The following is a 72,089-nucleotide window of genomic DNA, read 5'->3' as shown; positions in this document are numbered from 1 at the left end:
AAGATTGTGATTACTATTATGGGTATTTCAGTTCTTAATCACCATTATCACAATCACTCACTGAATGTAATTTAGTAATCACTTTGAATTTTATGTTTTTCTCTTTCAGTTTTAGATATGCACACCACATGCTTGATAAAATGTTTTAGTGAGCAATTGGATCTCCGAAGCTTTCTCTCCTAAGTAGCCCTCTTGACCAAGTAAGCTTTCATTTTTTTATTTTTTTTTTATAATATATTTGCTTTGATTTTTTATATTGGTATTGCAAAATGAGGATTTCTAATTTAATCTATTAATCAACTTTATTTTTATGTTTTCTTTCAGTTTTAGATATGCACGCTATGTGTTTGATAAAATGTTGCAGTGGAAAGGGAAACTTTCTCTCCAAAGATAGTCCTCTTTATTGTTTAAGCTTTCATTTTTAATAATATTTTTGCTTTGGTTTTCTCTTGAACAATTTCTAATAATTTCTAACAATTTCTAATTATTTGTCTAACTAATTTATTTGTGAAATCGTTCAGCTTTCTTTGAAAACTTATCAACATTGAACGATTAGGTGATTTGATGCAAAGTTTAAATTTTCTCTTTTGTTTTTAATACATTAATTAAATTAATTTACCATTTTTCTTCTCTGAAAAAACTTGGAAGAATCATGAAAGGAACTTGGTAACTGATTTATGCTTTCACATGTCTTGCTTCATAACACAAATTTCTACTAGAATATTTTTGGAAAGCACGGGAGAAGAAAGAAGAAATGAAAGGGTTAGTACAACAAAATGATTTTATCATGGAATGCTACTACTATTTTTTTTAAGCTAATAACTTACTTTAAAGTTTTATTTTGCTTTTGATTCATCAAACCATAACTTATCTATTCTTTTTGTTGTCTAAATAATCAACCATCCAATTGGAAATGAGATTTGGAATGAGAGTTGTATTGGTGATGTTTTCTTTTCTTTAAGTGTCATTTAGATTGATGCTTCCCTCTTTGGACTATATATTGTTTGTAATTGTTGTCTATTGTCCAACTAAAGTGATATTCGAGTGGTTGATATCTCTATTTAAATAGTCCATGATAATCACTTTCATTCTCACTACTATGTTTTATTTTCAGGGATTAATTGTGAAGTCTTTTGTATTGAGAGTGTTACTCCAAAATCCAAAAGTTATATTGGCATTGTTGGTAAGGTGAACATAAGCGAAATGTAAGATGCTAAGATATGCAAAATTTAAGGTGATAGTATATAATTTAAAGCTTTCAAAATACACGATGTCTTTGATTTTGTTGTTTTGATGTGTTGGTAATTTTGCTTATATTTAAAAATGGAGGGAGTAGTAAATTATTTTGAATTTAGTATTTCATTGAGTTATTTTTGTGGCTCAATTCCATGTTATAGACTTTGAGGGCTATCTCATCTACATTGTTTTGGCTTTCGACAAAACAATTTTATTTTTATTTTTTTAGGGATACAAAACAATGTTGTAGATTGTGATTTTGACCTATTTTTTGTATTCTTTATCATTTGTTTAAGTTTATTTTCAACCGTAAATTCTTATTACATCTCATTCATTTTAGAAACAAAAATTGTTAGGCCTTTTGATTACATTAAAGACATCAATAGCCACGCACAGTTGTAGAAGTTGACTGATAATACAGAAGTTAACTGTTACGGATTAAAAACTCCGAAGGTCTTTAACTTTATAAACACTCCAAACGTAATGCCATAAGATTAAAATGTAAAGGAAAAAAGGCTACCATTGCTATCTAGTAATTAATTAAGTACTTGTATTCTTTTAGAATTCATTAATCTTTTTTATCAACTCCCAAATACGAGTCATCAATTTTCTTCATTTTCCAATACCCCATTTTTTCTATCAAATCTACTTTTATTTTCCCAAGCGGTCAATACTTTTAATTTAATCTAAACACTACGTAGAATGCAAAAAGTTATTTGTGATCCTATTGATGATTTGATGCTCATATTTTAGGTAAACTATTCAATTAATTTTTGGGTACTGTATACTACCTCCATCCCTAATTATAAGACCCTTTTGAGAAATTTTTTTGTCCCTTTTTATAAGACCCCTTTGTTATTTCCAACTACATTAATTATTTCTTTACATACATGCCCCTATTTATCATACATCTTTTTCTTCAATTAGCAATAAATAGCATATGGAAAATATAAACTAACTCTCTCTCTTAAGGATAAAATTGTAAAAACAATAGTGATTACAAACAACTTTAATACAAATATCCACTTTCTTAAAACCCGTATTTTTTCTAAAAGAATCCTATAATAAGGGACGGAGGTAGTATTTTATTTTCACAGTATTATCTAATGGACCCTAGCATCACACAGGTGGAGATCTAGTTATTTGTTTAATTGTTTGATGTATTTGAATTGTTGGGTTAATGGATTTTAATAGATATAGAGGAATTAAAGGTATTTTGGTAATTTTGGAGTGAAGGGTATATTAGTAATTGGAGGTGGAGTAATATTATTAAGAGTTGCAGTAACTTTGTAGAATTACTAGAATAGAGTTAAATGGTAAAAACGGAGAATTAATTGAATTAGAAAGAGGTGAATTGTTATTAAAAATAAGACCAAGCCCACACTAGGAGAAAGTGAGCTAGGCCTAATTAGTAAGAGTATATAAGATTAGTGGTAGCATAATCTTAGTTTGAAGATTCATTTGATAAGTTTCACCTAGAAAGAGGTTAAATGAGAGAAGAGAGAAAAATATAGAGAAAGAAGAATTTCAAGGGAGAAGAGGATCTAACTTGAAGAAACTCAAGAGGGAGAGTAGATTGGAGCTTAGAACTTAGCTTTTGAGAGTTAGAGGTAAGGAGGAAGGATTTATGCTTACATATTGAATTATAATCACCTGTATGATATTTGGGTCATGTTTGTCTTTGTGAAATTATGAAATTGATGTTGTTTTGAGTTGATTTCCGTGCTCTAATTAAGTTGCTAATTTTGGTTATCTGAAAAGTGGTAGAAACTTGTTGTTGCATGAAATTCAAGGTTTGATTATATTAAATAGATAACTATGTGTTTTTAGCTTAAGTTGATGCAAATCATAATATTGTTGTTGAATGTTAATGAATTCATGATTTATGTTCTTGCTATGTTATTGGGTATATGAAAGTGAAATGATTAAGTTGCTGATGATGTTTTAAGTTGTGTTTGGTTTAATCAAATTGTTGTTGTTGGAACTTTGATGAATTAGGTGAAAACTAAATGAACTGATGTATAAGTTGTTTTGAGTGTTGTGAAAAGAGCTTAATTAGTGTGTTTGAGACTTGGAAAATACTTTTAAGCACTTTGGATGAACGGGAGATTGAAATAAGCACTTTTGGGTATTTTGACGAAAACTTGTGGCCAAAACACACAAACAGGCACTTTTTGCAGCGCTGCCGCCTGGACTGGAGTGCTAGGCGCCCATTTCCAGGAAGCCAGCACTTAGACTTCATATGCCTGGCGCAAGGCGCCCATGACAGGACAAGGATTCCTTGTCCCGTGTTTTGGGTGCTTGGGGGATGGCTTTGGTAGATCCAATGTGATCTTTTAGTGATGAAAACTTGTTCTTTTGATGAATTAATGGTTGGTAACCAAGCTTGCTTGAAATTCAATTGATTAAGTTGATTTTGAGACGAACTTTGACTAAATCTTGAACATGAACTTAGATTAGAATGAAGTAGGGTTTTTCTCAATGAAATGATGTTGTTATGCTTGGACTACTGTGATAATGAATGTAGAAGAAGCTTGTAGGATTCATTAAGGATGTATATGATCATGTAGTTTGGTTTTGGTGAAAAATGTGAAAATAGACGAACTTTGGAAAAAAAAATAGACGGACTTTGATGAAATGATGAATTATGGCATGATAGCTTGCAATGATTGTATGTTAATGACGATATAATGAAATGTGGTTGATATGTACTTGATACATTGATTAACTAGGTGTAGGTGATTAATCATCTAAGATGCTAATTTTGTTAAATGAGGTAATGTTGTTTCTTTGATGTGGTAAATGTATGATGATGATTAATGATGATGATTATGGTGTTGATGATTATTGATAATGATGATCTATGATGGTTAATATATATGTTTATAATGACGATGAATACATGTATACAAAATGGTGAAGTTTATGATGGTGATGTCTTGTACGAACGTATGCATTTGGTGACTCATAAGTTCATGCATTCATGAGTCTTGGTGTTAGGATATTTCAATATCCAAGTAGAGATAGGATAATTTTTATCCAAGTGGTGATAGGATCAATCGGTAAACTAACTCTGATATCCAAAGAATGATATCGCATACATATATAGCCGTGTCTAGAACATTGTGTTGAGTCTATGTGAAATATCTCATACTTGATTATGTGAATTATGTGAATGATGTAAATTATGCGAGCAAACGTGGAGATGTGTACATGTTTATATCTGTTCCTTTGTGATACTTGTACACTTGTGATGATTGTGATGCATTGAGAATGATGTAAGAACTTCTTGGTGTTTAAATTGATTATGAGAATTCTTGCATGTCTTATGATGTTGGATTGTGGATTGTTGTATTAAGTGATAATTGAATCCTATAATACTATGTTTGTGCTTATATATTCTTTACGATGAATGTTTATCTTACCTCCCTTTTGCGGGTTTTTGCCTGTGCCACCATGTTGGTGGTATAGACGTGCAAGATTGATGACGCTTGAGACGGCATGAGTACTGAGGATTAACTTGACGCTTCCTCATTTTCTTGTTGCTTTTGGAGTCTAATTGTAGGCTCTGATTAGGACTTTGGTCATGAGTTTATTTTCTTTTGGTATCTGTTGAGGACCTGGAGTTTATTTGATGTATTTTGAGATTGAGATATGTTGTTGAAATTTTTTATGAAAATTGAATTATGTATGATTTTGTGTTTCTTGAATGCTCAGTACCTTGAACCTTGTATTTATCTGTTGATTTATTATTAAATATCGCATATGGGGTTTGAGTGTGTTACATGAGGACTAGTTTCTGGGAAGACAATTGGATGAGATTTTCTCCATTTTGTGAACAATTCCCGAGACTATTGTGGTTTCAAACTATAAAGAAGCTTTTGTTTCGAAAATGTGGGAGTTCACCAACGGTTTTTGGGATTTTGTTTTATCTTTGACGAAGATCTTTGTTTGTGTGAGAGACGAGGTTACTTAATAATTTGATAAATGTGTTGGAAAGAAATTTGTTGTTCACAAGAGATAGAGTCTTGAAGTGGAGACCGGAGGAAAGTGGTTTGTTTTTGGTGAATTCGATGTACATTTTATTTGAAAAATTGATGATATGGGAAAGAGTGATGAGGAGATGTTGAGAAGAGGGATTTTGGCTACCTTTCGAAAGGCCAAGTGCATACAAGAGTAGTTTCTTCCACTTGGAAACTTTTATGTGCCCGTTTTCCAACAAAAATGAATATTGACATTCATTATACTATTTCCGGCACATGAGTCGGTGAAAAGTGTGGAAAAGTGTGGAATTTGGGAGTTTTGTTTAAGTTGTTTGTTTATTCTCTATCTCAATTACCATAAGAAAAAGGAACAAGAAAAAATTAAAAAGAAAAATTAATAAAAGAAAAAAGAGTTTGTGTGATTGCATACTTTGTATCCATCGGTGTATTTTCTTCCAAATTGAGTAATAGAGCCGACTCTTAACACGTCTTGTTCTGTTATTCTTCTAACTGGAATTGTTCCATCGGGACATGATTCACCAGACAAGCTCCACAATTGAAATGTGCTCGAATCATCTCTTTGGTGCAACCTTCTTGATATTTTCGGAGGATCCTGTATATAAAAATATGAAGAAAAAAAATCTCAAATATAAAGTAGAAATATAATAACTTATCTTAAAAAATTATTTTTGAATTTTTTCTTAGTCAAATTAATAACTTAAAAATAAAAATATACCAATGGTTTTTGTCCTTTCAATAAGGGATGATCAAAAGCTAGTTGTTTATGTGTCAAAATACAATCTATGATATCACCATCAGGACTCTGTAAAAATGAACACAAACACAAAAATACAAACACAAGAATATAAGTTAGGCTCAAAGACTTAAGAGATTGTTTGGATGAAGTAATTGAAAATTCTAAAGAATTTAAAATTGTAAAAATTCAAAATGCTATCCCTTAAAAAAAATTGTTTGGATAGATTATTGACTTATTTAAAGTTTCAAGAATTTTGTGGTAAATATAAATATCATAATAAAAGTGGTTTAATTTATTTTTAAAAACAAAAAAATGTCATAATTGAAATTTGGAAAAGTTGATGGACAAACAAATTTACAAAAATTGAAAATTTATAGCGACCAATTTTCAAAGTTAAAAGAAAAATATAGGTGGTATTTGTTTTTTTATCCATTCCTTATGAAATTCATTTATTTTGGAAATTCTCCCAAAAAAAAAAACCTTAAAATTCTCCAAATTTTATTATCCAAACAAGATAATTCATAGCGAAGAAATTAAACCACGATCTGAAATTATATTCACAAAATATTTCTTCATCCAAATACACTAAAAATGTTTGATTTTTTTTTAACATGCCTGAATTGTCTTAACAGCAGGCTTGTTGATCCGTTGAAGAAAGGATGTAATCATCATCTTGTTCAACTTTGGAGACTCGTCCTCTCCTAGAAAAGCTTGATTGTTCAGTTGGTTGTTGCAGGAAATAGGATCAACAAAAGACACAATGAGAAAAACATGTAGGAGGAGGGAGCTAAAGTCCATATTTGTTTTCGTGTATTTAGATTTTGGTTTTGTGCATGGAAACAAATGTAACCTCGTATCCATAATTTAAACACACGCATGAGAAATGATTCATGGCTTCACGAAATAATAGTGAAACGTTTACCATTGGCCATTTCAACACTATCCCTCCATGATTTCCTCTAACAAACAAATTAAATGTTTGACCAAACTGTAAAAATAAAGCACACACATGTAGCACTACCATTAAGAAGTGGGTTTTTTCTAACATGTTTAAGATTGCCTAGGATAAAGAGTAATTAATACACCCGCTTTATAGGTTTCTCTAAATCTTATTAATGACCAAATGTTCTTGAATTTTTTTTCCTTCTCTCCACTGTTAATAATTTTTCACGTTTTATTCTTGTACCTTTTTTCCACTGCCACCAAAACATAAAAAGAAACTTAACAGACCTACAAACACAACAAAGCTAAAAATTATTTTATTATAAACACACACTACAATATTTTTCCTTCTCTCCTCTATTTATTACTCCCTCCGTTCCTTTTTAAGTGTCGTTTTAGGGTGAATTTTTTATTCCTATTTAACTGTCGTTTTAGTATTTTAAGAGTACGATTTTTCAATTATACCCTTTGTCAATTACTCGTATCTTTCTCTTTGTTTGATTACTCTTATCTTTTTTAATAAAACTAAGTAATGCTATATATTTGGAAAACTAAAGTTTTTTTTTTTAAAACAAAATTTGTTTCTTGTTATCTACAGATTTAAACAAAATTTTGTTACATATAATAATCATTTTATGAAGAGTTAAAATTCTATAAATAAGACGAATAATTGTTAAAAATTTCAAGTGTAAAGTAAAAGAACAATTTGAGAGAAAAACAAATAAAAACTCCATGAATATTCAAAAAGAAGAAGGAGTGGAAGATTAATTGGAACTATTGATGGAAGGTGAAGAGGGAGAAGTAGTTGAAGATTCGTTTGACAATATACAAAAACAAAAATAAGATGACAATGAAGAAGAAGAAGTTTCATCAATATAATTTTTATATTGAGTTAAATTAATTAAAGAGATGTGCACGATATTTAAAAAATTGACAATTGTTTGTTATGAGAGAGAGTGTGCAAAAAAAAAAAACGAATTTGTTGGAGAAAAAGATAGTAAGTAACAAATGTTTGTTACGATCCTAAAAAAATAATTGTTACGAGAAAAATATAACATATTAAATTTATTGAAAAGATAAAGTATGTGCCAAAAAATAAATATATATTGGTGGATTAAATTGAGGGTATAATAGGAAGAAAATGTGCAAATATACACTTTGCTATTTTCATGGAAATTTTCTAAAACGACACTTAAAAAAGAACGGAGGGAGTAAATACTTAATTCTTTCTTTTTTTAGCAAAGGAGCATCAGCTCATTTCATTAGATAAAAGCAAAAGAGTACAAAATAGAAAAGGGGGAAATAACCAAAAACCTTTTCAAAATGTGATGTATCTAAAGTTGGGCATTCCGAACCTATTCTTGATGTACCCTCCCCTAACAAAGTCAGGGACAGTATCAAACCAAAATAAATCTAAAGAAGACAAAGTTAAACCAAAGTTAGCCAGGTTATCTGCACAAGTGTTTCCTTCCCAGTAAATGTGTGTGGTGCAGAACCTCATCCTGTGAGTTAACTTGAGGCAGTTTTCCCAAATATTGACTTGAAAGCCAAATTGAGAATCAGACTCAAGCCAAATATTGAAGAATCCCATTGAAGAAGCTAATTCTATAGCATTCATAGCAGCAAGCAATTCGGCATAGAGAATCCTCCATTGAAAAATGCTTAATTCAATTACGATAACTTCTAAAGAAAATTATAAGTGAAAAAAATAAATTACCAAACTTTTTGTGCTTAAAGTTATTTTTTAAAGTCATAAAAAATAGATATTACCAAACAACTTTAACTTTGTTTACAAAGTTCTTATTTTCAACTTTAGTTTTAAAGTAGCTTCTAAACCTCAAAAAAGCCAGGCCAAACGCACCCTTAATAAGATTTGGAGAAGGAAAAAAAAGTGAAAAAAGAAACGAGAATAAAACATGAAAAATCATTATCAGGAAGAGAGAAGGGAAAAAAAATCAATTTTCAAGGATATTGGATCATTAATAAGATTTGGGGCAAAATTTGTGCATTAATTACTCATTATCGCGTGCAATTTTATACAGGTTAGAAAAACCCGAAATTTAAAATCATTCCTTAGAGTACAATTTTGACCTTGCTAATACTTTTTAGAATATATCGCTCGTTTCATTTGAGACTTTGCTTTTGTGATCAAAATCTACCTTGTGGTAAAGCTCAAACATAAGGTAAAGGTTAACTAATTCAATTGAGTTGTGTGTATAACAATGATTAGGACAAGGAAAATGCTATTTCTCTAAAAAAATAGTATCAAGAATTTTTCAAGACACAGTTGGTAAGTTTTAATTGCATTATTTATTTGTCCACTTTCTATTTTTCAGTCACACCTCCTTAAATTGTGGCAAATAGTGCATTGTGATTGACTTCTCTTTATTCTTAAACAATTCTTGATGTTATTTTTCTAGAGATATATATATCATTGCTCTTAGGACAAACAAGAATGTCTAGTTTCTCCATTTTTTTAAGGTTGGCCAATTTCTATACCTTTTTGTTATAATCTAACTATGGAAACCCAACTAGTAATTTTGTTGATACCTCTAGTTAGGGGTGGGCAAAAAAACCAAAAGCTGAACAGAACTGCCGAATCAAACTAAACCAAATTGCTATTGAACCGAACTGTTTTATACAAGTTATGAATTGAACCGTTATGTAAAAGTTGTGAACCAAACTGCTATTGAACCGAACCTTTTTGAAAAAAACTAAAACTTAAATTGAACCCAAATTAAACCAAAAACTCATGGGCACATTCAAATAAACAAGAAATCACAACATCAAAATTCCGAAACAGCTAAGAAAACACGCGATTCCAGTAAGCATAAGCATATATTTAAGGATCAATTAAATTAAATGAAAAAAACTGGAGAAATAAATGAGAGAATCGGTACTGAAGGGAAGAGTGATGGTGTTACGGTGGAAGTTTTCAGCGAAGGCGGTGGGAGAGAGGAGTCCGACGATGTGATTGGTGGAGCGAGGGATGGATGAGATTGTTGAAGAAAGAGAAGAAGAGGAAGATAAGAGCAACTTCGATTTGGTTGATCTTAGAAGCAAAGACATGGTGATTGATTATCAATTGAGAGAATAGAACAATCGAGCTAAGTGTGGTGATACTAACAAGTTCCATTATTTGGGATTGCGCGCTACATCTGACGGAGGAAGTGTGAAAATCCTGTTTTTTTTTTTAGGAAACAGTTCACCGTTTTGAAGACCAGTTCGGTTTGATTCGAGTTGTTCAATTTTGGTTCAATTCAGTTCAAACGGACTGAAAAATTGGTTCGGATACAATTTTGGATCTGAACTGAACTTTGGCCATTCTTACTTTTAGTGACTGATTGGTTATCGTCCAAATGAGTTCGCATCAAAAAAATTGATAAGAAATAAGAACCTTTAATTTGGACATAGGAATAAAACACCACAATAAAAAAATGCAAAAAAAAGATTTTAAAAAAATTGTTTACCATAATATGTGTTATTCAATTAATACATTCAATGTTCCTTTAGGGACACTTCTCACTTTTGCCAGGTCCACCATAATGCATGTAATTTCCCCAATCTTTATTATACCATGGTCTTAAAGGATAACATTCTGGTTTGTCTGCTGCCCAATCAGGATCTGGTAGGTCAATATAGACGTTTTGTTCAGTAACCGAAACTTGCATATTTCTAATAAATGCAACTTTATTAATGCTATTGAATTCAAAATGTCCACTACCCATTTGGGTGGTAGTATGAGATCCTGTTCTCTTTAAATTGAGAACTTCTCCACCAAATTCAACAATATATGCTTCACCCTTTAATTCTGTGAACAAGGTGGCTGGCCAATAGCCAAGAAAATTTCCAGATCCATATTCAAGCCACCAATTCCCACTATTTGGATCCTACACAACAAAAATATAAGTAAACTTTCAATGACACATTTTTGTTTTGTAACAAAGTTAAATTACACAAAAATTATCTAGACAACACATCAATTTTGAAGACTAATATGATTAATAGTCCCTCCCTTATAAGAAAAAAAAAATACTAAATTATACTTCATCTGTTTCAAAATGAGTGTCGTTTTAGCAAAAAAAAATTGTTTAAAATGAATGTCATTTTCAGTTTCCAATGCAATAATAACCGTTTGTTTTCAATTGTACTCTTCAATTAATACTATATACACTACTTCAGAAGTAGTATTATTTTTTCTTTAATGAAAAACAAACCAATAGTTGATTAGTATAATTGTAAAATAACATCTCTTTTTCTTTTAATTAATGTATTTTTTAATCTGTGTGTGAAAACCTTAAACGACATTTATTTTGAAATGGAGGGAGTAAAGTAATTTAAAAAAAATTACACATCATCCTTCACAAAAAAAATTACACATCACTTTGGTAATCTCATGAGAATGTTACCTTCCAGATGATTAAGGGAAAATCATATTGTTTGCCATTATATGTAGAAACTGGACCAAGTCTCCCTCCCAATAAATTTTTCTTGCTTGTTTGAACAAAGCCAACGCATTTTAAATTGAAGCATCCACTTTGTCTTTCTAAATCAGACTGCAATTATTAATGTCTATGCACTTGAAGTCAAATAACAATTATATAATCCTATAAAAATAACATAAAAATTATATAAACTTGTATTATTTTTCAACCTTCTTTAATTCAATAAATTTACGTACCGTCCAATAGGTAAATAGTCTTGGGAAGTCATCTCCATAGAGATTCGGGAATACCTACATAAAAATTAATATCACTTAAACTTAACTTTTATAAATAAAAAAAGAAAAGGGAAATCCCATAACCCTAGAACAACATATAAGAGTATAAGACGTACTCCACTTGAACTTAACTGGTAAAATATGCATACCAATTATATTAAAAGACATGAAAACAAATAAATGAATAAATGATAAGAGAAGTATTTAGCATACATGCCAACCAGCTTCAATAATGTCTCCAGATTTTTGAGATGCTATTGATATTTTCGCAGCGCTGAATTCATCTTTTTCCACTTTAGGTCGCCACACGTTTAGGATAGCTGATGCTCCTGTGTACCCATCTCCTTGCACAGACCCAATTGAAAGCTGTGTAGTTTGGAGCAGTAAGAAGAATCCATTTGTTATTTCATTTTTAAAATAGCATAAGGTTTAGAGAGAAATTAGGTTTAATGTTGGTTAGTGATTAAATTTCTTGCTATAGAAAAAATATTAAGAAAAAACTTAGTTTGTGCGATTGCATACTTCGTAATTATCTCGATCGATGTATTTTCTTCCAAAATGGCTAATAGAGTCAGCTCTTAACAAGTCTTGTTCCGTTATTCTTCTAATTGGAATTGTTCCTTCAGGACATGATTCACCAGACAATCTCCACAATTGAGGGATATCACTGTAATTACCTTTTTGGTTATGCCCACTTGGTTTTTCTGGAGGATCCTGTGTATAAAAATATGCACGAAAAAAATTATATTTGAATTATTTTTGAATTTTTATTAATTAAATTAACAAAAGGAAATACCAATGGTTTTTGTCCTTTCAATAAAGGATGATCAAAAGCTGGTTGTTTATGTGTCAAAACACAGTCAACGATATCGCCATCAGGACTCTGCAAAAATGAATATAAACAAAAATTTTACAAGATCACAAACACAAGCATATAAGTTACGTTCAACACATAAGAGTATGTTTTGATGTATAATTGAAAATTCAACAGACCGTTTTAATATTCATTCATATTTATAAGTTAGGCTCCAAGAGGAGATTATAGTGATTAATGGGAAAATTTTGAAACATTATAAACTTAAATCTGTACATATTTTAAAAAAATAATTATAAGAATAAAAAAAAAGATTCATATATATAATTAGGTCATGAGGGATTTCAAACTTTCAGGTGGTATTTATATATTTACCCATTTATGATGAAAATTCTCCGAATTTTATTATCCAAACAAGTTAAGTTATAATGAAGAATTAATTACGTCTAAAATTATATTTCTACAGAAAATATTTCATCTAAAATATACCAATGATGTTATAAAATTTATAACATGCCTGAATTGTTTTAACAGCAGGCTTGTTGATCTCTTGAAGACGGGTTGCTATCATCTTCTTCATCTTGTGGAATTCTTCATCTGATCGAGAAGTTTTATTGAATAACTGATGTTTGCTTATTCTTGAAGAGTTAATTGGACAAACCAATGGTACAATAAGAACAAAATGCAGGAGGAGGGAAATAATCTGGGAGCTAAAGTCCATGTTTGTTTTGTGTTCTTAGATTTTTGTGTTGTGCATGGAAACAAATTTACTTTTGAGAGTGTTTGTGCGTGTTCGAGCCTTAATTACTTTGAACTAGCATCTGTGAAACTCTTGGGAGTGTATATGTTTGTGTGTCTATATATATATATATATATATATATATATATATACGAATTAAGAAAATAAATAATTAAAATATAATATTTAATATATTACTACTATAGAATCATTTAATATTATATCTTTTAAGTAGTCAAAACATTGGTTGGTCAAACATACTTATTTAAAATTTAACACCCCCGATCACTATTATAAGCAAAAGTCAACTTTTTAGGTTTATTAAATAAAGGGTTAATAGGTTTTTACCCCCTGTAATATAGGTCATTTCCGGTTTTCCCCCCCTGTAAAATATTTTTTTTGATTTACCCCCCTGTAATTTTTGTTTTGTTTTGATTTACCCCCTAATAGGCCAAACAAAAACGAATTTATTTTTTTTCAAGAACTTTTGGTTTTTGTTTGGCCTATAAATTACAGAGGGGTAAATCAAAAAAAATATTTTACAGGGGGGAAAACCGGAAATGACCTATATTACAGGGGGTAAAGACCTATTAACCCTTAAATAAATGATATATACGGTCTATTATATAGACCACATGCATCATTTAATGAATGAACCTAAAAGGTAGAGATTTACTTATAATAGTGACCGAAAGGTGTATATTCTATGGTATTTCAAAACTAATTTATCCAAATATTTTTGATTAAATTAATTTAATTAATTGGTTATAATAATTTCTTTTAGTCTAAAATTAAGTTTATTCAAAAGAATTAATTTAAAACTATATTTGTTATCTTTCAAGTGACTAACACATATTCAAATAAACACACACAATCTATAGAATCCTTTAGATTCTTTGAACGTGAGAGATGTAACACCCCAACTTTCAATTTTTAATTAATTCAATGATATTTAATAGATGAAGTTTTGATTAATATTACTATTGATGTTTCGTGTGCTTGAGTATTGTTTTGTTGTTGAGAAAATGGAATATTGATGATTATTGAGAAGTGGTATGAGAATTTACATAAAATGAAGGGAGGAGTCAAAATAAAATAATGCAGAGTCGAGGAGTAGAATATATAAGTTTCAAAGAGAGATGCTAAAGACAAACGCTCAATCAAACACTTTTGAACACACGCCCATATGGGCTGCCACGTTCTCAACTTTTGTTAACTAATTACTTGTTTACCGTCTTAACAAGTTTAGAATTTTTCTTTTCTTATTTTATTGTATGAGTTTTGTCACAGTTTTATATAGTACCAAATGTTGGATTTGGATCCTCTCCAACCATTTCTCTTATGTTGTTTGTCCTGCCATAATCTAAGCCATTTATTCACCTATTTTATCTCTCTTTAGTGCTGTTTTTTGTTCATTTATCAACCAATCAACCATTGGATCAGAAAAGGAAAGGGGGCTGCACAAAAAAGGCAGGAGAGGATCCAAATCCCCAAATGTTTTAGAAACATTAATACTTGGCCCACTTTGCGTTTTTTTGTTCATCTACTGGTGCACTGCCTACTGTATTGCCACCACCACCAATGGTATCTTTGCCTCGCACTACCGGATTCAATATTTTCCGTTGTCGGACATGGTTGCTCGTGAGAGATACAAAGGTTTGTTGACACACATCACACATGTCGACGAGGCAAAGAAGACATCAGACATGGAGGTTGACTCGCCATGGTTGTTATGAGTGATGGGTCATGACATTCAGAAACTTCAATCACCACAAGTTTTGTGTAACACAAAATCTTCACAATGTTAAATTGAAATACCAAAAAAAAATTAAGGAAAAAAAACTAAAAAACGGTACCAACAACAGAGGAACACAAAAACAAAATTGAGTAAAAAAAAACAAAAATGGAATGAAAGTTGCAATTTAAGGAGGGGTGAGTATTTGAGATGGATAGGTCGATGACGATGGTTACTGGAAAATGCTTTATGAAGTTCAGTGGTTGTGGTTGAGAATTGTTGGCAGTATCTTGTGTTGGTGGCATGGTGCTGGGGTAACAAGGAGGTGCATTAAAACCCAAAATAAAAACAAAAGTTACTTGAACAACCGGTAGCCGAATAAAATGTTTAAAAAGAGGATGACATGGCCCAATTAGAGAGAGTGTGGTTAAGGGAGTGTATTTGAGAGTTTGACCATAACATTCCTCAAGTTTTAAATATGTGGGGGAGGGGAGGAGTAAAAGAATAGTGAGTATATGAGTAGAGAATCTTAACAAAGGACCGTCCCTAATATAAATAGAAAGGTTAGGAGTTAGAAGAGTCAGTACTACTGAAAGTAGAAAAGAAAGAAAAGAGGAGCATAGGAGGAGAAACCTTAGCGGCAGCAAGGTTAAGCCACAAACCGAAATTTCAAAGGATTCAAGGTAAGGGGGAATCTATTCATCTCTAGGGTTTACCTTTCTTGTTGGGTTGTAGAAAGGGTAGAGAAGGAGTGTTGCTGAAATTTGTTGAGGATTACCTTTATGGTTGGGGATTTAAAATTCAAATAGAACAAAGTTAGTGTAATCGAAATTAGAGCCTTTAATCATGCGAAGAATGATGCAATTAGGTAAATCGTGTGAGAAATTAGTGTTTGGATGATAAGGTAACCATATGTAATGTTTCATATCAGTTTGGGATCATGAGGGCTTTGAAAATGGAGTTTTGGGAAACTTAGAAGCAATTTCGTAGTTCAAAAACGTAGGATTAGAAATCGTCACAACGCTGCCCTGCACTAAGGCGCCTAGCGCCCACAACCCGAGAGCTAGTGTAACAGCCCGATTTTCGTTAGATTTATTTTTTAATTGTTTTAATATTTGTTTATATGTGCTTGTGTGTGATTATTTATCATTGGGTGCATCTTAATGAGTTTTCGTGTTAGAAGAGTAATTTAGTCATTTTGGACTCAAGGGTATTTTGGTCATTTTGGGAGTAAGGGTAAATTAGTAATTTTGTGAGGATTATTTTTAGTGTTTTAGTGAGAACCATTATTTTACTAAGTTACTAGTGTGGTAATTAGTATTTTACTGTTAAGTGACCGTTGTTGGTATTTAACCGTTAAGTGATCATTATTAGCAATTTACCGTTGAGTGTGTAGAAATATTTTAGAATTGAGTTGGAGTGGGTTAAGTCCACTAAGGCATTAGGTTAAGCCCATTAGAGAGGGAGCCTATATAAACCTTGTCTTAAGAGGAAATACCATTTCATTTCATTTCACAAGTTATTAGAGAGAGGTAGAGAGAGAAAGTGCAAGAGAAGAGGAAAAATGGGTTAGAGAAGGAGAAGCTTGAAGATTCAAGAAGTCGTAGAGATCTTAGGAGCTAAACTGAAGCTTGGGCTAGGAATTTGTGCTAATTAAGGTAAGAGGGGTTAGAATTCAATCATAATCATTTTAGTGTAATTTTTCATTTGTTGTATGATTAAGTGCTTAATTGAATAAGTGATTGATTGTTCATAGATGTTAATATTCGTGCTCTAACTATGATGATATGTTCTAATGCATGAAATTAGTGATAATTGAATTGTTGTTGGTGAATTTGTATGTTCAAAGTTTGTGAAAATGATATATGTTGAATTATGCTCAAATTGTTGAATTGTGCTATGTTGTTGTTGAATTGTGATGAGATTCATGTTTAATTGATGTTGTTGTTGCTAAGTGATATTGTTGTTGATGATTCAAGGTGTAACACCCCGCAACCCAAAAATAATTAATTGTAACATATTCATCAGAGTAATTCACCAAACGGGCATGCTACACTACATTTTCCAAAATTCTTAAATAGAAAATAGAACTATTTAGATTAACATCTTTCATAGACTTCAATAATTATGCAGCGGAATATTTGCATTCAAACAACAACAACAACGGTTAAATCATCCATTAAATTATCCTGGCACAAAAGCCTCATCAAAGAAATTCAAACAATCATAGGGACACAACATCAAGTTCCAAAAATTGATACATAGGAGAGAGAAACAATAATAATAATAATAATAACTCTCATCCCACGTATCAGAGCCCTAGACACGACACTTGAGCCACCACCGACTACTCAAGATCACCTGCACCTTACCCACGGTCGAGGCAACATTCAAACAGAAGGGGTGAGATTCACAACAATAAAATATAGATATTAAAATCATCAATTGAATCTAACACCCTATAAACATCAATATATATCATCCTGTAAATATAAACATATATTTCACAAACAACAACAACATTACATCATTCAATTAATCATAATGCATGTATAAATGTATACACTCATCAAACAACATCATGAACATCATCAATATGGCAAACCACAACCAACAACCAAGACTCATGCATGACATGACTACACCACTAAGACTCCTCAAATATGCAATTATGCATGTGGTACCAAACAGGACCGAAGCCCTCCCGCTTTTGAATGGTTTAAGCATTCATCAGGACCGAATCCCTCACCGCTGTGAACAACTAGTGCTCCAGGACATGAGTCCTCCCGCTGTTTATGCATATGCAATGGACCCACTTGTGTATATCTACATACAACTTGACCATGCATACATTTTCATATGACTCCAATTTACACAACATGTATGATTCAATAAATATAGCATACATTACAATCATCAACAACATCATCAAACAAATGAACCAACAATCCAGAACAATGCACAATTAAACATAACTATGCTCAAAGCACCAACACCAATCACTACCATTCATAGAAATAAAATCAGCACACAAAAATAGGTAGCTCGCCTCGCGAGCACATCTTCTCGCTATGGCGAGCTCGCAAAACAGGTTACTCGCAATGGCGAGTTCAAGTTTTGTACTGGGTTACTCGCCACGGCTCTCGGGAGTTTTGACCTTTTACTCACTAAAACTTCATTTTTGTGTTCCTTGTTCATCTTTTTAATCTAAAACTTACTCCACTCCTCTCTAAAATCATTTAGGTACATTAAACCATCCCAAAAACATCTTATAACAACAATTTGAAAATCAAGTTTTGTACTGGGTTACTCGCCACGGCGAGTTGTTCTGCTCGCGAGGCGAGCCATGAAGTTGCTCACTCGCCATGGCGAGCAAGGCTACTCGCGAGGCGAGCGATGAACTTCTGTACGGGCAGAAAACAGATTTTCCTCAAAATCCCATTTTCCTTCAATTCACTCCCCAAATTAGTTTACAAATGCAAAACTAAGTGTTGTCTACAATCAGGACCTAATTCTAACACCAGAACAACCATCTCTACCCCAAAATCATCATTTCATCACAAAACCCAAAATTCCCAATTCTCACCAAAACTCTGTTAAACTCAAAATCAGAAATTAACATCTACACTATTGAAGCAAACTTCACCCTTACCTTAGAATTGCAGAAGAAATGCACAACAATTTCAGTTCTTGGCTCTACTTGCTCTTCTCTCCTCTTCTCCCAACTTGACAGTTTCTACGTAAAAAATGTTTCTGACTTCCCTTTTCCTAACTTCCCACTACTTAACTCCCCTTTATTTCATTTTACTCCCTATAAATTCTAATAACTTCTATTAATTCCCCAAACACCAAAATAATAATTATTTCTCACTTAATTCAATTATTATAAAATCAACTATATAATAAAATATATCACACCACAAATATTAATTAAAATCACACATAAGACTCTAATTAATTAAAATAAATAAAACGACTAGAGCGTTACAACTCTCCCCAAATTACAAAATTTCGTCCTCGAAATCTTACCTCAAGCAAACAACTCCGGATACGACTCCCGCATCTTACTCTCCAGTTCCCAAGTCAAACTTTCACCAGTCGCTCCATCCCAAACGACTCTCACAAGGGGTATTTCCTTGCCCCTCAACACCTTCACCTTCCGATCGTCAATTCTCACCGGCAAAGTCTCAACTGTCAGGTTGTCTCTAACCTGTACATCATCCCTAGGAATCACATGTGAAGGATCCTCTACATACTTCCTAAGCTGCGACACATGAAACACATCATGCAAGTTCGAAAGATGTGGTGGCAAACCAACTCTATAAGCCACTGTCCCAACTCTCTCTGAAATCTGATACGGACCAATGAACTTTGGAGTCAACTTCCTCGACTTCAATGCACGTCCTACACCCGTCATCGGAGTGACCCTCAGAAAAACATGATCACCCTCCTGAAACTCAAGAGCCTTTCTTCGCTTGTCATGGTAACTCTTATGTCGACTCTGCGAAGCTTTCATCTTTTCCCTTATCATTCTGACTCTCTCAGTAGTCTCATGAACCAAATCCGGTCCCAACACAACACTCTCACCTGACTCAAACCAGCATAAAGGAGTCCTACACCTCCGACCATACAAGGCTTCGAACGGTGCCATACCTATACTCGAATGATAGTTGTTGTTATAAGTGAACTCTATCAACGGTAGGTGGCTATCCCAAGCTCCACCTTGCTCAAGTACACACACCCTTAACAAATCATCCAATGATTGGATCGTCCTCTCCGACTGACCATCTGTCTGAGGATGATAAGCCGAACTCAACCTCAACCTCGAACCCAAAGCGTCCTGTAAACTCTTCCAGAACCTAGAAGTGAACCTCGGATCCCTATCCGACACAATACTCGAAGGAACCCCATGTAGCTTCACAATGTTATAAACATAAATCTCTGCCAATTGTGCTACCGAATAACTGATATTAATAGGAATGAAATGTGCCGACTTCGTCAACCGGTCGACAACAACCCAAATGGCATCATGCCCTCTCGAAGTGTTTGGTAAATTCGTCACGAAATCCATAGAGATACTATCCCACTTCCACTCCGGTACATCCAACGGTGTCAACAACCCTGCAGGCTTCTGATGTTCCACTTTAGACTTCTGGAAAGTCAAACATGCATACACAAACTGAGCAACATCTCGTTTCAAACCGGACCACCAAAACAGTTCCTTCAAATCATGATACATCTTTGTAGCCCCCGGGTGAATGCTCAACCTACTCTTGTGACTCTCTACAAGAATCAATTTCTTCAAATCATCATTGTCAGGAATACAAACTCTTCATCTGAACCTCAGCACACCCTGATCATCAACCTTAAAGTCACTATCCTCAGTGTCATTGCCAGATGTCATCAAATCAACAAACTTCAAATCTATTTGCTGAGCTTCTCGGATACTGTTTAAGAAATCACTATCAATCTTCAGCATCCCCAACCGTATACTCTGAGGTGACAATTCACAGACAAGACTCAAGTCTCTAAACTGTTCCAACAATTCAAATTCCTTCACCATCAAAGCAGACATATGCAATGTTTTCCTGCTTAACGCATCTGCAACCACATTAGCCTTACCAGGATGGTAATTCAAACCAAAATCATAATCCTTCAACAGCTCTAACCATCTCCTCTGCCTCATGTTCAATTCCTTTTGATCAAACAAATATTTTAGACTCTTGTGATCACTGAACACCTCGAATCTGGAACCGTACAAATAATGCCTCCAAATTTTTAAAACAAACACCACAGCAGCCAATTCCAGATCATGCGTAGGATAATTCTTCTCATGTATCCTCAACTGCCTAGAAGCATATGCTACCACTTTACCATCTTGCATCAGAACATCACCTAAGCCCAGCTTAGATGCATCACAGTAAACAACGAACGGTTCTTCTGGTTTAGGCAAAATCAAAATAGGAGCAGTCGTCAATCATCGCTTCAACTCATTGAAACTACTCTCACACTGAGCATCCCACACAAAAGCTTTACCCTTACAGGTCAACTGAGTCAAAGGAAGTGCTAACTTCGAAAATCCTTCAATGAATCTACGGTAATAACCAGCCAAACCAAGAAAACTTCTAATCTCAGTCACCGACTTCAGAGTCTCCCATTCGGACACAGCTTCAACTTTTGACGGATCAACTGCAATACCACTACCAGAAATAACGTGGCCAAGAAAACTTACTTCACTCAACCAGAATTCACATTTTGACAACTTGGCATACAACTTCCTCTCTTTCAACACTTGTAACACAATCTTCAAGTGTTCTGCATGTTATTCTTCGGTCTTAGAGTAAATCAGAATGTCATCAATAAATACCACAACAAACTGATCTAAGAATGCATGAAAAATTCTGTTCATGTACTCCATAAATACCCCAGGTGCATTTGTAACACCAAAAGGCATCACCTTATACTCATAATGCCCATAACGTGTTCTGAATGCCGTCTTCTGCATATTCTCATCTTTCACCTTAATCTAGTGATAACCCGACCTCAAGTCAATTTTACTGAACACACGTGCACCCACTAACTGATCCATCAGATCATCAATCCTCGGAAGCGGATACCTGTTCTTTATCGTAACTTTGTTCAACTGACGGTAATCGATGCACAATCTCATGCTACCATCCTTTTTCTTTACTAACAACACCGGTGCTCCCCAAGGTGAAACACTTGGCCTTACAAATTTCTTATCAAGTAAGTCCTCCAACTGTTTCTTCAACTCGGCTAACTCAGACGCCGACATACGGTAAGGAGCCATCGACACAGGCTTTGTACCCGGAACAAGGTCTATTGAAAATTCCACTTCTCTTTCTGGTGGCACATCTGGTATCTCATTTGGAAATACTTCCGGAAATTCATTCACTACAGGCAACCTGTCAATCACAGTTTGGTTTTCCACCGATAAATGGGCTAACAAAGAACACATCAAAATGCCATCACGTTCTAACTGCTTCAACTGCTTAGTAGTTAAGAACTCAACTTCACCTTCTTCCTCAGCAGAAGAAAAATGCACCGTCTTGTTGTAACAGTTAATGTGAACTCGATTATACTCTAACCAGTTCATCCCAAAAATTACATCCATACCCGATAACGGCAAACAAACTAAATCAACCACAAAGTCTCTACCAAACATAGACAACGGACAACTCAGACAAACAAGAGAAGTAGTTACTGAACCCTTAGCTGGAGTTTCAACAACCATTTCTCCTTTCATATCAGATACAATCAAACCCAACTTATATGCACATTCAACAGCAATAAAACAATGAGTAGCACCAGTATCTATAATAGCAATTAAAGGAGTACTATTAAAGAAACAAGTACCTCTGATAAGTCGGTCCTCATTTGTAGTCTGCGTACCCGTCAATGAAAACACTTTCCCACCGATCCTAGCCTTCTTCGGCTGAGTACACTGAGAACTGATATGACCTTCTTCATTGCAGTTATAGTAGACAATGTCCCCACGCTTACATTCAGCTAGTGTGTGTCCTCTCTGACCACACCTAAAACACTTCCTTTCATCTCTACCACAAGCATTGCTCTTGTGGCCTCTTTCACCACACTTAAAACAAACAATTTCAGCGGGAACATCTCCCCTCTTGGGCCTCCTATCATCATTCATCTTCTGCTTCCCTTTGTCAGCAGGAGCACTGTAAGGTTTAGGACGACTCTAATGTCCCTTACCCCTCCTCTCACTCATTACCTTGTAATGAGCTTTTGTGTCCTCCTCATATATCCTGCAGCTGCTTACTAACTCAGAGAAAACTCTAATCTTCTGATACCCAATAGCTCTTTTGATGTCAGCCCTCAACCCATTTTCAAACTTGATACACTTGGAGAACTCAGCTGTCTCCGCATTGTAATGGGGGTAGAACTTAGCAAGTTCCACGAACTTAGCAGCATATTCTGTAACAGGCATATCACCCTGTTTCAATTCCAGAAATTCAATTTCCTTCTTACCCCGGACATCTTCTGGAAAGTACTTACTCAAGAACTCTTTCCTGAACATAGCCCAAGTCACCACAGCACCATCCTGTTCCAGCACAGGCAAAAGACTCACCCACCAGTCGTCAGTTTCTTCCGCTAACATGTGCGTCCCAAACCGCACCTTCTGTGTCTCTGAACACTGCATGACCCTGAAAATTCTTTCAACCTCCTTTAACCATTTCTGAGCACCATCAAGATCATATCTATCTTTGAATGTTGGTGGATGATTCCTTAAGAATGTCTCCAACATTCTAGTTCCATCATTACCAGCTTCAGCTTTTGGTTGCTGTTGAACAGCTTGAGCTACAGCTTCAAGCGCAACAACAAGAGCAGCATCACTACTACCAGTCATCTCGAGGTTCTACATAAGAAACAACAATTCAGAACAGCAACATCAACAACATTAAAGTTGACACTCTATCCTAGGTGGCTCAACACGACTCTACTACTTGGCCGGACGGACCAACCGGCTCTGATACCAATTGTAACACCCCGCTACTCAAAAGTAATTAATTGTAACATATTCATCAGAGTAATTCACCAAACGGGCATGCTACACTACATTTTCCAAAATTCTTAAATAGAAAATAGAACTATTTAGATTAACATCTTTCATAGACTTCAATAATTATGCAGCGGAATATTTGCATTCAAACAAAAACAACAACGGTTAAATCTTCCATTAAATTATCCTGGCACAAAAGCCTCATTAAAGAAATTCAAACAATCATAGGGCCACAGCATCAAGTTCCAAAAATTGATACATAGGAGAGAGAAACAAAAATAATAATAATAATAATAACTCCCATCCCACGTATCAGAGCCCTAGACACGACACTTGAGCCACCACCGACTACTCAAGATCACCTGCACCTTACCCACGGTCGAGGCAACATTCAAACAGAAGGGGTGAGATTCACAACAATAAAATATAGATATTAAAATCATCAATTGAATCTAACACCCTATAAACATCAATATATATCATCCTGTAAATATAAACATATATTTCACAAACAACAACAACATTACATCATTCAATTAATCATAATGCATGTATAAATGTATACACTCATCAAACAACATCATGAACATCATCAATATGGCAAACCACAACCAACAACCAAGACTCATGCATGACATGACTACACCACTAAGACTCCTCAAATATGCAATTATGCATGTGGTACCAAACAGGACCGAAGCCGTCCCGCTTTTGAATGGTTAAAGCATTCATCAGGACCGAATCCCTCACCGCTGTGAACAACTAGTGCTCCAGGACATGAGTCCTCCCGCTGTTTATGCATATGCAATGGACCCACTTGTGTATATCTACATACAACTTGACCATGCATACATTTTCATATGACTCCAATTTACACAACATGTATGATTCAATAAATATAGCATACATTACAACCATCAACAACATCATCAAACAAATGAACCAACAATCCAGAACAATGCACAATTAAACATAACTATGCTCAAAGCACCAACACCAATCACTACCGTTCATATAAATAAAATCAGCACACAAAACTAGGTAGCTCGCCTCGCGAGCACATCTTCTCGCGATGGTGAGCTCGCAAAACAGGTTACTCGCCATGGCGAGTTCAAGGCGAACTCGAGGCGAATGAAAATATGGGGCTCTCGGGAGTTTTGACCTTTTACTCACTAAAACTTCATTTTTGTGTTCCCTGTTCATCTTTTTAATCTAAAACTTACTCCACTCCTCTCTAAAATCATTTAGGTACATTAAACCATCCCAAAAATATCTTATAACAACAATTTGAAAATCAAGTTTTATACTGGGTTACTCGCGACAGCGAGTTGTTCTGCTCGCGAGCCGAGCCATGAAGTTGCTCACTCGCCATGGCGAGCAAGGCTACTCGCGAGGCGAGCGATGAACTTCTGTACGGGCAGAAAACAGGTTTTTCCCCAAAATCCCATTTTCCTTCAATTCACTCCCCAAATTAGTTTACAGATGCAAAACTAAGTGCTGTCTACAATCAGGACCTAATTCTAACACCAGAACAACCATCCATCTCTACCCCAAAATCATCATTTCATCACAAAACCCAAAATTCCCAATTCTCACCAAAACTCTGTTAAACTCAAAATCAGAAATTAACATCTACACTATTGAAGCAAACTTCAGCCTTACCTTAGAATTGCAGAAGAAATGCACAACAATTTCAGTTCTTGGCTCTACTTGCTCTTCTCTCCTCTTCTCCCAACTTGACAGTTTCTACGTAAAAAATGTTTCTGACTTCCCTTTTCCTAACTTCCCACTACTTAACTCCCCTTTATTTCATTTTACTCCCTATAAATTCTAATAACTTCTATTAATTCCCCAAACACCAAAATAATAATTATTTCTCACTTAATTCAATTATTATAAAATTAACTATATAATAAAATATATCACACCACAAATATTAATTAAAATCACACATAAGACTCTAATTAATTAAAATAAATAAAACAACGACTAGAGCGTTACACATGGCTTGGGTGTTCATAGATCATGATTTGATTATGAGAAATGAGTTGTTGCTGTTGTTGGTTTTGTAAAAATGGGTTGATTGGTGAATTATGTTCAAATGACAATTATTTTCATGTTTGATGTGTTCTTGTGAACCCTTTTAGTTGTATTGACCTGTAAACAAACTCTGGAAAACACATTTGGGCATTGAGAGATCTGAATTGGGATTTTTTGGTGAAAGATGGTTGAAACCTGTAATATTTTTCTGTAGAAATATGACTGTTCATTTAAGCGAACCAGCATGGTCAGTTCTGGAACTCGGTCGCTTAAGTGAACCGGTAAGCGACCAGTAAGCGTACATTATTGGAAGCTACTGGAACTTGTTCGCTTAAGCGAACAAGGTGGTCGCTTAAGCGAACACGCCCAGTTCCAGCAACTTTTGATTTTTGTTTCGGGTCTTAGGGGGCCAATCCGAGCTTTGTAAAATGCTTCTTTCAACTTGTTTAACTTCTGTTTGAACCCCTAAACCTACTGGAACATTTTTTGCTCATTCAAATTGGGATTTTTCATTTTGGGTTGAAACTTGGATATTTTTGGGAATTCTGGATTTTGTCGAAACGAACTTTTGTGAACTAGATAGGATTACAAGTTGGGTCTACAGTTCATATTGACTTAGGCAAGGCTTGTAATGTTGGTTAAATGTCTTAATCATGTCAAACTTGATATTTCGGGTGGAAATGTAAACTTGGGTTTTCTCATACGAACTTAAGCTATTCTTTGAACTAATGTCTAATAGTTTGTAAATGGCTTAAGCTCATGACTACATGATTGATTAAGATTGATTTATGAGTTTTTAAACTTGAATAAGTTGTTTTATTTTGGAAATTATCAATGTTGGCCGTTTTGCCACTTGGTACGGATTTTGTCGAAAACAGTACTTAAGAGCCAGCTACTTTACATTCCTTTGTGATTATGTTGTATATGTTTGACTAAAGATATGTGAGTAAATGTTGAGTGTTGGATGTGATGTTTATCACAAGTATTGTATTTTTTCCATTTTACTTGGATGGTGATGGATTGTGCTAAGTTGAAGTTGATTAATGAATACATGTTGATGTACTATGATATTTGGTGATGACTCTTAAATAAATAATGACATGTTGATTGTGTGGATGTAAATACTTGATAATGCAATTGTTGTTGGAGTTGAACAATATAATTGGAGGTGTACTTTTACATTGTGTTGGTGTGTATGAGTTGAGTAGTTGCATTATTTGGTCTTTGCTTATGTCCATGCATCATTGTCATATCGAGTCATATGAGAAATGTAAAAGGAGGTGTACTTTTACATAGTTGTGCGTAAGAGGAGGTGTACTCTTACATATGATGTGCAGTTGGCATCATGGGGTAACGGCCTAGACGTTGTTGTGATTGGTACCACATGCATGTAGGTGTCAGATTTAGGCGCATTGCATATTGGCATGAGTCGTGATGGTTATATGTAAATGATAATTGTTGATGATTTTGATGAGATTGTAAATGATAATTGTGGATGATAAGTGTGATTGGTGAATACTTAATCGTGTTATTTGGGATTGTTACATGAATGTGTATATGGAGATTATCTACTCTTAATTAATTATGTTATACCTGAATTGAATTATTCATGTCCAACTGTTTATGTGGAGCATTATTGATGTAATGCTTACCCCTAGTGGTTTTGACCGCCTACATGTCTGTATGGATGGGTAGACGTTGTGCAAGATTAGTTGCTTGGTGAGTTGCTCGATGGTTGCTTGGATAGCGGGAGCTATCTCCGCTATCGTGTCTTAGGGTCTATGATAGGCTCTGATCTAGGTGTCTGTTTATGATTATCTAGATTATCTGTTTTGGATTTATTCATGTTTGAAGATTTACCCATTTTGTCGGAACTTGGAGAACTTTTATGATTATGTATTTGATATCATGACATGTATACTTTGAAGTATATGGTTTATATCCGCTGCGACTGTTGAGATTTTATACATGCATGTTGTTTTGGATTTTGGTTTGATGACGTGACGTCTATTTCTTGAATATATGCCTTATTCGTGTGTTTTATCGCTTTAATAGAAATAGGGCGTTACAGCTAGCGCATCGGGTGTTTGTTCCTGGCTCCCAACTTTGGGTGTTTTTCACCCATTTTTGTCCCGAACTAGGTCTTTGTGTGAACATGAAAGTTGTAGGTATAGAAGTTAGCTTTCCATTGACTTTATTTTGACCTCTTATCGAGATCCACAGCTCGGGTTATTATCAAATTACCGTACTTGGGTCATGCTGTATTTTTCTTGGAACTTCAGCACAACCCTTCAATGGACCTTAAAAAATCCTAGAAAATAATAGCGAGTTAAAGAAGGTGTTAATGTGAGAGGTAGGTGTAAGGGTCCTAAACAATATAACTAAATGAAGGAGTGAGTTTAGGTATAAATAGAAGTGATCATCCCAGAATAATAATAAGCTTAAATATGAACTTAAGATAGTAGCCTGTGAGAATCTAATGATGTCAAGGTGGCTTGGTCATAGAAAGTGATAGATAATATGGAGGAAGTTATGAGGAATATTAATAGAGAGGTAAAGACTTATATTACAACGGAGAATGGGGTATACTATTAGGATGAAAGATGTAGTAATGGAGAGAACGAATGACGGAGTAGATTCTAAAATGCAGTAATGAACAACGAGGAAATGTGATGTGTACATATATGCTTGCATAAGATGTTGATTAATGATGAGAAGTTATTGTCGTACGATGAAGATCTATGCTGAGATCATAATTGTTGAATGGTGATGATGAATTATGTAATAAATGGTGTTTATAAATGACGAGTAATGACGATGACTTATCTTGTTTAGGGTGACGAGTAAATGATGAAGTGGGTTATGTTGTGAGTAAGAGTTAAAGCATTGGGTAAGGTCGGGGATTATAATTAAGGTTAATAAGACGAGAATTTAATAGAGCAAATAATGTGGGTACGTGGTGAGTAAAAAACACACGATTTAGTAAAAGGGGTGTAAAACAATGATAATAAGGGATATGAAGTAGGTGCTTTTCCGAGTAATTGTGGATGTTAATCATAATCTCCTTAAACCAATAATGAGTTTAGGGATACCATTAAGTGAAAGAGTAAAAGAGCCAAGGTAGTTAAAGAACTAAAGATGAATGTTAGACAGTAACGTATAAGGTGCAAAAATGAATAAAGAATATAGAAGTCTAATTTAGATGATCGTAAACGATGAGATGGTCATTAAGGCGAACTGTTAGGGAAGATAAGTAGTTGTATATTAAGTAATGAAAGATAATAGGAATGATGAATAAGACCAGGATCAATTAGAAGAGAGTAAAATGCATAGGAAATAGTATAAGAGGTAATAGTTATAATGATTGACGATAATAATAACGACCGGTATCGAGAGAATGAAACCTCAAATTATAGTGAAGTCTCAGTGAGGAAAGTTGCTGAAGTCAAATTTAATTATAAGGTGAGATAATAACTTTAAATTAGGACGAAGTTAAGAGTAGGGGAATGGACGATGCACAGATGACTACGCACGTGAGAACAAAGTAACAAGATATAAGATCGTTTTATTGAGGAGAATAAGTATGAAAGAGTTAATGACTATGGTGAGGGAGAACCTAGTTATGTAGGGAGGGAAAGTTGTATGTAATGATAATGAATAAGAAAACATCTTGAGACTAGGAATGAGGAATAAGATATGATATCAGGGATAAATTTTATAGAGAGCCTAGAATAGATGAGAAAATAGAGTATGCCCATAAAATGAATAATAAAATAAAATAAAGGGTCGATGTTGATGTATAAATGAGTCCCGCGTAAGGGTTGGATTAATGAAGAGATAAGGTGGTGATTTAAACGGTTGATATAGAGTAATGATGAGGAATCCATAATGTGACGAAGAGTGATGACGATTTAATTTTTAATTGCATTTTGAGTTGAATCTTGAAAACATTGTTATTTTCAATTTCTGATTATTGAACGGCAAATATGAATTTATTAAGGTGATTAGTGAATGACTTTCTTCTTCTCAAGTGAATTTATTTTAAAAGGAAAACATTTCATCGTTATTTATATAATGCCAAGTTATGTAACATCCTTACTATTAAATATATTCCTATTATTTAATATTTATCGTCGGGAAAATAGGATGTTACAGGAGAGGAGAGGTGTTTTACTTTGCTTTTTCTTAATGGTTTGTTGTAAATGAACTCTATTGCTCTTTTTGACCCACTTATGCTGAGAGGGTCATCTTTTATCAGATTAATATAAGTTTCATTTTTCATTTTGGCTTGTATGGGGAATGTGGTGACCCGAGATTAAGATGTAACTATGTACGCAATTAGTTTTACACTTTGAAGAGTTTCCATTTAGAAACAAATACCTTTAATACTTTTATATTATTTGGTCTTTATTAGTTTCTTTTTGTAAGAGAAAAATTTAAGGAGTGGGATGGTGTTGTCTCAATTGCCGTCTCTTTCACAGACGGAATACAATCTGTCTTTAAATTTCATCAGTATTTATAACTTTTATAATAGTAATTCAATGTATATAAGACCTTTAGGTTTAAATTCCAGCACTTATAGGGTTTTTGTTGGTGGCCGGAGTTTGAACTCCGGACCTTACATATATTATATATTGTCTATATTAACTGAGTTAAGCTCACGAGGACAACACTTATAAGGGTTTACTCTGTTGGAAATTTGCTTTAAAAAATTAATTATTTTTTATTATAAAAATATAATAATTATTATTATACTTAATTGCATAAGATAAAAAAATCCTACTGCATTTGTTGATCAACAGAGAGTGTTGGAGTTTAGTTTTATTTTCTTCTCTATAAAAATGTGTTTTACTCATATTATTTTCTTCTTTATTTTGAAATTTTCTTTTTATTTTTATTTTTATAAGGGTGTTTGTTTTTAGTTTAAATTTATATCGATTAAATAAAAATAATATAATTCTATAGAAAATTTTATATGGTAATAAATTTTTTTAAGAAAATCACTGTTTCATTTTAGGGTCAAAATATTTTTCTTTTGATAAAATAATTTTTCAAAAAATCCTAAACAAACACTTAAAAATGAAAAAAGTGATTTTTTTAATGAAAAAAAATCTGAAACAAACAGGGAATTAATCTGGCAACTATGCTATTTACTATTGTCGGGGTCACGTGAAATTAGGGCTGTAAATCATGTTATGCTCCATCTAAGATGTCGTATAGAAACAAACATATATATACAAATTAAATCATACTTTAGATCATAAACTGAATAAAAAAATTTATTAATTGAATTCAACATATAAGAAAGGGTTCATTGTGGAACTCATATCATAGAGGTTTAGATGCACATGACAACCGGCATCATTACAGAACAATAAAAAAAACACCCTAGAGAGAACAAGAGAATGATGCTGATCTTCTTCCTTGAAGCTCCTGATGTTTGATCATTGCCTTGTACCTCTAACTTTCTGAAGGAATAAAAGATTTATAAAGGTCTCTATTTATAATTTCTGAATGAATAAAAGAGTGTATAAGAGTCTCTATTTATAATACATCATTATAATCAGGGTTTAAGAGAAGAAAACTAGGGGTTTTCCACTAAAAACAGCTTAAAAACCAAGTAACCAACACTCCTTGGCTATGCTCATGTGTAGGGCGAATAGAGTGAGGCGCAGGGGGCGCATGAGGCAATAAAAAATATTGCCTCATGTGCAGGGGCACATGGTCTAGGCACAGGGGAGCTTCTAGCAGCCCCTCCTATTTGAATTTTACAATTTTCGTCCCTTTTTCGTGCGTTCTTCCGTCTTGCAATGAATTGGAATTTGAAATGAATTTTTTTCACTTTCTGTTGTCTTCAAAGACCTTCTAAGAACCATTGATCTTCAATATTCATATCCTCGATTCTTCACGTGATATCTTGTTTTGCCGATTTACATGATTTCTTACTAAAAAGACTCAAAATACTTATAAAGTTGCATGATTTAGGATAAAACTGCATTACAACGACTCAAATGAAAAAATATAAAAAATTCCTCAAACCATTGATAACTCCTCTATATGACTTCTAATTTGCCTTCAAATGAAAAGAAAATAACAAAAAACATAGCCTAAAATATCATATGATGTTCCGTAATCATAACCTCAAACTTAAATCGTTGCTTATCCTCAAAATCAACAAAATATCAAAAAGTTAGAACTTACATGAATTTACGAATTGAAAAATAACTTTCCGGATATCGTGCTCAAATTCGTAAATTCATGTAACTAGAAACACATAGAATTCCCATTACCAAGCTTCCATTTAGAATTGCCTTGAACATCGGAAATTTAACTATTGATACCTCCTGGATGAAGGAATGAATAATGTGATAATTATTGATGTCATGCTTATGAATAACGACGGATCTAAGAAAATTAACATATATATTCCTTAGTAGAGGTAAGGAACTCCCAACTTAACTTTAAAGTAGCAACTTATTGATGTCAAGATAGATCTAAGGCCAAGATCACCCTCGATAATGGAAAAACAAACTAATTTATCACATGAAACAGTAATAAAACTCATGGTCTCATGTTGGCCATGATTTCACCTGTACAAAACCTTAGAAGCAAATGATCACAAACGAAACAACAAGGAAATCACGAAAAGGAATTATGATCATGGATGCAAATCTAATGCGCCCAATTATTTACTTGATAAAAAGAATTAAAATTTGCTCAAACACGCAAATAAGAGACTTACCTTGCTCAAACACACAAGACTTTTACAATCAGAGTTTAAGAAATAAATAAGATTGTGTTTACAGTTGACATACAATCAGAGCTGTAGGAAGATTAAAGTTCAAATGATTTCTAAATACTTAAGAAATGTTAAGATTGAAAGTTTGTAAGAATTTCAGTAAGTGTTTGTGCGCTATGTAATTTGACAGAGTAAAGAAACTTGTAAAATGATATTAGTCCTGTTGTTTTATCATTTCTTCCAGCATCTGAATCACCTTGAGACTCCTTTATCATTGTAAGTAAGTAAAAAGAACAATGTTGGAAGGAATTACTGGGAAAGGCAATCAGAGGGATGCCAATAAAAGGTGTATATCTTTTTTCATATTATCTTTGGACACATAAAAATAATCTAGGTTGTTATGGTACTATCAATAGATGACCATTGAATTAAAAACAAAAAAAAAAATAAGAACCTTAATTTAATTTGCACAATAAATATAAATAACCACAATCAAGAAATGCAAAAAGATTATTATTATTTTTTCAAAAAATGTTTACCATTACATATCTTATTCTTCTATATTATTCAATATTCCCTCATCCAAACACAGTCTTAGCGACAATTCGCATTCCTTCCTGGACCACCATAAAATATTAAATTTCCCCAGTTCCTACTATACCTTCCTCTCACATCATAACAACCTGGTTTGTTTGCTCCATATTCAGGGTCTGGTAGGTCAATCCAAATGTTTTCAGAATTAACTGCAACTTGCATATTCCTAATATATGCAGCTTTTTTAAAACGTCCTGAATCAAAATGTCCACTACCCATTTGGGTGGAAGTATGAAACCCAGTTGTATTTAAATTGAGAACTTGTCCACCAAATTGAGCAAAATCTCCTTCACCCTGTAATCTTTTGAATAAGGAAGAAGGCCAATAGCCAATAATATCTCCATTCCCATATTCAAGCCACCAATGCCCATTCTTTTCATCCTTTAAAACAACAAAATTTAAAAATCAAATTAAACCTTAAAAAGATACCATTTAGTTTTGTGACAAAGCTAGATTACTCAAACATATATATATATATATATATATATATATATATATATATATATATATATATATAATCATGTTAGCTAGAAAACATATCAACTTAACACCATGATAGCTAGACATCTTGGCAACTTTAAAAACTAAAATTGATGATAAAATGATTTTTTTAACGGCAAAATTTATTTAATAATCAAATCTCTATTCAAGATGAACAAAGATCGGCAAGACACAGAAAACAACAAACAATTGCGTTGTGTATAGGCGGAACTCCAAAAAAAATAAAGTAATAAAAAAAAAAACAAGAGGAATTTGGAGAGATATCTTAGACCTACAATTTTGATTCACATATTATTATTGAAAGGAAAAAAAAGTAGTAAAAACAAGAGGAACTTGGAAAGATATCTTTAAGGTTATGCATATCAACAAAACCTGGTTTAATGTGCACAAATAAAATAGTCTCACACCACATATAGATGTATTTCAGCATTGAATTAATAAATCTCATCATATCTCATTTGATCAAATGATACGATTTATTGATTCAAACAAAAACTAACTTTTGAATGTTACCTTCCAGATCTTTAAGGGAAACTCATATTGCTGTCCGTTATATAGAGAAGTTGGTTCGAGTGCACCTCCAAGTAAAATTTTCTTGTTGGTTTGAACAAAGCCGGGGCATTTTAAATTGTAGCACCCAGTTCCTTCGTAATTATCAGCCTGCAATTTTAATGTGTATATTAAGCATCAAGCAAACATAAATAATAGATGTTACACTTTTTTCACCTACTTTACCTACCGTCCAATAAATAAACAATCTAGGACGGGTATCTCCATAGAGATGATAGAAGACCTGCATAAAAATCAATGGAACTAATTAACTTGATTAATAGGAATTAAAATTAGGTGGATAACATGCTAATTGCAATTTGAATGCAAAACCGAAATTGAATTCATTTAAGAAAGTTTTGAAAGATAGAAATAACTAAAATATTAATTTTGCTAAAAAAAAAATAAATCAAAATTATAGTTATATATTCTAAAATATTTTGTTTTTTTGACACACCGTTCCTTTTTCCTTAGAAACCCTTTGCTCCAAATTTTTTTCTTAACTAATCATAAAATTATTGATTATAATCCTAATAATATTTTTTTCCTTGACAAATTTAATCCTTATAACCTTAAAAGTCTTATATAAATTAATTTAGATAGTGTTTAAAGTTTATTTATTTGAGTCGTTTTTTTTTTGGTACAAAATTTATTTGAGTCTTATATATGAGTTTATCCTAATCATCTCTGCTTTAACATGCGATGATGTTATATGGAGAACTTGTATAAACAACTTGTGACGTATTTATAAGCTATTTTGAGCTTCTTCTTTTTTTTCTTCAAAGATGTTGAAGATAATATGAAAAACAACTTATAACATAAAAATAGTTTGACTTCAATTATTTTTTGTCATACATAAAGTTCTTAAAGATCAACATTTATATGATAAGGGTTTATGTTATAAGCATTTATGTTTATGTTTATATATAAGTTTTTATTCATGCATGCCCTAATAATCTGTTGACATATAAATCTTAGACTAATAATCCCCTCAAGAAAAATATATCTGACTAATAATGTATACTCATATGTGAAATAAAATTTTGAAGAAAAAAACACAATGCAAAGGAAAATAGAGAATAAATGAAGAGAGTAATATCTAGCATACCTGCCAACCAGCTTCAATAGCTTCTCCGGTTTCAGCGAAAATCCATATTTGTCCCGTACTGTATTCATATCGACTTTCCGTTCTGGGGCGCCATAAGTTTATAGTAGCCTTTGCTCCTGTGTACCCATCCCCTCCCACAGACACATATGCTTGCTGTGTAGTGTGGATCAATAAGAACCCATTTGTTATTTCATTTTCAAATTAGCATAAGTTTTGGAGAACAATTAAGTTTAATGTTGCAGAATGTTTAAAGTAATTCTTTTTAGGCCTTCTCAATGTCACTTAGTCCCCTAAAAAATTCGGGAGATATAAAAGTATTTGTGTGAATATATCCTTAAAAAAATTATGAGTGTCCTTAAAAATGTTTGAATGTCCTTAACATAACAATACATGTTATTATTATGAGTTTAGCTTTGCTTTGTTAGGGAAGTGGTGTTGGCGGTTACTTGTGGATAGGGAGAGTTTTTGGTTTAGGGTGTTGTCGGTGAGGTATGGTGTTGAAGGAGGTATGTTGAAGGAAGGTGGGAGGGGCGCCTCTACTTGGTGGTGTGAATTAGCTGCCTTGCATAGGGAGGGTTGGTTTGGTGATCATGTTAGCCGTTATGAAGAAGGAAATGGGAAAAATATATTTTTTCGGTAGGATAGGTGGTTAGTTGGTGTGTCATTCAGGGACATGTTTAACAGATTGTTCGACTTGTCGGAGTTAAAATGGGTTTAATTTTATTATATGTTTTAGTTAGGGTGGGGGGAGGAGGGGGAGGCATGGAAGTGGCGGCGGACATTGTTTGTGTGGGAAGAGGAGTTGGTGGGGGAACTTAGGATGTTACTTCATAATGTTACTTTGCAGGTTGACAGGGAGGATAAGTGGCTATGGAACTTGGAATCATCTCATGGCTTTTCTGTCTGTAGTGCTTATAACTTACTGACTTCTCAACCTCAAGCGGGAACTCCAGTGGATGCAAAGTTGCTTTGGCAGGTTGTGATTTTTGCGTGACGTCTTTTTCACAACAGGTTGGCAACAAGGGATAATCTACTTCGTCGGGGAGTTATTAATAATGATTCTCGGCTAAGTGTTGGTGGGCGTGGCTCATTGAAAACTGCTTCTCATTTATTTTTACATTGGAACATTTTTTGGACGGTTTGACATTTTATTCAGTGTTAGCTTGGTATTTTTGCGGTTCCTCCTCATTATGTGGAGGACCACCAACATTTTAGGGGGAGGTTCTAAGGTGCGGAAAATTTCTAATTTAATTCAAAGTACAATATATAATATAATAATCGATAATATTATTCATATTTACCTAAGTAGACCGGCCTATAAGGCCTAAAAGGCTTTTCATGTGGTCTGTCCTTTTAAGTTAAATAGGCTTCTAAAAAAGCCTAAGGCTTCCCTATTTAAGAAAGAAGCCTGGCCTGGCCTAGCTTGTCGTAGGCGAGGCCGTAGGCCCCTGTAGGCCAGCCTGGCCTATTCCCATCCCTACCTCCTTGAACTTATTGTCGTTATTCCTCTGTCGAGTTCCCAAAAGTTTGGGAAACAATTTGTATTTCATTAGAATTTGGGATTAGGTGAGATCTGGTCAGTTATATTTTTTCTTCCACTCATCATATTTATTTGTCTTTCTCATTGTTATGTATCTGGTTGGAAAACAAACTCGATCGCCAACACAAAAACATGTTTACACGCCAACAAATCATTGCATCGAACATGACATCAACAGGCATCAAATGCCATTTGTAGACATACAGTTCACTAGTTGGCAATGATGGCATATACCCATTTCCGTTGAGACCAGGATCTTGAAGCAACAATGAACTCGTAAACATACCGCGAAGGAGAAAACCAACCACGATTGATAGGATAACACAATAGCAAAAGCATGGACTATATCAAAGGAGGCGAAACAACAATGATCGCACCTACTCTAGAACTATATATGTCATTTTAAAGAACCTTAACCACCATCTAGAATACCGACGGACGTTGGTGCAGCGTAAACCAACCACCACCGTTGAAGACACAACTAGAGGGATACTCTTGAATCAAATCTAACGAGCTGAAGATGAAGATAGGCTATCCATGGTGGTTTGAGAAGAAACTGAAGCATACCGCGGAAGATGAGTCGTCGGAGTTGCTATCATTCCCTAAAATGGATTTTGAAGATGGTGACACATCGGAGGGTACCACAGTCTCACCACCGGCGTGAGCTACATCCTTGAGAGATGGGTTTGGATTTTAGGGGAGGGGAGGAGATGGGGTGGTTTTAATTGTATTTTCAAAGGATACACAAATGAAAAATTCAATACTAAACTACTGTATTTTTTTTTTCTTTCCAATTTCGATTATTAATTTCTTTGAAATTTTTTGTTTATTCCTTGTACTTTAATAATCATAAGAAAAAGAAACCAAAAAATAGAAATAGAAAAAATTGAAATAAAAAAAGCTGAGTTTGTGCCAATGCATACTTCTTGTTTAGAGTGATCGGCGTCTTTTCTTCCAAATCTGCTAATAGAGTCAACTCTTAATATGTCTTCTTCGGTTATTCTTCTAATTGGAATTGTTCCATCAGGACATGATTCACCAGATAAACTCCACGATTGAAAGAAGTCACTCAAATTATTTATTTGGTTATGCCCAATTGATCTTTCTGGAAGATCCTGTATATAAATATATGTATGAGAAAATCCCCACCAAAAAATTTGAAATATAATAGTTTACTTAGGTTAAAAAATTATTTATGTTTTTGTTAAATAAATTAACAAAAATAATACCAATGGTTTTTGCCCTTTCAATAAATGATGATCAAAAGCTGGTTGTTTGTGAGTCAAAATGCAATCAATAGTATCACCGTCGGAACTCTGCAAAAATATACACAAACACAAATTTCACAAAAACACAAACACATGCATATAAGTTAGGCTTCAATACATAATAGTGTGTTGGATGAACTAATTGAAAATATCTATAAAACAAATAGAAAGCTTTATTATATTCGTTTAATTTATAATTTGTTTTAGTTTGGTTAGAGTATTTGCTTATTTAAAGTTTGGTCATTTTTAACAGTTTCAAATTTTTTGTGGCAAACATAAAAAACATCTAAAGTAAAGTGTAGATACCAATTTGTAAAATTATAGTGATTAATGTGAAAATTTTAAAACAAAAATAGCCAAATTTTTACTTTTTGATAAAAAATTATACGGAATATTTTAGGATTCATATTTATAAGGTAGTGGGGGGATTTTAAAATCTCAGGATTAATTAGGTGGTATTCGTATATTTTTTTGGGTGTAAACTGGGTGTGCTCCGTGCGCAACTGCGAATCCCTTAAAAATTGTGGAACCCAAATGGACTGCAAGCTCTCCATAAGAGTTTTAACACTGCTCAATGCAGAATTTATAATGAAGTATTTTAAGTACGCTCTAACATTATATCACTGCAGAAATTCCTTCATCCAAACACACAAAGGTTTTAAAATTGTTTTAACATACCTGAATTGTCTTAATAGCTGGTTTGTTGATCTGTTGAAGACGGGTTGTTATCAGCTTCTTCAATTCGTGAAGTTCATGCTCTGATCGAATAGTTTGATTGACTAATTGATGGTTTACAGTTTCTGAAGAATTAATAGGACAAACCAAAGAACTAATAAGAAGAAAATGTAGGAAGAGTGAGATAATTGAGGAGCTAAAGTCCATTTTCTTTTATGTGTTTCTAGATTTTGGTTTTGTGCGTGGAAACAAATCTAACCCCATATACCAGGAAAATCAGGGAAACTGTTGTATATATATATATATATTTTTTTTTTGGAAAGAGGTGTCTGTGTGTATATTTTGCACACACACTATACAAAATTCTAATGCATGCTAAAGAATATAATTAAACACCAATTAAATTTCATTATTTTTATATGGTAAATAATAAAATAATTAATCTGGTCAACAAAATTAAAGTTTGTTTTAATTAATTTGACTTACAAAAATTATTCTGATAATTTCAAAATGTTTATTTGGTAACCAATTTTTTTATATAAATGTATTTTTATTGATATGAGGAAATTTCCTAGATATGGTCATCTGTCAAGCACCAAAGCTGAGGAATCCTTCGATATATATTTCATGATATATTTAGGGGTTTAAAATTTTCCTCTAATTTTTTTTCTTAACGGGTTTAAAATCTTGACCTTTGAGACCAACACATGTTTGTTTATCAATATATTTTAAGAAAACAATTTTGAAGCTCAAGATTTCAGATTCAATTTTTACTGATTCTAATTTCGATGGACTACTGCACACAAAGTTTTATTGTGGCTTATGGATGATGAGATTGGACTTCTCGTATTAGTCGGTTCTTAGATCAGATATCAAGTTAAAAAAAACAATTTTGAAGCATAGAACTTCTTGATAAGTATATACTAATGCACCATATAAGATATTGAGGTAATTATTAGGATTTTGTGTTGGAATTTTCTACTTATAAATAATTTTAATCAAAATCAAAATTTCATAAAAACTATAGTTCATAATTTATAAGCATTAGCACAACAAAAAGTTATGACAAAAATGCATGAAGTGTCCGTCTCAACGCTAGTATATATAAAGATAGTTGAAGTCAGTGGCAAAGCCACTCACAAGAGTGTGGGGGCTCCTGCCTGCACAATTCTTTTAAAATGCATGGCTATTATATATCCATACTAGTAGCTTTGAGGTAATGTTAGGTAGTTAAAATTTAATTTGTTTGCTTACTACCAACACAACCCCTGAGAAAGAACATCTCACCTATTTAATTTTGTCCCTCACAATCATTTGATGGTAAATTTTGTAAAAAAATCATTTGATGACAAGTATAATTAAATTTAAATTGCATATTTTGGATCATAATACTTTTACAATTGCAATTTTATTTTATTTCAACAATCAATATAACATGATAATGTAAGAAATAATTGTTGCTTTTCATTCTTCAAAAACATTCGTATATTTTTATAATTTAAAAAGTACTAAAGTATATTACGATGTATACATATATTCTTAAAAAATTATCATATTTTTGATATTATTTATATGTCAAATATTGCCCCCACATCTTAAAATTTCTGGCTCCGCCAGTACAAGTTACAACAAAAGTTACAGGATAGTAGTACAAGGAATACTCAGATCTAGGACAACAAGAACCAATATAAAGACATTAAGCGAACAAAGGAAACACCCAAACCCAAAAAGTACCAAAAACCTCCAACAAATTCCTCTCACTAAATCTGGAACGTGAAAGAACTCAACAATCTGAGAGAGGAGAGTGCAAAGCAGACTAACCAATGTCGGGCAGCCACGGATATCGTCTCGTACGAAGAAATTATAAGAAGACTTCATGGAAGAGTCTCTTTGCTAGGGCTGAACATAAATGTTTCACACGCCCGAAACCTGAGCAGCCAAAAAGAAAAACAAAGAAAACGGTCTAAGATAAAATGTTTAACTAAGCAGTCTCATACGAGAAGGTGTTGGTGTGAAGAGTTTAACATCTTGTATGACCTTCAGACCTTGTCTAATCACCTATAAAAAGAAAGGAAACCTATTATAGCAAGTGTTAATGACTCATTTTACAAAAAGCAAACTAGTCATTATAGGATTTATAGCTTGTTTGGATGTGCGATGGTACAGGTTTTCTCGCGTCCCAAGGCAAAAAAAATTCGTGATTTGGAAAAGCAACCATATGTAGCTTCACTACAAATGCGACCACCTGCAGTGATTTTGGTTTGATGTGGAAATGACACCACACAGCCAAACAAGCACTTAGGCCAATTCCAACGGCAGTCCTTCACATGGTAACACCAGCTTGTAGTTTCAAAGAATGGGTTTTCTTTGCATTGGAGTGCACCAGTTTGGAGTAACCGTGCCTTTAGAATGTATCCGTTATTTTGACTATAAAATCAATAAACAATTAGCCTTTCTACTCCGTAATCTTTTTTGGGGAGTTGATAGAAGAAGAATTCATGGACAACACTGATGAGAGGAGGTTGTTGATGTCAATGCTCCAGAGTGAACAACAATCAGAAAGTTCTACTAGGCCTAGGCGAAGAAGAAAAGTTAATAGATCAAAGCCGTGAAGGAGGACATAGTCGATTTGTCAATAAAGACCATATTAAGCCAGATTGGGCTAATCCAGAAGTCATTTCTATAACTTCTGTGAATCCTAGAGACAAGAGCCTATTGGAGGTTCCTACTTTAGGTTCTGGAACAACAAAAATATATGAAATATATAGAGGTAAAAGCACTCCTGGATTTTGTCAAAATATACAACCTATTAGTATGAAGCAAATTGCTAGCACTTCTAATGCTCAAAATCAATTCACTTGAGGAAGAAGCCTGTTTAACAAACTTGAAGGATAATGCACATGAAAATCAGTTTGGTGGAGAAATAGTGAATTCAGTTTGCTAATTTGAATTTGAGCAATAGGTAAAATTTTACACTTCATGTCTGGTTTTAATGGTATCATCAACAAGGTTAAGTACAAAAAAGTGCATTGCATATATCATATAGATGAAAATAATTAAGAGAATGTGGATTCTAATATGTTGTACAGGATACGCAACTTTTTCTTAACTCCTAAATGAAATTCTTGATTAATTCCTGGTTAGATACTAACCTGATTGATCTATAATCTATTCCAAAATCTCATTTGATGTCTAGTTTAGCCACTAAGGAACCTTGCATAGAAAACAAATTTCCTCAAGACTGGTCACCAACTATAGATTCGCCAATCACTGCCCTTGCTGCTCCTAGCTTTCTTGCTCTATTTATTAGACCACCCTTTGTGTTTTCACAATTTGATGTCCAGTTTGATCACCACCCTAACTCATTCGATCTAAATGAGATTTTGTAATATATTATAGCCCTTTATGACAATCTTATTTTACTTGTCACCACTCTTTGTGTGTTTCACAATTTTCTCTACTACCACGTTCCTCTTGAGACACACCCAAAGCCTTCACCATTATCATCAAACTTCAAGTCCTTGAACTATGTTAACTCTTTGGTTGTAAGCGATGTTTGAACTTCCTCCAAGGTGACGGTGCATTATTTATCATAAAAAGTTGACGTCCTTGAAGTGCTCAAATGATATAGGTAATGCACACAATAAGAGTATAGAGCATTCATTGTCTTCATGCTGCATATTCACTTCAATCTCCAAGATAATCAAGGATTTTTTTAACTCCGTCAATCGTTAGGTATCACCAATGGATAACATGTGAATTAAAGAAAATAATCAAATAAGAAGTTTAATTTTAACATAAGAATAAGTCACCTGAATAAATAAAAACGCCAAAGAGATTTTGATTATTTTAATTCTATATTATTATTTTTTGAAAGATTTTCTATATAATAATAATAACTCAAGGACAATTCTCATTCCTGCCAGGTCCACTATAGAAAAAGTATTTTCCCCAGTCTTTACTACTCCCTCCTTTTATATTATAACAATTTGGTTTATTTGCTATATACTTGGGATCTTCTGACAATGGATGGAAGGAGTTATCAGATTTCACAACTTGCAAATTCTTAAAATATGCAGCTTTTCCATAATTCTCCTCAGCAAAATGTCCACTACCCATTTGGGTGGAAGTATGAGACCCTTTTGATTTTGAATTCACTATTTCTCCACCAAACTCAATTTCATGTGCATTATCCTTCAACTTTGTGAACAAGGAAGATGGCCAATACCCAACTACTTCAGATCCATATCCAAACCACCAGTTCCCATTGTTTCGATCCTTCACACACATAAAATAGAAAATCAAAGAAAACCTTTTAAAACACCATTTTGTATTTGGAAAAGTTAAGTTACTAAAATATACAACTTTTTTTTAGCAAACTAAAATATACACTTATTTAATCATTAAAAGCAACATTTTAGCTAGACAACAAAAAATCTTATAAACTAAATTGATATCAAATGAAAAATGGTCACCCGAATTTTAATGATATAAAAAATACCCAAATTTTATAGAAAACTTCCTTCCAGATCGATATGGTAATTTCATATTGTCCTCTGTTATATGTAGAAGTTGGAGCAAGTGTACTTCCAAGTACAATCTTTTTGCTAGTTTGGACAAAGCCTGGACATAGTAAGTTATGGCATCCAGTTTTTTTATATCCATCAGCCTGCAATTATTACAATCATAGTCATTTTTTTGGGACAACAACATCAATTTTTTTATACACTAGTAAACTTTTCCACTTGATCTTTTACTTCAATCAATTTACATACCGTCCGGTAAGTAAACAATCTAGAGCGGTTGTCCCGTAAAGGTGTGGGAAGACCTGCATATATAAATATTATACTTGAGTTTAGCTTGATTGGCTAAAATAAAAAATTATAACATCAATAAAAGTGTTGACTTTAATCATCATAATTTTTTTTTTTTAAACAAGAGTAATGCGAAGAGCATTACCCTAATATATAAAACAAAAGGAAAATACAAACAAAGAAAAGGGAAACTATGTTTATACCCTTTCAAACAAGACAAATCTATAGTTTGGGAAACCTAACATGTTTCTAATAGAATCATCATTAATTAAGTCAAGGAGGGAGGGAAACCAAATAAAAGCAAACTAAGCTAAATCAATGTTAGTTATAAACCCATCTTCACAAGAATTCCCTTCACTATATATATAACTAACAAAAAAAATTCATTCCTTTAGACAGTTGATCTAAACAAATTGCTCCATCTGTTTCAAGTAAAATAGCCCTGTCTTCCTAAGAATTATACATTTCCCAGAAAAGTTTTATGTTTGAAGCCCGATTAAGAACCCTATATAGTTGCCTCTTAAAAAAATATAAAAAAAAGAATCCTATATACTCCCTCCGTCCCTAATTATAAGACCCTTTTGCTAAAATCACGGGAATTAAGAAAGCGGATATTTGTATTAAAATTTTTTGTAATCACTATTGTTTTTACAATTTTATCCTTAAGAGAGAGAGTTAGTTTATGTTTTCCATATGTTACTTATTGTTAATTGAAGAAAAAGATGTATAATAAATAGGGGCATGTATGTAAAGAAATAATTAATGTAGTTGGAAATAACAAAGGGATCTTATAAAAAGGGACAAAAAAAATTATCAAAAGGGGTCTTATAATTAGGGACGGAGGGAGTAGTTTGTAACATGTTTTGATTGACTTATTTTTAATTTATCTATTAGGGTGAACATTCTGAGATTGTTACGGAGAATTTATCGAAACAATGCATTGAATTTTTATAAGGTACTCTAAGATAGGTGGTGTGTGATTGATATATTACAATGAAATGATTTGAAGACCGGAAAATTTGTTCGCCACTATCCCACCCGCAGGCGCCACACAAGAGCCGAGTTGATGGTGGCTAATCGAGATTCAAGGCATTTTTTCACTGTCTTGTCAGGAAGGCTGGCATGAGGACGCATAAGGCACCTATAATCATATGTTCTGAAAGAGGGAGGCGGGTAGACATGGCGTGAGGTAACTTTCTCAAGGTTATTCCAAATTATTAGGAAAATTAAATGTTAAGGGTTGATTGCTTTTGGTGAGATTTTTGGTTGAGAAACACATTCTAAAATCCTTGGATAGTTAGATTTATTACAACAATCCCCCACATATTTCAAAAGTTTAAAAGTAATTTGAAAAATGACTTTCCGGATTAACATCCCATATGTGATGCATCAAACTGATGTAGCAAGCTATATGAACCAGCCTAGAATGACAATGCTTAACACAAAGTGAAGTTAGTGTAGCAAGCTGTATGAACCAAAATCACTTGGTGTATGTTAGCGGTATACCATTCGCATCACACCCCCACAATTCTTGTCGTTGGCGCTGTGGTGTGCTAATAGGCCGTGCGCGTGCCTGGATTATTTCATGAGTGCACTAGAGATTTCGCCAAGATCCCATACAAGCGGCCCCACTTGACACTCACATAGGAGATTTCATCAAGTGTATGCTGCAAATCATACACCACCCACAAGGGATATGAAGTTCATTAAAAGCTTTGTTGGCTTATCCTCTCTATAATGCAGTGTCTAGCACTTCACACACACACACCATAGGAAAGGGACGAGAGAAAAAATTAATTAACTACTTTTTGGTGCTAGCAGAACTAATAAGTGACTTGTTCTTACCCACATGAACCTTATTCATGGGATCTCAAATCACAAAGGTTGGGTTCCCCTCGATGTACACATAATATTTATTTCATCCCCAGGGGCTTTGTTTAGTAGCTACTTTATACAGAAATGATGAAGACAATTTTCTTTCATCATATAAGATTGACTAAGACGTCTCTAAGTCAATCAACCTCGTATATTTATCAAAGTCTATAACAATAAACTTGATCTCTAATATTATTTTCATACATGTATGCTTACATTATGATTAAGCGACATCACTATCAATGTGGATAAATATAAATCTATTTGTAGATTTATTATACATGTATGCTTGAATGACTTCAAGCGACAACGTCCCCACAAAAGTAAAGTAATTGTACTTTTTGATTTATTCTCATTGGATTTCAATCTCAATTAACATCATTGCATTATTTTGATGCAATGGTTCATCAACTCTAAACAATATTTCATATATTGTCAAACTGATTTCCTTGATATATATACTCCATCAGGTCGACTTAGATAAAGTCTAAGCGACAAACCTCCACATTGAGAAAATATAACTCTATGTATAGATTTATTTTACAGATCTACTTAAATATTTTTCAAGTGACAAAAATTCCAAAATAAAAAATAAATCTCATAAATATATATTTTCTCATAAACAAATTTCATTAAACATCATTGCATTATTTTAATATAATGGATAACATGATAAATTTTTACAATTTTCTCAATACCAGATACTTGGGAGGCATCCTTATTGTATACGAGACACGCAATATTAGACTCACCAAGATACAATTGAGAAGCATAAGTTATTATAGTAACTATAGACTTGTTAACACTAGCTGAGCTAGGTGATTCTTGACATTAAAATCAACAACGCATTTTAAGTTTGACAAATTGGTAAAGTTCGACAAGGTAAACATAGCACACATCTGATGAACTTTGTAATATAACAAAGTGAATATTCTTGCTTTAAAGCTCAATCAATAAATTAAAAGATGCCAATCTTTTTCCAAGACAACTTCCAATGTATATCAAATGAAGTATAAACATGATATCATCACAAAATTTCACTAATTTAGTCATAGATCAACTGTGCTGACACTATCAATTTTTTCCAAAAAAATAATAAAAATTCCACAATTATCTTATCATGTAGATACAAATGAACATGTCATTCCAAATAAACAAAACTAGTACATAATTAAAAGGCCAAATACCTCCCTGGGTCCTTTAAGTTTTACGTTTATTTCAGATATGTCCTTTAAGTTTCTAAGGTTTCAGATAGATCCTTTAAGTTTCAAGTAGGTTTCAGATAAGACTTTTAAGTTTCTAAAGTTTCAGATATGTCCTTTAAGTTTTGAGTTTGTTTCAGATAGGTCATTTCTATCAACTTCCGTTAAGCCAAAGTTGATCTGTCCGTTAAGCCAAACTCGAAACTTAAAGGACCTATCTGAAACCTTAGAAACTTAAAGGACCTATCCAAAACAAACTCGAAACTTAAAGAACCTATCTGAAACCTTAGAAACTTAAAGGACCTATCTGAAACAAACATGAAACTTAAAGAATCCAGGGAGGTATTTGGCCTAATTAAAACTGACCTAGTGGGTATATTTTATGCTATACACACATCAGCCTCATAATCAAAATTACAATTATTTTATCTATGTAAACACATCAAAGATTTATCACATGTGTATTTTGTATTTGCTATATATAAAACCAAAAGAATAGCCTAGTGCTCATAAAGTCAAACTACTACGTATGAGGCTACATAACTCCAACAAACAAGCAAAATATAGAAAACTCAATGTGTAAAGATGAACAAATCAAGTTCTATAACACGATATTATCAAATGCATCATCACAAACATGCACTTAGTCATAATCGCATAAAAATGAAATAATGATCGAAAAACCTGATTATCAAAGCCTTTGTATTTAACACCATAACACTGAGAATCTCGAACTTGAAATACAAGTCAGCCCTTTATATTTTCATGGCTTCACGGATGTCTGGTTACCATTTTCACGTTGAGCAATTCCTTTCCCATTTATCTAGCAGGAGTGCAAATAAATTGAGTAACATATTTCAACAAATGATTAAACGAAAATCCTTAAGATTGTTGTAAAATTTAGGCATAATTAATTATCTCTACAAATAATAATCAAAATATAAATATAAGAATCAATTTATGTTAATGGGAATAATCAAGGGAGATTTTAAGGAAACTTACCTGTCTCGGGATTGTTGTATAACTGACCACGGACATAATCAACATCTCTAAACATCAATTTGATAAGAGAATTGCAAAATGAACAAACAGTGGAAGTAGTCTGAGACGTGCTAATCGCACTATCTTTAAGGATTTTCCGCGTGATTATACGCTAATCCCCTAGAATTTAACCGATCCTTCTTAATGTAGAATCGAGGAAACAGAACTGACAAGAAAAATTATTAAGAAACCATTAAAAGTGAGGGACATGTTTCTTGTTTTGATACTACTCAAAGCCATGTGAAAAAAACCCTTTTAATTCACTACGTGAGTATTCATTTTACAGGCAGCATTTTTCTGTTTAGTCAAGCTAGAATGAACGTTATACATTGACTTGGCAAATAAGTGCTGAAACAAAATAGTTAAGAAAAGCGGTTACAAAACTTTGGAATTAAAAACATGTCTACAAAACCAAGTCAAATATTATAATTAATAATTTGATAATAATTTTCTATAATTTTCTTTTTTTTATATTTCTCAATTAAAAATATGAGACAAAAAAATGTTTGAAACTTTTGAAATATACACAAAATTTACAACACCTTAGACATTGGTTTTGACGGTGGGAATTTATTTAATTGACGGAAAATAATTTAAAGGGACTAAATTATAACCTTAATAAATTATGAGACTAGAATATAACCAACAAATAACTTAAGGAACCACAGGCCGTAAAAATTCATTGCCAATGCGTTCGCCTTTTGAACAGTTAGCACGACAGCACCCAAAAAATGTTACAAAAATAACAAAGAGATGCGTCATTAAACTCAAAAGCCTGTAAATAAATCCATAAATTGAACATTATAAATCAATCAATAAATAAATAAACTCAAAAGCCTGTAAATAAATCAATGAATTGAACAGTTTAAATCAATCAATAAATAAAAAAATAAAAAAATTGATAATAAAGGCAGCATGCCCCGATAGTCTACCCAAAAGCCATCACCTTAGAAGATATTCGGTTATTTTTTTTTTTGTTATTCATTGCTTCCAAGGTAACCATAGGACCGTACGCTAAACCAACAATATGTTAGCTAAATAGCTAATCAACTATAGTTACGGATGTGTTTGTTAGTTAGAGTTAGTAGCTTGGTTACGGGTTAGTTAGAGTTAATTACTCCAATTAATCTTTATATATAGAAATACTCATTATATACTTTTCATGTTTTTTATTTTCTATCTTTGTGATGATTCCTAGAGAGAATATATCCTCTCATTACTAATACTCCCAGAAGAACAATTTTCACCCCTATATGTGCGCTAGGTTGCGCTTGAGATGAGTGCTTGTTTGTTAGGATTGATTAGGCTGATTTTGCTTTATCACTATATATTGTCATATGGATTGTATCTGGATCATGTCATATGTCCCAACAATCTTTGTATGTCTTTGTTTTCTTTTAAATATATTTATCCTTTGCCAATAAAAAAAGAAAAGAAAAAAAGACTTCGTACCATATTGCACTAGCAAAAGCACACATAGTAAATAAGTGAGTATCTTATTCCGACATTCCCCTACACCATATGCAATCTAACTCCTTAACATCACGAATAACTCTACTCTTGAAAAGGTTCACCTATGTTGGAAGGCGATTCAAAACCTTAATGTGTGATAGAGAGTTGTTAAAATTGGCTTCTTTTTTATTATATTTTAACAGACTTCACACAAGTCACACGGAGGAGAAAAGGTAACGAAGTTCACACTTGCAATTTATATATATACTGAGGCCAACAATAACATACACCTACTCATCCATATTCTATATTCTCAAACAATCCTCTATCTTCCATTAATTTCTTCTCAATCTCATGGCTATGCAATCACCTTCCTCTTCCTCTTCAATCTCATATGGATTCACTTACCAGGTCTTCCTCAACTTTAGAGGCGGTGACACTCGTGACGGTTTTATTGGCCATCTCTACAAGACTCTTACTGACAAGGGAATCCACACCTTCATTGATGATCGTGAACTTCAAAGAGGGGATGAAATCAAATCATCACTCGACAATGTCATTGAAGAGTCTAGAATTTTTATTCCTGTGTTTTCTATCAACTATGCCTCTTCTTCATTTTGTTTGGACGAACTTGTCCACATCATTCACTGCTACAAGACAAAGGGTCGTCTCATTTTGCCTGTCTTCTATGGCGTGGATCCTACTCACATACGACATCAAAGTGGGAGTTATGGTGAACATCTCACTAAGTACGAAGAGAGTTTCCAAAATAGCAAGAAAAACATGGAACGGTTGCATCAATGGAAGTTGGCTCTGACCCAAGCTTCTAACTTGTCTGGCTACCATTCTAGTCATGGGTACTGCTCTTTACTTAATTCCTGTTTTCCTTTTTGCATTTTACTTATTTAATTTCTATTCCTCAATAATACCATCTTAAATCATAAATGGATAAAACCGTTTTTATTTACGTTTCTAAATAAGTATTAGTTGTTACATACTATTACTAACTTGTATTATTTGACATGAATAGATATGAATACAAGTTTATCGGAGAGATAGTCAAATACATCTCCAACAAGATCAGCCGCGTGCCCTTACATGTTGCCAAATACCCTGTTGGATTACAGTCTCAAGTACAACAAGTCAAATCGCTTCTTGATAATGGATCTGATGATGGGATCCATATGGTTGGAATTTATGGGATTGGTGGCTTGGGTAAATCAACCCTTGCAAGAGCAATCTATAATTTTTTTGCTGATCAATTTGAAGATTTATGTTTTCTTCATGATGTGAGAGAGAATTCAGCTAAAAATAACTTGAAACATCTCCAAGAGAAACTCCTTTTAAAAACAACTGGATTGGAAATTAAGTTAGATCATGTTAGTGAGGGGATTCCAATTATAAAGGAGAGGCTAAGTAGAAAGAAAATTCTTTTGATTCTCGATGATGTTGATAATTTGAAGCAACTACATGCTTTGGCTGGAGGACATGATTGGTTCGGCCGTGGAAGCAAAGTCATCATTACTACTCGAGACAAACACTTGCTAACTTGTCATGGGATAAAAAGTATGCATGAAGTAGAAGGGCTGTATGGGACAAAAGCTCTTGAATTGTTGAGGTGGATGGCTTTTAAGAATAACAAAGTACCTTCAATTTATGAAGACGTTTTAAATCGTGCAGTTTCATATGCTTCGGGCCTTCCCTTAGTTTTAGAAATAGTGGGTTCCAACTTGTTTGGAAAGAGGATAGAAGAATGGAAGGGTACATTAGATGGATATGAAAAGATTCCCAATAAAAGGATCCACCAGATACTTAAAGTAAGTTATGATGCTTTGGAAGAAGAGCAACAAAGTGTCTTTCTGGACATTGCTTGTTGCTTCAAAGGTTGTGAATGGGAAGATGCCAAATATATACTTCATTCTCATTATGGCCATTGCATAACACATCATCTAGGAGTATTGGCTGAAAAATCTCTCATAGACCAATATTGGGAATATGGCCATTATGTAATGTTGCATGATTTGATAGGGGACATGGGTAAAGAAGTCGTCCGACAAGAATCAATTAAAGAGCCTGGAGAAAGAAGTAGGTTATGCTGCCAGGATGATCTAGTTCGTGTTTTAAGAGAAAACACTGTGAGTAAGATTGATATCTATGATCATTTTGTTATTTAGTTTTAATACGACTTTGCTCTTTTTGGACTAAATATTATCATCTGATACTAGCATTTATTTTCACTCAATTGCATGTTAATATTTGTACATCTTATTTTTATTGTGGTTGATTCATATTTTTTTCTTTGTTAAAAGGGAACTAGTAAAATTGAAATGATATATACGAATCTCCATTCCATAGAATCTGTGATAGACAAGAAAGGAAAGGCCTTCAAGAAGATGACAAAACTCAAAACAGTTATCTTCGAAAATGGCCATTTTTCTGGAGGTCTCAAGCATTTACCAAGAAGTTTGAGTGTATTGAAATGGAAAGGATGTTTATCGAAGTGTCTGTCATCTAGTATTTTAAACAAGGCAAGTGAAATAACTTCACAATGATTTTGTTTCCGTCAACAAAAGAAATCACTATGAAAGTATTATAGTCTTTGATTTTTAGTTTATTTATTGTTTCTTTCTTGTGTTTATGCAGAAGTTTCAGGATATGAAAGTCTTGATATTGGACCGATGTGAATACTTAACACATATCCCCGATGTCTCAGGCCTTTCAAATTTAGAAAAGTTATCGTTTGAAAATTGTGATAATTTAACTACAATTCACAATTCGATTGGACACCTAAATAAACTTGAAAGGTTAAGTGCATATGCTTGCAAAAAGCTCAAACATTTTCCACCTTTAGGTTTGGCATCTCTTAAGGAATTGAATCTCAGTGGTTGTGTGAGTCTCGATAGTTTTCCAGAATTATTATGCAAGATGAAAAATATAGACAATATTTTGTTGCATCATACTTTCATTGCAGAACTTCCATTTTCATTTCAAAATCTCAGTGAACTTCATGAGTTATCAGTGAAAGCTGGAATGCTGAGCTTCCCAAAACATAATGATAAGATGTATTCAATAGTGTTCCCAAATGTGACACATCTTACTCTCGACGATTGCGACTTCTCAGATGAATGTCTCCCAATACTTCTCAAGTGGTGTGTTAATGTGACATATCTAGACTTATCATTTAACTATTTCAAAATTCTTCCTGAGTGCCTTAGTGAATGTCTCCATCTTTATAAAATTAATATGAGTGGCTGCCATTCTCTTAAGGAAATTAGAGGGATTCCACCAAATCTAAAAGAGCTTTCTGTTGAATATTGTGAATCATTGAGTTCCTCAAGTAAAAGAATGTTAATGAGTCAGGTTAGTTGTTGTTTTATACAGCACAGTATTTTATATATAATATTTAATTTGTAATTCATAGTGCAATTATTATTATTATTTTGTATAAACAAACAGAAACTACATGAGACTGGATGCACCTATATTCAATTTGAAAATGGAACAGAGCAGGGGATACCAGATTGGTTCGAACACCAAAGCAGGGGACCCACAATTTCTTTCTGGTTTCGTAAAGAAATCCCTTCTATTACTTGTATTTTTATGCTTCCGGAAGGCAATAATTGGGTGCTTGAGTCAGGAGTCAATTTTTGTGTGAATGGATATGAAATTGAGATAGATTGTTGTAGGTATGTGATCTGGAACCATACAACTTTGTTTCATACCTCAAAATTGAATGAACTCATTAAAACACAATGCGAGAAAGGACTTTTGAAAAATGAATGGATCCATGTGGAGTTTAAGTTGGATGATTGGACTTTGGAACAATTTAGTGAGGAAGAGAATAATAAAATATTAAGTGGTGTTCAAATGGGAATCCACGTGTGGAATGAGAAAAGCAACACGGATGAGGAGAATGTGGTATTCACAGATCCTTATCTCAATTATAGCAATAATACTTCATTATCACAATTTGTGCCTCCTCTAAAAAAGCAAAGATTGGTGGAAGTGGGAGTTTCAGAGACAGAGGAGGATATCAATGCTTCATTGCAACAACAGGATTTGACGAAAGAGGAACAAAGAAAGACATGGGGTACATACCTTAGTCTAGGTCCATTATAAAGTTAACCGTCTTCTTGTTATTCTCTTACAGGTTTGTGCTTTGCTGTTTACGTCATTATCATTATTATAAACCATTGAGACATGATGCAAGGCATGTGGAACATCTCAATTATTGCAACACTTTATAAATAGTGCCAGATCCAAGATGAATGGTGTTACAAATAAGATCCTTATACTTCGAAAGCTTAAATGGTTATAATCATAATTTACGCAACTTTTCTCTAACCAAAACTAAGTATTTTCTTGTTCTTTGACTGTACATTGTCAGGAAACCACATGTAGTCATCTGGCTATTTGCATTGTCATGCGACAAGTCTAGAGGTTGCTCACAGCACATAATCCGTTTGTTGTTCGAAAGGGCAGTGAGTAATGATATGCTTTGCAGCTCAGTTGGAGTGCTTTGTGAATTTCCATCTTAGTACACAATTTGGAATCTACGTGTTCAATAAGAAAGGAAGCATGAGAGAGGATGCGGTATTCACCAATTCTTATAGAAGGAGTAAATCAGAACTTGGAATTTTCTGAAGCAGAACTTGTGTAGCAGCAACAACACTGTATGGCTCTTGTGATTATTAAGTTATTCTTGTGTAAAAACACTTCTCTGCCAAATCACTTTTCAGAGACAGAACTTGTGTAGCAGCAACAACATATGTATGCATGATTAATTTGCTTTTAATAATACAAGAGTATGTAGATATTGTGATACCGACTGATGTTTCAACGAAACCTCTGTCCAATGATCCATTTCTCAAATTAAATAGTGTTTGATTATTAACTATGATAACATGACATTTTGTATTTCAATGTATATGGCATTTGATACCAAGTTTAGCCAAATTCTAAATGGCAATTTCCACATCAAACAAAAGAAGAAAATCAAAACTCCAAATGTATGTTTGTTGCACCATAACTTTACATTTTATTTAGGGAAAAAATGACTTTTATAATTATGGGTGAAGGGTTAGTAAGAACATGTTAGTCAAAACTCTTATGTCATGCAAAAGAGATTTCCTTATGGATTGGATTGTCAATCACTTTTGTTCATGTTGTCACAACGTATTATGGTAATACGTTAGCTTCCAATCTTTACCGATCCACCTGAACTTCAGTCGGTTATAGATCCCAGGGTTTTTTTATTTCTTCAACTGTTGAAGAATTCATATTTAATTGTGTATGTTAATGTTTTTCTTTTTTCTAATTTATTGTAGGCCCTATAGAAAAAAGCACAAGTTTGAATGTGGAATCAATTAAAACTGTAAGCACTTCACTTATAACATTCAAATTTTTGATCCATAATGTTCATTTACACTTCTTTTTATGTGGAAATAATGGCTCAAAGGAATGCACTTTTAGTCATTGGCTTACTGTAATTACCATGATCTGATTCTATGGGTTTGGCAGTAAATTTGATTTATTCACAATCTGTTCCTGTTATTCACGATTGGAAATAAGGTCTATAAATAATATTTCTTCATATATATATAGAGATATGATCAAATGACACCATGGTGTCAAAATTAATTTGACATCAAATCTCATCCATTCATTATATTTAATCCAAAGGTTTAAAGTTATCCTTGTATAATTCTCCTACACCAATTTCTCTCTTTATCACCTAATTAAAAAAAATCTTTATTATAAATTCATTATCAATCATTTCCTTTTTTTTTCCCATTTTTACTACTTATTATTCTTACTTAGTGTTAAAAAAAAAAAAAAAAATCATGATTATGGTTGATTGGATCAGTCATCACCACGAATAATTATATAAATTGCATTAAAAAAATTACACATTCGATCAAAACACCAAAATGATTCTTTTTCTTTCACCATTGTTGCTATCTAACCTCTCAAAAATTGCTGCTAATTAGATTATTTTATCACTGATCATATTGTTTAAGCTTAATTACCTCAACAACAGTAAACTTCAATGTCTTCTGAAAAAAATTAAAACAACTTTTTTTTGAAGAAAAAATGTAAAATAAAAAAAAAGGGTAACGATGGTTGCTACGAACAGTAAAAAAGACAAAATGCACAAGTGTATGTAGTCAGTTGATTTTCACAATTGCACAACCATGATTTTCACAAAATAATGGACTAATTAGTTTTTTTATTTTTTAAAAACTGCACATGTTATATTCTTACTTTTCTTTTGTCAATCTCTTCGTTCAATATGACAATGCTCAATGAAAAAAAAAAGTAATAATAAAAAAATGAGAGAAAAAAATGATTGATAATGAATTTATGACAATAAATGTTTTCCTTTTTTTCTTAATTAAGATGTTAAAGGGAGAAATTGGTGTAGGAGAATTATTTTGTGGATAGTTTTAAACCTTTGGATTAAATGTGATGAATGGATGAGATTTGGTGTCAAACTAATTTTGACACCATGGTGTCATTTGATCCTATCCCATATATATATATAGGGATAGGATCAAATGACACCAATGTGTCAAATTCACCAAGGTGTCAAATTAAATTTGACACCAAATCTTAGCCATTAATATGGTTTTAATCTAACGATTCTCATAAACTCATTAAGTGCTCACATGCTTGATCAAGTGATCTACCTTTTATTATTAGAAATAATTTATTCTTTCTTCTTTTGGTTAAATCCTTTTCAAAAATTCTAATATTCTATATTTTTGAAGGACTCTACATCGTTTATTCTTAGGACTCTCTTGCACATGATTTACCCTATTTCATTACTCCAAAACCTAATTGCCTTTTTTTTTTTTTTTTTGCTATACCACTATTTTATGCTTCACTTCCTAAGCTATTCAACATCACAACTTCCATCTTCTCTTTTCCTATACTAGTCGAAAACTTAATTTTGTGGCTGCCGTCCAAACTTAATTGTCGTTTTTCTCATCCTATAACAACCTCATTTCTTTATTAAGTTTATTTCTATTAACTATTTTTTCGAAGAGCCTTAAATAAAATTGTTTTAGAGAAGGGCCAGGGATGCCAAAAACATTAACAAAGTGAATAATGACTAATTCTCTAATTTAAGTTCTTTATGCAATGTTATGAGTAATTCATACCGCGACGATCGAAATCCGTAACGCAACATTTGTACCAACCGAAATCACAAAATCCTATAGGCCACCGTAACAAAGTTTGGCCGAGACAAACCGTAGACAAAGATAATGCAACGAAAACGACGTGATATAGAAATAGCCAACATTCAATTTAACTAAAGTATGCTTCTCTCACAAAATCAAACATGTTTTCGCCTGATGTTCAATTTAATTTTTAACAAAGGAATTACATGAAGCCAATAACTACAAAATCAAGTCCATATAACAATTGTTAACACCAGAGCGATAAAAAGAGAAAGAGGTATGTGAGAAGCACAACATGTATTGGTAATGTCATCTTAGACCAATTAAAAAAGAATCATTACTAGTATATAATAAGAAAAATGGGTTAAATATGTTTTTGGTCCCTATAAATATATCAACTTTTCGTTTTAGTCCCTCTAAAATTTTCCTTCGATTTTTAGTACCTATAAAGTTTTCAATCTTCACTTTTGGTCCCTCTTTTAAAGTAAACTCATATGTAGAATTCATATTATTTAATAAAACTGTCCAGAAAAATTAAAAATATTATAAGAAATCACTCCAAAAAAATTCAGAAATTAGGAAATTTTTTTAGAATATTTTACACATTTTTGCATAATTTCATTAAAAAATAGAAAAATTAAATTAAAAATAGGGACCAAAAGTAGTGATTGAAAATTTTATAGGGACTAAATGCTGAAGGAAAATTTTAGAGAGACTAAAACAAAAAGTTGATATATTTATAGGGACCAAAAACACATTTAACCCTAGGAAAAATAAGGTACATAACATAACAACATACGTGATTGATTTAGAGAAACACAACCTCAAAAAAATTACGGCAATTAGATTTTGGAGTAATGAAATAAGGGTAACTCATGTGCAAGAGAGCCCTAAGAATAAACATGTAGAATGCTTAAAAAAAAAAACAAAATAGAATCAGAGAATTTTTGGAAAGGAATTAACCAAAAGAAGAAAGAATAAATTATTTCTAAAAATAAAAAGTGGGTCATTTGATCAAGCATGTAAATACTTAATGAGTTTATGGGAGCCGTTAGATTAAAATCGTATTAATAGTTAGGATTTGATGTCAAATTTAATTTGACACCTTGGTGTCATTTGATTATATATATATATATATATATATATTAAGTAGATGGACTAGAAGGTCATGTTGAACCCGGCTCTGTTAGGCTCATTACCCTCATAACCGGGTTTCTTCTAATTTTCAAAATGAACCAAAATCTAGTGGAACAAACGACGGTGCCACGTCCTCCAACGAATCAAAATAGGTAAATTATATGGTACACCCAATATATTTGAGTGTATCAGTATACCCACTCTTTAAATTAATAGTTAAATGTGTTATTTTTTTGATAAAAAATATATTTTTTTTTTATCATTTATAATTATAATAACTAAATCTTATTCATCAAAAGTGTCAACGTAATAAAATTAATATTTTTTTGAATTTTTATCACTCATAATTGAGAACATTGATTATTATTTTTACGATAATATGTAAAAATATTACTAAAATTCTTATAAACAATGAAATGATTTTTTTTCTTGTGGAATGATATTCTATAAAATATAAATGTTGATAAATAGTTATTTATTTCATAAAAAATGATCGTTAATTTATAAAATTATGAAACAAGAGTACCGGTACACCTCACTTTGTGAGTGTACAGTAGAAGTTCCCATCAAAATATTCACTCTTCCCTACCACTGTAACTCCAGCCTCCCCACCGAAATATCTTTCATCAACGTCGAAATTTCATAGCTACTCAACCGGGAAATCATCCAATCTTCATCACACAATGACAATGGCAATCAAAATCGACCTCCGGAGAAGTCCTTACCTCCTTCATACGTGATTCTATATTCTTCGGAATCTGATCGAGACTGAAAGGAAAAGAGAAGGAAGAAGCGGAAGCGTGATCGGTATCATAAGAAAAATGGATTTTACGGAAAAAACGAAAACGCCACATCCTCCAATGAATCAAAAACTTCACTATTCCCCGTCTTCCCTATCACAAATTCTTCTCTTCAAATCACGACTTCTTCGGTTTCTCAATAAGATACCAGCTTTGTTCATCCCTAAGTGGTAATTATTACTTTATATTGAGATTGTTGTCTTTTTTTTTTTTTTTACACAGAATTCGCATCACATTTGAATTTATGATACATTAATTATTAATCGGTTCATAACAGGCAGTGAGTTAATCTTCAGACACTTGTTGTTCAGAATTGGCTTTGAGGAGGAGAAGAATTTCCATGTTGTTTTAAATTCTGTAATAGCTGGCCGCTATCATGTCACCGAGTATTTGGGAGCTGCTGCATTTAGTAAAGCCTTACAAGCTCATGACATGCACACAGGTGTGGATGTTTGTATTAAAATTATAAAGAACAACAAGGATTTCTTTGATCAAAGCCTTGATGAAATCAAACTTCTCAAGCATGTTAACAAGCATGATCCTGGAGACAAGTATCACATTTTGCGATTATATGATTATTTCTATTTCAGAGTAAGTGATTTTCGATCTGCTACTCATCTTGTCACCACTTCTGTATTAAGACTTGTCTAATGTGCACAAGCAAAATAGTATTGCTTCGTGCACAAGTTTATTTGCCACCATTGGATCAATAAATCTCACCATATTTAATTTAATTTAATATTGAGCCTTATTGATCCAGTGGTAAAAACCACATTGTGCATGGTGCAAGACGTAAGTCCCGTGTGCACCATAGACTTGGCCCTATACTAATATGTGCTGCAACTGCAGCAATACTACATTTGTTATTTTTGTGTTAATTTTAACTACAGGTACTTAGTGTATTTGTGACTATCGCATTTTTTGATACATTCCAGGATTTGTTATAAAATATAACTATTCACACTTGTCATGTTTCAGAAAGAACTGACTTTACCACTTTTCATTCGTTTCCATTGTTGCACTGCAGGAACATTTGTTAATAGTGTGTGAACTACTCAAAGCCAACTTATACGAGTTTGATAAATTTAACAGAGAATCAGGAGCAGAAGTTTACTTCACAATGCCAAGGCTGCAGGTTTGTGGAGTTCTGCTCACATTCTGATGTTAGTTTTCATTTTATCTAATAGAGGCCAAAGTCGGCCTCCACGGAAATTAAGCTTCTAGTTTTGATCTTTAATACACACTTGGTCTAATTTACCCCAAAATTTACTGCTTGATCCTTGATTCGTGTTTTTCCCCCGGTGATGGCATTGTTTAGATGCCAATTTGTGTAAGTCGTATTTGCTCTGTTATGTTGTATTGTATTGTATTGTATCACTATTAGTCTTAAGGAAGTTTTAGGTAGTCAGGTTAGAATAGGATAGAATAATTTATATTCTACGTTTTCGAAGCAAATAAAAAATAGAATAGAAAAATTGTTGAAGAATAAATAAGCTGTCCCATTTAATTCTATTCGTGTTCCAAACAGTACCTGAAATAAACTGATGAAGTATATTTTAAGTTTGAAAATGATTTGGGTGTTGTTAAATAGCGGCTATAACGTAGCGGAATTTGAACAAATCATTATTATTCTGTATTACGCATTATATAGTACAAAATATTGTCAAATAGTTGCTCTAGTGGCACTATTGAACTACTGTGTAGCAGAATTGGAACAAACCAATATTTTTTGCGATCTACGATTGACAACGCTAGTGAGTTTCTGTTGTCTTAGTGGAACTACATAGAGAATAGAACAGAACAAGTCGCCCTGTAGACGTGAAAATGATTTGTGACATATTAGGTACGGTGAATTTCTTTTAAGTTAAGTGTTCTTGCAGTTGTTGGGTTTTTTACATTTTTGGGTGTAAGCGGATGTCAAATCTGTATCCATTTTAGTGAATACACTCATGAATCTTGATTCTTAATGAACTCAACTATGCTTATTGTAGGTCTTATTCCAAAACGATTCCCCGGCCACATTACTAGCTAGGGTAATTGGGATCATCGGTCCAATTGGTCAAAGTATGCTAGCAAAAGGAGGAGATACTTATAAGTACTTCACAAAAAATCATATGCTTTATGAGAGGAATCAGGTAAGAAATTCATTTCTAATGTGTCTTTGCATATGAAATGCATCATCGAACAATTTTAAAATTTTCGATATCTTTTCATTTGCATCGCCTTCAAAAAGCAAAACAAGAGATAGCTCCCTAAAATTTCTAAAATTGATTATTTTCATTCGCTTGTATTATGTTTGGATAAACAACTTAATTAAGCTTACAACATAGACACTTCTCATATAAGTGCTTATATATGTTATTTTCTATAATAGAAGATAAAATAAAGTCAAATTATTTTCATATAAGCTGTAAGCTGATTTCATTTGCAATCCTAGAGAGTTTACGGAAATTACTTGAAAATAGCTTATGAACATGTCATAAGTTGTTTCCATAAATTTTCCTTTTGTTTATCTTTGGTTAAAAGTAACCAAAATGTAACTTGATGGTATGGAGCTTCATTTTGTTTATTTTTGTATGTTGATTTGTTACAACATTTAAGCTTTTGTTAAACAAGTTGTTCAAAATTCTAATCTTTAAAATGTAACTTGATCAACTATTTTCTTCCCAAGTTCCATGAACTCGAGAGAGGAAAGGAAATAAACTAGTTTCATATGAGTTACGTTTTTATGCTTAAGCGAGATATCACCCTCGAAAGGTTGTTTGAATGTTTATTTAAATTTCTTGTCATAAAAAAATACTTGACCTTTATTAGAAAAGAAAGGGAAAGTTTTGATGACCTTTAGCATGATTAATTTAATATGGTTATGAACCTTGAGAAAGTAGTACCACTACGTTAACCATGTCAATATGTTAAACCCGACACAACAGTTAGGAAAAAGATGCCAAAATTTGTGACATGGAGCAGGAAAAATATGTTAATTATGTTTAATATAGTTTTTGATATATTGACGAAATGACAATAATCATTGAAAACTGACCTAAGATTTTTCTTTATTGCTTTTTTTTTTTTTAATTTTTCCTGAGTTTTGTAATGTCCTCCAGACTTTTCTTTTTCTTTTTTAATAATAATGAAATTTAAGCTCATTAAAAAAACAGTTACGCCACAATCTTGTACAATATCTATTACTATTAATCTAAATAAAAATTTGCAAATTTATAAAAAAATTGTTATCAAGAACTTTTTCTCAGTCACCTACAAACAGTTGTAGGTAACAATCAGAGGAGTTTTTTTTTGTGGTGGTCGAGGTTTGAACCCCGGATCTTGTATATTTTTCTCAACTGAGTTAAGCTCACGATGACACATTCAGAGGAGTTTAACTGAAATAGATAACGTCTCATCCCGCAAAAAAGTAGAAAAATGATTTCTTTCATTTAACAACCATCATAATGTTCACATTGGACAAGATATAATTGGAAATATAATCATCAGAGAGAAATCGGGTAATTCCAATATAAGAAAGATAGTAGATTTTGCAAGGAGAAGATCCTTAAGTTAAGAAGGGTCAACAAGAATGCGGGTGATCCAACAGTTATAGATTAATGGAGATTTAAAATTAACTGGTTCATTTTTAAACATAGTACATCCAAGATATCATGGTTTTGGTTGTTTCATGTAATGTTCTGCACTGAGTGGTATACCTCAAAAATAGTTTTAGCAGAAATAGTTTTAACAGAAATATTTCATCCGTCAACAAAACGAAGACTAAACATAAAAAGGGAGGGGATGATATCTTGATAGATAACTTGGGCTAAAACCAAATATTATGAGAGTTTATGAAAGTAGAAAATAGAAACAGTTACAAGACCTGCAAAGATCCTTAACTTTTTATTTTGAGAATCAAGATACAGCAATAACTCTAACGATCACATTGTTCTTACTTCAAGTTCATGTATAATCATCACATATAACAACTAACATTATCATTACAAATTTATAAATTGAAATTAGAATTGTAATAATGATTGACATGTCGAGGATTGTGCAAATAACTATGTGATGCTAGGGTAAACATACCCTTTGTTAAAAAATTTAGGCATAAATTATCTCTACAAATAATAATCAAAATATAAATATAAATATAAGAATCAATTTATGTTAATGGGAATAATTAAGGGAGATTTCAAGGAAACTTACTTGTCTCGAGATTGTTGTATAACTGACCAGAGACATAACTCAATCAACATCTCTAAACATCAATTTGATAAGAGAATTACAAAATGAACAAACAGTGGAAATAGTCTAAGACGTACTAATCGCAATGTTTTTAAGGATTTCCCGCATCGTGATTATACACTAATCCCTTAGGATTTAACAGAACCTTCCCAATATAAAATTGAGGAAACATAACTGACAAAAAAAAATTATTTCAGGATGATGTAACCGAAGAAACCATTAAAAGTGAGGGACATGTTTCTTGTCTTGATACTACCCAAAGCCAAGTGAAAAAAACCCTTTTAATTCACTACGTGAGTATTCATTTTATAGGCAGCATTTTTCTGTTTAGTCAAGCTAGAATAATGCCTTCTCTTTTTTTTTTTTTTTTTTTATCAAGTAGCCTAATGGCTAGAGCTCACACAATTTAATTGTGGAGAAGTGAAGTGTCCGGGGTTCGAGCCCCGACTCCTGCATATAATATGCAATATCCCTACCAGCTGAGTTAAGCTCACGTGGATAGAATAATGCCTTCTAAAGAGCCAATAAAATGAACGTTATACATTTGACTTGGCAAATAAGTGCTCAAACAAAATATATAGTTAAGAAACTTTTGAATTAAAAACATGTCTGCAAAACTTTGGAATTAAAAACATGTCTGCAAAACCAAGTCAAACATTATAATTAATAATTTTTTATAATTTTTTTTTTATATTTCTCAATTAAAAATATGGGAAAAAATATTTGAAACTTTTGAAATATACACAAAATTTAGGGGGTGTATTGGATTGAGATTTTAAAGGATTTTAAAAGACTTTTTTGTTTTATAAAAGTCTTGTGGTATTCAATCAAGATTTTTAAGGAATGTAAAACATTCTTGTGATATTCAATTAGGATTTTCGAGATTTTTTAACGAGTCCAATGAAATCCAGTGGTATTCAATTGAGATTTTGCATAACTTAAAAATTGTCTACTGGTATTCAAAACTCTACGGATTTTAATGGATTGTTGTGAGTAATGGATTTTGTGAGATTGTTTAGTGTAAAATGTACGTACTAACAATCTCACACCTAACCTTGAGACTTTTCTATCTCCCACACATAGCCTTGAGATTTTGTAATACTATTCCAAATTCATTTTTTTTTTTTTTTACGTTTCTTCCAAATTCTTTTCTGTTCTATTGTAACAATGGCAGGTTATATATTTTGTTTGGCAAACTTATTGTCGAAATCATCATGCCTCTAACTTGCACTTTTCTTAACATAACTTTTACGTTAATTAAAAAAAAGAATGTACTGTATAATCTTGTGGTTAATTTACCATCTACCTATATATCAAATTATCATAAAAATCACAACTTTACGTTTATTGGTATTATAATAATTTTTCTACTTGCATTTTTCTACATGTAACATGCATTTTTCAATCAAATTATTATAATCAATAAACTAACATAACTTATTTTTAGGTCTATTTATTTTGATATCATATGTCCAGAATTTTTAAGATCAATCAACCTGCCAGTAGTATATTATCTAATAGTCTTTTTTTTTTTTAAGAAATATTACACTCATTGATTCAATGTTTTTTTTTTCCGGTTGATTTATAACTGTACTTTTGTTTTTGAGATTTTTTGGTCATTTTTTTTTTTTTGGTTACAAGGCTAAAACAAAGCAGAAAAAAAACAAAACAGAAAAAAGGAAAGAGGCTAGCGCCTCATAAAGAGGACTCCTAATTCATCCGTCCTAAGCAGAGGCGGCATGTCCTTTGGAGGAGAAGAGTGGAGAGTCAATTCAACATCGCTCGATGCTCCAAGTTTAGCCATAAAGTCTACACACTAATTTCCCTCTCTGAGTGAGTGATGAAGGTTGAAATTACGAGAAACCATGATGTCTTTGATATTTTGAATGAGAACAGCATAAACATGAAAATGATTTAAATCATCTTTGATGAGGTTGACTGCAAGAAGGGAGTCTGAATAGCACGCCAATTCCTCACAATTTAAGTTGACCGCCAACCTTAACCCTTGAGAGCTCTTTAAGTTGATTTCTTGTAACGTCTTTGTATCTCTTATAAAGACTTTTTCATAGTGTATTGGATTGCTTCTATCTCCCCTCTATCTTAAACGTATTCGTGTGTATGCTTTTATTCTCTCTTATCTTTGTGCTTTGGTTCGATTTTTGAACTTTATATATATAAAAAGGTTTCAAGATTTTGATTGTAGCTTGGATTGTTTGCTTTCTGGTTGTGATTATTATTTATTCCATAGTATTGATGATTTAGAGAAACATTGAATCGAACTTTGATGATGAGTACAAGCCTATACTCTTATTGTATTAATTATCTATATATTTTGAGCACTTTAAGGATGCACTAATTCATGGAAAGGAAGGTAGTATCACCTTTGATGAGCTCTAATTAGATCTTACAACCAAGGAGTATACCAAAGTTTATGGACTTACGACTTGAAGATAATGACGGTTTGAACGTTGTAAGAGGAATAACTGGGAGTAGAGGAAACAAAAAGGGTAAGAAACCAAGGTATAAATCAAAGTCAAATAAGTTTTATAAATAAAAGTACAAATGATTGGTCACTTTAAGAAGGATTTTCTTCATAATGGAAAAATTGTATTTCTTCCTTTAAATTTGCGGTTTCCAAGAGCAAGATGGTTATGAGAGTGTTGATACACCAGTGGTGACCAATAAGGAAATAGAGAATAGTTTATCATGGACTACGGTTGCTCTTATCACATGAGATCAAGGAAGGAATACTTTGTGGACTGAAAGAATGTAGAGTAATGCAAAAAATCCCTTAGTAATACGGGCGTGAGTAATGTTACTGTCGGAATTTTTCCTCTATTTATCTAATTCAAATTAAAATATGTGATAATTGTTAAGAAAACATGTTTTCATTAAAGATGTTTCATAATCCAATTAAAACTTTAATCTTATCAAATTCATACAAAAATTAAAATATGCATATTATCTCAGAAAAAATTTCAAAAAATGTTTTCCGCTTGGCATATATATATATATATAAACATCAGGAGGATTTTATTCACCCCCTATAGATACATTTCTCACCGTATATACAATCCAACAAAGTATAGGCTCAAAGTTATCTTCATTGCTAGCTATGGGAATGACTTGAAGTGGTTATGACAAAATAGGAAGAAAATGAAGAAAGTTGGTTGATATAAGAGTTCAAAATGCATAAGAAATAACCAACTGCGAGAGTGATAAAAATCAGGTAAACAGACTACTGCTCTTAATCTTAGCTAAATTAATCCACCCTAACAGTCTATTTGGGTAGATTAATTTAGCTTCGTGAAAACACATGTCGCAATGGATTGTGAAATTAAAATTTGAAATGAATAGCATTATTGATATGCGATATTACACACCTAGGGGAACAAGACACGAGAGTCGAGACAGCAAAACACCAACAACCAAGGAACACTGAAAGACGCTATGTGAAAAAAATGTGCAGACCCCAAAACAAACTAAGTAAACACTAACTAGGCTCACAAATACCCATAGCTAGTCCTCACACCCCTTAAGAACCTTCACAAATGACTGTTTTAAACATTTCTTTGGATTCCATCTCCACTCGTAGAATAAACACAGAGCAATATTCATTCTACTCAAACACCACCTCCACGACAACTCCTTTATCTCCTCAAATAACTCCTCAACTTTCTTAGAGTGTGTTTGGATGGGGGAATGTTTTGAGGGAATGTATTGTTTTAAGGGAATTCAAATACTTTGGGGTGAATTCCATTGTTTGGATAATAATTTGAAGCATTTTCAAAATGATGGAAATTTATGAAGTATTTTGTTCAAGTTAAATTTAGAGAATTTCAAATGACACCTAAAAGCTAAGAATTTCAAATTTCTTCATTGTTGTTATTTTTCATATTTTGCATTTTGGTCCTCAAATTTTCCAAAAAATTCAAATTGACCCCAATAAATTTCCAAAAAATTGCAAATTGGTCCCTCAAATTTTTCGAAAACTATAATTTGACCCCTAATTTCAATTTTCAAATTTGGCCCAAAAAAATTAAAAATTTATAAAAGTTGCCCAAAAATGATGACAATGAATATTTTTATTACTTCATCCAAACAAAAGAATTGAGAAATGAAAGTAATTTAATTGAATCATTTAAATTGCCTAGAATTCTAAATTCTTTAAAATTTCTCAATTACCTCGTCCAAACACACTCTTAATCTGGTTACTGAAAATTCTATCATTTCTCTCACTCTATACCACCCAAATCACGGCATGCCAAATTATCCAAAGACCTTTCCGACTCTTTCTCTTCATCTCCTCTTCATTCCAACAAGCTATACGAGTAAAACAAATTAGGTGGGGTGATGATTAAGGAAATATCAATCAACCTTAAGACCTTAAACCAAACTTCTCCTATCACACTACAATGTAGAAAAAGGTGAGTTGACGTCTCCTCACCACCCCCACACAACACACAACTTATTGAATCTCCCGGACTCATAACATTACGGAACGGAAGATTGACACATACTATTAGTTGAGAGGGATATGAGAAATTACCGTTGTAGTAATTCAGCTAAGTGGTTGTTTAAATGGATTAAGTCGTCAGAAAAGAGAAAGAAATTCATTCTTAACTAGTTTGCATTAGTAGTTGTTTTACATCATATTAATTTTTGCCAAATGCATGAATTCCTGAAGGTATAGCAAAAATATAGGAAAATCTTGATAAAAAATAATTACCAAGGTAATAAAAATCAAACAAGATTAGAAACATCAAATGTGATTATAATGAGCCAACTCCACATAATTTCAAATTAATCGCCATTCAACACGACGATGTACAAAATGACAAACGTAAAAACTATCTAATACAATTGCGACATACGGATCAATCCTCAAGTAGCATTATAAGCAAAGAGAAAAATTGTTGGGAAAGAAGAGAAAGGGAAAAAAAATAAAGGTTGTATATTTTGATTTTCTTCTATTCTCCCTTTAGACATTTGCAAAGAGTTGGGTTGTAATAGAAAACCTGTGAATAAAAAAAATGAAGAAATAAGAACTTTAATTTCACAATAAAAATAAATCAGAAAGGATTAAACTTCAAACGTTTTGGTGGCTGAAAACGAATTACATTATGTTCGATTTTGACTACCCATTTTGGAGGAACAATCCTTTACTTTGTATTCAGGCTATGTTGTAATGTCTGTTTCTGTCTCTGTTTCTGTTTATTTGGCTGTCCATCGCCTGTCTCTTTTGTAATTAACATTTTTCAGCTTTCTTAGGCATACCTTGTGCTTGAGGGGCTGGTTGTTTCTTTAATATATTTTGCTTAATTTATTCAAAAAAAAAAAAAAATCAGAAATATGATGAAAAAAAAATTCAAAATAAATGTTTACCTTTATAATAATATTTCCAATTCTCAATTAGGGACATTTCATATTCCTTCCAGGTCCACCATAGTAAAAGTGATTTCCCCATTTTTCATCAACTCTTCCTTGTATATTATAACAATTTGGTTGCTCTACTGTAAACTGCAGATTTGTCAGTGGCATCAAGATATCATCAGAACCCACAACTTGCATATTTCTAAAATATGAAGCTTTTCCATAACCCTCTTCAGCAAAATGTCCACTACCCATTTGGGTTGATGTATAAGCCCCTGTTGACTTTGTATTCACTATTTCTCCACCAAATTGAACATTAGTTGCATTATCTTTTAAGTTTGTGAACAAAGAGGATGGCCAGTATCCAATAGGGTTTCCAAGTCCATATTCAAGCCACCAATTCCCATTCCTTGGATCCTACACAAAATACAAAGATAAGTAAACCTTAAATGACATCTTTTGTTTTGTGACAAAGTTAAGGAATTTGGATTGCCTATAGTTGCCAATCATAAACATTCATGCAGTTAGCATATCGATAATAGTTGGATCGAAATCAGAAAGTCTAACAAAACAATTATCTCCTCATCTGGAAACAGTTGTGAGATGACCGTAAGTGCCACTTAATTATGAAAAATTTGTTCCTTCCCATAATCTATTCAATTTCAAATTATTCATGATCTATTGTAAGGTCTATTTGGTAATCTGAGTAGAAAATTACCTTATAGATGAATAAGGTAATTTCATATTGCCCTCCATTATATGTAGAAGTTGGAGAAATTGCACTTCCAATTGCAATTTTTTTGTTAGTTTGAACAAAGCCTGGGCATAGTAAATCGTAGCATCCAGTTTGATTATATCCATCAGCCTGAAATTATTAACTTTTGTCAAATAAAAATCGATAAAGTTTTATCAATTTGTATGTTACACTTGAAATTAATATAAATTACTTACTGTCCAATAGATGAACAATCTGGGGAGATTGTCCCCGTAGAGGCCCCGGTTCACCTGCATATAAATTACCTGATTTTAGCTTTATTGGCTAAAACTTTGTACTTATATATAGTTATTGATTCGATTCGTCTTGGATATAAATTAAGTGAATGCAATGTACTCATACTCATGATCGATTCATCCATAACTTAAAATCAATAACCACTTGAACTCGATAACATGGTTACTGAAATATAAACTTTATACTCATAATATATAGAATTAAATTAACAACAAAAAAATCAAATCGAATCGTAGTTAACATGCCTGCCAACCAGCTTCAATGGTGTTCATGTCTTTTCCAAATGTACCAGAGACGATCCACATTTGTGCCAAGCTTAATTCATCTAGGTTTTCAACATGGGGGGCCCACACATTTATGGTAGCCTGTGCTCCATGGTATCTATCTCCAGTCACAGACCCAATTGAATGCTGTGCAGTGAGAAGAATAAGTAGAACCAATGTAAGTTGTTAGTTTATTTTTTACTCTACCATAAGAAGAAAATAACCAGTAAAATAGAAAAGGAAAAAAAAACTTAGATTCAAAATATTTAAGTTTCTATGACTGAATTCTTAAAAATAAAATAAAAATTCTGTGATTGCATACCACATGTCCAATTTCAGCAGCGTCCCTTCTAAATCGATTTGATTTTCTTCCAAACATATTAAGAGATTTAGCTCTTAAGATATCTTCTTTTTTTGTTCTTCTAATTGGGATTGTTCCAATCGGACATGATTCATCAGGTAAGTTCCACAATTGAAAGTTGTCACTCAAAATATCCTTTTGGTTATTGCCTCTTGGTCTTACCGGAGGAATCTATATATAAATATGCATAAAAAATTATCAATTATAAAGTTGTAATATAATAGCTTAATTAACTTCAAATAAAATTTTGAATTTTCCTCAATCCAATTAACCAAAAATACCAATGGTTTTTGTCCTTTCAATAGAGGATGATCAAAAGCTGGTTGTTTATGAGACATAACACAATCTATGATATCATCATGAGAACTCTGCAAAAATGAACACAAATTATATTAACGCAAACACAAGCATTTCAGTTAGCTTCAATAATTGCATGTATGGATAAAATATATTAAAATATTAGTAAATTTAAAATAATTAATTTTTGGAAAAGTTGAGGGACCAATTTACAAACTCTTATAAAATATAGGGATGAATTATAAGTGCACATTGTGAACATTCGGGAAATTTTTTGAAGTTTGAAAGAAAAAAAGAGTAGGGACCCTTTTAAGATTCATAATTTCTAAGGTAATGAGGAAATTAAGTTGAACAAAAATATAATGGGCAGTATATATTTAAAGTACCCTAAGTTTAGCTTCAATAAAGTTCTTCAAATTTATTATTTAAATAAGATAATGTATAACGAAGAAATTGAATTATCCTCTAAAATTAAATTATTTCATTTTCATATATATATATATATATATATATATATATATATATATATATATATATATATATATATATATATATATATATATATATATATATATATATATATATATATATATATATATATATATATATCAATTATAGTCAGATTTAAGGAAACTTCAAGGTTTATTTTAACATACCTGAATTGTCTTAACAACATGCTTGTTGATGGACCGAAGACGATTTGTTAACGTCTTCTTCAACTTGGGGATTTCTTGCACTGATGGAAAAGGTTGATTCGCTAATTGGTGGCTACTTATTTCTAAAGAATAAACAGGACAAGCCAAGGCAAAAAAGAGAAGAAAATGTACAAAGAGGGTGATAATTGGGAAGCTAAAATCCATGTTGGTTTTGTGTGTGCTTGCCCACATTTATGTTGTCTTCCTGCATTACCAGAACAAATTTGCTTATTCTTAAAGTTTGGTTTGCTTGAAAACAGTAGAATGACCATTGTCACAACCTAAATTCTTAGGGTTTGCTTGCAAATAATAAAGTGGTCAACAAATTTATTTAAATAAGAGAAAACATGGGAAAACACTTGAATGCAAAAACAAAAAATACAGTATTTTAAACAATATTTTGAGTTTGAGTTTTTCCCCCTATTTTATCCAATAGTTGACCAAAAAATTACTACTATTTTTTAATAAATCTTATGATGATCAAACTAAATAAGGGTTTGCAGTAAACATCGATTTTGGATTTGATACAAAACAAAAGTGCATTTGGACTAATCAACACGAGTTATTAATAGAATTTCTGATAACCAAAGCAAAAGAAAATTTCGGGTAATCATTGATTTTAGAGTTTTAAAATTTGTTAATACATGGGTAGTGATCAAACCACAACCCAAAAGTGAATTTGGTCAAATAACTGCTAATATTTTTTTATTGAAATAGATTTCACACATTTTCAATCAAAATTTTAAGACAAATCAAAGTTCTATGTGATGGATAAATATTGAGTTTTTTTTAATGCACAAAAGTTTATTGCTAAAAGTCAAACTCAAACGCAAGAGATGCCCTAATTTGAAAACAGTATTACAAAACAAACCTGCATAAAAAAGGGGAACATATAAAAACCGAAAGATTCATACAAAAGGCACCACCTAATTAATTAAATTCTAGTGAATCATGCACTTAAAATCAAGCCACACACAGTCGTAATGTGAAGAGTAATATGGAGAGAAGAAATATGTGTAGTTTGAAGTTTATGGTTCATATATTGACCAGTAGCAAAAGTAAACTGATTTCTTATGAAAGAAAATAAACAGAGAGACAATTATTATTTGTAAACAAGAATGAGTGGTATAAAACTTAAGAAACAAAGAACTTGTGAAGAAGAAACAAATTACGTACCTTCCTTTACCTCTGATTTTTTCTGACATTTCTCAGTGTTTTTTTTTTTTTTATTACTCTAATGTAAGGTATTATATTTTATAGAGCTTTCAATTAGGTTTTTATTTTTATTTTGGCACCATATCTTTTATTTCTTCCCTGTATCTTTTTCTATTTTGATAGAATATTTCTTCTTTATTTTTATATTTTTTTATATTTTCTCTCTCTCTTTAGCAAACAATGTTTGCTTGGTTCGCAATCTTCCGCACCTTTTGATTTTGTTAAAAAAATTGTCACTTTTATAGGTAATTAATATTTTTCTAACTTTATTTTAATTGATAAATTTGGGCTTATGTTAGATCTCACTACAATATTTACACTACAAGAAAATCAATGATTTGATTTGGAACAAATGTAGCTAATTCGTAGCTAACCCGTAGCAAAATATTTTAATTGTAAATTAGCTGTCATAAAGGTCGTAACATGGATTGGTGGCAAATTTCCTAGTTAATAATTCCTAGCTACTTTCCAACTAATACGTAGAAACATATTCTTCAAAAGTTTATATTTCCTAGGTATTTAGTTAGGTGATCGCCGCAATAAATTCAAATTAAACTCTAGCTGTAAGTTCCTAGCAATTTCGAAGTCATTCCTAGCTATTTAGAATTTTATATTTTTATGTTACAGTAAGTGATTAAGCTAGTTAC

At 32.6% G+C, this 72,089-nt stretch overlaps 5 protein-coding genes and 2 long non-coding RNA genes across 10 annotated transcripts in view; 4 read left to right on the top strand and 3 right to left on the bottom strand.

Moving 5' to 3' along the window:
- Positions 1–2,042, top strand: part of LOC25501470 (uncharacterized) — a 3,092-nt gene extending 1,050 nt beyond the window's left edge. Inside the window, exons 2-4 of one of the 3 annotated variants that reach the window (XR_003007598.2) lie at positions 110–200; positions 325–762; positions 1,115–2,042. This is a non-coding gene — a long non-coding RNA (uncharacterized lncRNA). The other 2 variants (XR_003007597.2, XR_005643747.1) reach the window with 2 other exon arrangements.
- A 174-nt stretch (positions 2,043–2,216) lies between these two features.
- LOC112417100 (uncharacterized) lies at positions 2,217–4,939 on the top strand. The gene is made up of 2 exons (XR_003007601.2): positions 2,217–2,846; positions 4,708–4,939. It is a non-coding gene; the product is annotated as an uncharacterized lncRNA (long non-coding RNA).
- A 27,904-nt stretch (positions 4,940–32,843) lies between these two features.
- Positions 32,844–38,692, bottom strand: LOC25501467 (uncharacterized). Its single transcript, XM_013590705.3, has 7 exons — positions 38,489–38,692; positions 37,772–37,858; positions 37,466–37,657; positions 35,003–35,155; positions 34,085–34,138; positions 33,859–34,005; positions 32,844–33,225 (listed from the first exon to the last, which is right to left on the bottom strand). Exons 1-7 carry the CDS (start codon positions 38,690–38,692, stop codon positions 32,845–32,847), a joined length of 1,218 nt encoding a protein of 405 aa, XP_013446159.1. The 3' UTR covers position 32,844.
- Positions 38,693–42,385: 3,693 nt separating this feature from the next.
- Positions 42,386–47,433, bottom strand: LOC25501466 (uncharacterized). The gene is made up of 4 exons (XM_013590704.2): positions 47,379–47,433; positions 43,261–43,313; positions 42,987–43,154; positions 42,386–42,763 (listed from the first exon to the last, which is right to left on the bottom strand). The coding sequence occupies exons 1-4, from the start codon at positions 47,431–47,433 to the stop codon at positions 42,386–42,388; spliced, it is 654 nt and encodes a 217-aa protein (XP_013446158.2).
- Positions 47,434–48,703: 1,270 nt separating this feature from the next.
- Positions 48,704–53,821, top strand: LOC25501465 (disease resistance protein RPV1). Of its 2 annotated transcripts, none has more exons than XR_005643746.1 (6): positions 48,704–49,726; positions 49,900–51,004; positions 51,179–51,397; positions 51,513–52,018; positions 52,137–52,229; positions 52,326–52,466. XR_005643746.1 is itself a non-coding variant. In XM_013590703.3 (6 exons), exons 1-5 carry the CDS (start codon positions 49,224–49,226, stop codon positions 52,986–52,988), a joined length of 3,207 nt encoding a protein of 1,068 aa, XP_013446157.2. In that variant the 5' UTR covers positions 48,720–49,223; the 3' UTR covers positions 52,989–53,019; positions 53,257–53,821. The 2 variants fall into 2 exon arrangements, 1 of the variants encoding a protein (XP_013446157.2); XM_013590703.3 differs by adding an exon at positions 53,257–53,821 and having other exon boundaries at positions 48,720–49,726; positions 51,513–52,229; positions 52,326–53,019.
- Positions 53,822–58,011: 4,190 nt separating this feature from the next.
- On the top strand, positions 58,012–59,349 carry LOC25501464 (DYRK-family kinase pom1). The gene is made up of 3 exons (XM_024773049.2): positions 58,012–58,160; positions 58,272–58,581; positions 59,018–59,349. Exons 1-3 carry the CDS (start codon positions 58,012–58,014, stop codon positions 59,150–59,152), a joined length of 594 nt encoding a protein of 197 aa, XP_024628817.2. The 3' UTR covers positions 59,153–59,349.
- Positions 59,350–67,638: 8,289 nt separating this feature from the next.
- LOC25501463 (uncharacterized) lies at positions 67,639–70,392 on the bottom strand. The gene is made up of 7 exons (XM_013590701.1): positions 70,189–70,392; positions 69,517–69,603; positions 69,197–69,406; positions 68,857–69,021; positions 68,551–68,604; positions 68,318–68,464; positions 67,639–68,016 (listed from the first exon to the last, which is right to left on the bottom strand). The coding sequence occupies exons 1-7, from the start codon at positions 70,390–70,392 to the stop codon at positions 67,639–67,641; spliced, it is 1,245 nt and encodes a 414-aa protein (XP_013446155.1).
- Between the last annotated feature and the right edge of the window lie 1,697 nt (positions 70,393–72,089).

The sequence above is a fragment of the Medicago truncatula genome, chromosome 8 (assembly GCF_003473485.1).
Source record: "Medicago truncatula cultivar Jemalong A17 chromosome 8, MtrunA17r5.0-ANR, whole genome shotgun sequence".
NCBI classification, from domain to species: Eukaryota; Viridiplantae; Streptophyta; class Magnoliopsida; order Fabales; family Fabaceae; genus Medicago; species Medicago truncatula.
The sequence above is the reverse complement of the archived record's forward strand: the minus strand, read 5'-3'. Positions and strand labels throughout refer to the sequence as shown.

Coding starts and splice junctions, on each gene's coding strand:
- LOC25501466 (XM_013590704.2), bottom strand. CDS start 47,433: ATGTTTAGAGATGTTGATTATGTCCGTGGTCAGTTATACAACAATCCC. Junction 43,314..47,378: donor ATACAACAATCCCGAGACAG/GTAAGTTTCCTT, acceptor TTATATATGCAG/GTCTTCCCACACCTTTACGG. Junction 43,155..43,260: donor GATTGTTTACTTACCGGACG/GTATGTAAATTG, acceptor TAATAATTGCAG/GCTGATGGATATAAAAAAAC.
- LOC25501467 (XM_013590705.3), bottom strand. CDS start 38,692: ATGGACTTTAGCTCCTCAATTATCTCACTCTTCCTACATTTTCTTCTT. Junction 35,156..37,465: donor CCGATCACTCTAAACAAGAA/GTATGCATTGGC, acceptor CACACTACACAG/CAAGCATATGTGTCTGTGGG. Junction 34,139..35,002: donor CTATTGAAGCTGGTTGGCAG/GTATGCTAGATA, acceptor ATTTTTATGCAG/GTCTTCTATCATCTCTATGG.
- LOC25501465 (XM_013590703.3), top strand. CDS start 49,224: ATGGCTATGCAATCACCTTCCTCTTCCTCTTCAATCTCATATGGATTC. Junction 51,398..51,512: donor CATCTAGTATTTTAAACAAG/GCAAGTGAAATA, acceptor GTGTTTATGCAG/AAGTTTCAGGATATGAAAGT. Junction 52,230..52,325: donor AAAGAATGTTAATGAGTCAG/GTTAGTTGTTGT, acceptor ATAAACAAACAG/AAACTACATGAGACTGGATG.
- LOC25501463 (XM_013590701.1), bottom strand. CDS start 70,392: ATGGATTTTAGCTTCCCAATTATCACCCTCTTTGTACATTTTCTTCTC. Junction 68,605..68,856: donor CCATTGAAGCTGGTTGGCAG/GCATGTTAACTA, acceptor ATTTATATGCAG/GTGAACCGGGGCCTCTACGG. Junction 68,017..68,317: donor TTACCTTATTCATCTATAAG/GTAATTTTCTAC, acceptor TATTTTGTGTAG/GATCCAAGGAATGGGAATTG.
- LOC25501464 (XM_024773049.2), top strand. CDS start 58,012: ATGGATTTTACGGAAAAAACGAAAACGCCACATCCTCCAATGAATCAA. Junction 58,161..58,271: donor GCTTTGTTCATCCCTAAGTG/GTAATTATTACT, acceptor CATAACAGGCAG/TGAGTTAATCTTCAGACACT. Junction 58,582..59,017: donor ATGATTATTTCTATTTCAGA/GTAAGTGATTTT, acceptor GTTGCACTGCAG/GAACATTTGTTAATAGTGTG.